Source organism: Myotis yumanensis, unplaced genomic scaffold (genome assembly GCF_028538775.1).
Source record: "Myotis yumanensis isolate MYYU_CA2020_CCGP unplaced genomic scaffold, mMyoYum1.0.hap1 SCAF_7, whole genome shotgun sequence".
NCBI classification, from domain to species: Eukaryota; Metazoa; Chordata; class Mammalia; order Chiroptera; family Vespertilionidae; genus Myotis; species Myotis yumanensis.
Window position 1 is genome coordinate 32,274,008 of NW_027223758.1, and position 72,089 is coordinate 32,346,096.

Here is a 72,089-nt window from a genome sequence, read left to right on the forward strand (position 1 = left end):
CCTCTTCTTTTAGGGATGCCTGTCTGTCCCAGGGGTGGGCCATCCTGGATTAGGTAGTAGACTCTGACCTAACCTGGCCTAAAGGCTGCCTCTGGCAGCTGCGAGGAAGGTGGGCGCTGACCAAGGTGCTGAACGTGTATGGCTCCTTCCTCATAATGCTCAGACTGAGGGGAAAGAGGGAGGTGGAAGGGAAGAGGACTTATATTTTAGTCACTTGGGGGCCAACCTGTCTGGGGCCGTTTTTAGTGGGAAAACCTTGGAGCTAGAAATTCTGTGGTCTGCATGACCTTAGAAAGGTCACTTAACTGCTCTGGGCCCGCTTTTCATCTGTTCAATGGGGAGAGTAGCTCCTATCCTACTAAACTCAGGAGGCAGAGGTGAGTGTTATTTGGTGAGAGCCCTGCACAGAGCCCAAGCCCTTTTCTGGGGTCTCGTGAAGGCGCTCAGGAGCTCACCATAATGGAGGGATTTCGTGGGCCTGTTTCTTCTGTTTAATGCTCCTCTGCTGGGTGGTTGCAGATGCCCCTAACCTGGGTGCCCTGGGCATCATGGCTGTATGTGGAAGTGCTCCGAATGTGAGATACACCTTACAAACAGGAGAGGACCGAGTTAGGAGTCTGAGACCATTCTGGAGTCATGTTCCTGTCTCACACAAGCCCTGACTTCGTTTTCCAGCTTCAGAAATAGGTTTTGCCCAGGGAGCCATGCTCTTCACCTGCATAGGGTGCAGCGGTTCTACAGAAAGAGCACTGGCTTTAGAACCAGGCTGACCCAGGTTCCCATCATGCTACCACCCCTAGAGGGCAAATCCAGCACCTCAACCAATGCTGCCAAGTGTTATGGCAGGGGTGGCTAAGATACCACACATGACTAGGAGAAGCCTAGTATGCCGAGTACCAGATAATGCTTGTTCTCAGCACTGGAGGGCAGCTAGTTTCCTTCCTCTTGTCCACGAGCCCCCGGGCTTACCTACTCACGTGGCCTCAGTAATAATAGCTGGTAGCCACATAGCTCCAACTATCTGTTTATAAGACACATTACCTGGCCGGACCCTACAACAATCCCGAAGGTAGAGGTGATACTCACTTTGCAGATAAGGCCACACACCAGCAAAGGTAGGGCTGAGAGTTGCACTCATGCCTGCCTGATTCTGAGACCCCTGCTAGGTTTTGAGCAAATTATTGGACCTTTCCAAAGTCTCTTTTTCTGGCCTAGAAAATGAGGATAGTATCTCATTATGGTTATTTGAAGATATAATGTATTCTATAGTATAAGAATATATGCATATTTAAAAACATATGAAACACATTTGATTCATGGGTCAAGCGAATGGAGTGGATACAGGGGGTAAAAGTAGAAAAACTTAAAACGAGGGGCTCTTGCATGCACTAATCATATTGTGCCATGAACCAAGAAGACTGCACCTGATATCCAGGTGAAGGAAAACATTGTAGTTTATAAACTAGAACATCTTAAACTTTAATATGCACATGAGCTACCTAAGGAATTTGTTAAAATGCAGACTCGCATTTAATAAGTCTTGGGTGCAGCCTGAGAGTCTACATGACTAACAAGTTTCCAGGTGCTGCTGCTGATCTGAGTACCAAGAATGTAGAAAGTCTGTTCCTCCCTTCTCAGTTCTCAAACTTGCCTGATGTGAATCACCTGAGGAACTCATAAACATGGATTTAAAGGCCCTTCCCTGAGATCTGGATCCCAGTCTGGCTTGGGCCCAGGGTGTACAGTGCACTTGGAGCAAGCATCGCAGGAGACTCTCTGGTTCGGGTGAGCTGGGGAAGCAGACAGACACAGATCAGGACACCAGACCTCTGTCCCAGTGCACCTTTCTGAATGAAAGGTGGGAAACGGGAACAAAGACATTTTCCTGGGCTCTCTTGCAGCTACGGTTAGAGAGATGGTATAGGTTCTATCAGATGCATTCAATTAAGCCTTGAATTTGAACTGAGCTGAGTGGGAGTCAAGATGGCAGTATAAAGGGCGTTCACTTTCTCTTGCGGATCTATGCAGTTGCTGCATGGCTCTGGAGTTTCCTGATCCCCAGATCATGACAATGATGATGTAACCTTGCTAAATCTCTATACCCAAACCTTTTTGATTTTTAAGACAAAAGCCCAAGTCATTTGTTTACTGCAGCTGACCCACAGGATTAACAGTTCAGCAGGAGCTCCCCTGCCCCCTTCCCTCTGAACCCCCATCACATCTCTCACACTTACCTTATGCAGCTCCTATGGAGCTTCATGGCCTTTCATGTGGCCACCCAGGCTCCTCTATCAGACTGCACAGTTAGCCTCAGCAGGGACTGGGCCTTCCACTTGCTACCTCCTATCCAGCCCTGCCACTAGTGGAATACTGGAACCTCATTATCATTGCTCCTCTTTGCATTTTAGAGTCTGTCCTTAGTCACCTGGGACTTGCCACCGATCACCGCCCACCGTTCCTGCCTTTGACCCACCCTCCAGGTCAGATCCAGGTTCAAGCTCAGCTGGAGTGACTTGGGTGTGTCTTGTAGTATCCGAAGGACAAACAAAAGCTGAGGACTTGGCTGCCTGTCACTGAATCTCTCCTATGGTTGGTAGTGGCCCACAAGCATGTTTTATGAGAGAAAGCTGAGGATATGAATGTGTGTGTGTGTGTGTGTGGGGGGGGGGGGGGGTGTCCTTCCTTTCCTTGGTGGTGGGGCCTGTCTTTATTGGCACAGCACCAAAGTAGACAAGATTAGAAGGTGACATTAACTGTCCCACACATTCTAATTCTCCTTCTCTGAAGAGAGGCATGGATCAGTAACAGAATGTCATGACAGTAGAAAAGGAAGCCGTGAGAGAAGCTGAGTTCCAAAGAATGAGGTTGTGTGGAACTTGCTACCGTTTTTTAACTATGTATCCAGCAGGAATATAAAGTCTCCATTTTTAACATAATACATTGGAGTCAGGGTCTCAAGAGACTCATGACTTCATAACGGAGGTTGACACAAGCTCATGACTGAGTAGATGATGCAATGAGAAACACAGCCAGCTCAAAACTGGGAGGAGATAAGACAAGAGAAGGTGGGGATGTGGGGGCTGCCAGGGATGGTAGTACAGTGGTCTATGGCACTTCACCAAAAGACAGGATTTGGAATAAGACCTTTATTTCACTTGTAAGCCACCAGATAAACAAAGTTCAAACCAAGTGAAAGTGAGGCCATGAGTGTCACTAGACCTGGAAAGGTCAGGGAACTTACCTGCGGACAGCACCTGTCCGATTCACATCCAGCCCAGAACCTTCCCCAAAATTCAAACCAATTCTTCTGTGGCTCACCAGCCATGGCCATCCCAAAGTGGTCATTACCAAAGCCATGGTCTGCTCCCCAAGGGGGACTGGCTCTGGTCTCTGCCTTATTTGGCCTAGGTCAAAATTCTTTTTTAAAAAATTTTTATCCTCACCAAAGGATCTTTTTTCAATTGATTTTTTTTTTTTTTTTTTTTTTAGAAAGTGTAGAGGGGAGGGAGAAGGGGGGTGGGGAGAGAGAAATATCAATGTCAGAGAGACGCATCAATTGGTTGCTTCCCATTTGTACCCCGACTGGGGGCAGGGATTGAGTCTGCAACTGAGGTACACATGCCCTTGACTGGGAATTGAACCCATGACCTTTGGTCCGCAGTCCGACACTCTAACCACTGAGAAAACTGACCAGAGCAAATTTTTTTTTTTTTAAATAGAGGACAAAACCACAATGAGATACCACTTCACACCAACTACGAGGGCTATACCCAAGAAGACTAACAAGTATTGGCAAGGATGTAGGGAAACTGGAATCCTCATATCCTGCTGTTGGGAATGTGGAATTGGAAACAGTCTGGCAGTTCCTCAAAAAGTTAAGTATCAAGTTATCATATGATACAGCAATCCCATTCCTAGGTTTATACCCAAGAGAATTAAGAACATATCTCCACACAAAAACTTGTACAAAAATGTTCACAGCAACAGTATTCATAACTGCCAAAAAGTCAAAACAATCCAAATGTCCATCAACTGATAATGGATAAAGAAAATGTGGTATATTAATACAACAGAATATTATTCAGCCATAAAAAGGAATGATGCACTGATACATGCTACAACATGGGTGAACCTTAAAAACATTAACTGAAAAAAGCCAGGTGCAAAAGGCCACATATTATATGATTCCACTTATGAGAACTATCCAGAATAGTCAAATCTTTAGAGACAGAAAATAAACTAGTGGTTGCCTGGGGCTGGAAAGGAGTGAATGGAGAGTGGCTGTTCGTGGATATGGGGTAGTTTTTTTTGGAGTGGTGAAAATGTTCAGGAATTAGGTATAGTGATGGGTGTACATAATGCGGATACACTAAAACCACTTAAATGCACACTTTCAGAAGGGTGAACTTCGTTAAGTATGTGAATTACATACAAAGTTATTTAAAAAAGAGAACTAGGTTATTAAGTGCTGATATTTATTAAGGCTCCAACCTTTAGGGTTCCAAAAAACAAACCCGAACCATTCCCATTTGCTGCTTGGCAATTACTTATGGCTGGAAGGAAGGACGTGGCCCGACTACAAGCACAGACAGCTTGACCAAGAAGTTCCTAAAAGCCCCCATGGAACTAAGACATCATCTGTGTTACTCAATGTCCTTGATGCAAGGAGACCCAAACACAAAAATGGCTGATTCTTCAGATGAATCACTAAAGTTTCTGTTTTCAGAAAACAGAGTTATGTATTGGACTATCCTTCGACCTTTGCTACTAGTAAATCTAAGTGGCAAATTTACTGTTTTGATCTTGTCTTTTCTTTGAGTCAGGGTCCTAAAAGTGATCTACCCCCCTTCCCTGCTTGTTAGATGGTCTCTGCTCAGATGTTCCTTTAAGCCTTCTTTTAGAGTAAAGGATGCTTTTATGAGTAAATTGCCCATGTCGTTTTGGTAGCAGGTATGAGCCAATTGCAAAACAAAAACATTCTATCATTGCTGGCCCCTCGGGAAGCAAACTAGGATTGATGACTACATTTGCAGCTCTGCCTGACCTTGGGCCCTTCTCCAGAGCACACGTGTTCTAAAGGACCAAGCTGGTCTTTTACTAGGTTAGTGCTAGAGATGGGGTCTGCCAGAAATGCCCAGAGAGCCCACTCATGTTAGCCTCTCCACCCTGGCCCAGCCTCCACATCTTAGGTTGACCTTGGGCCTATGGGCCAATTTATTTTACCCCTAACCCACTCTCCAGCAGGGCAAACAGGGAGTCCCAGGCTATAGCACATTAGCAGATACCTCAGAAAGGCGCTGGTAGCCCCTGCCCACAGAGAAATAATATGTCCTAATTGAGGGGAAGGAACCCAAGGAGCTGAGAAGTGAAAGGACCCAAACATGGCTGAAATGCTAGTTGTGGAGCCAAAGTGACTAGTCCTTTGATGTCTTGCGTCTGAGCCTGGTGCTCTATGGTGCTCTCTCCACTCCAGCATAAGGTTCATCACTGACCCCATCTGTCAGGCCTCGGGCTGAAAAGGATCCGGAGAACACCAAAGGTCAGGCGGGCCTGGACAGAGGGCACAGGCTTCCAGGGGTGGGGCTCCCTCGGGGTGAATGCCTTCCTGGGTTGTTTCGTGCTTGGCTAGTTCTTCCATCCACCCCAGCCAATGGCTTTGAGGCTGGCCTCCTGCTCCTCCCGGAGTTCCACACCGTGCTTACATGGAGCCTGTACTCCTGTGCTCGGCTGGGCCCCACGGAGGGTGAGAGGCACAGAGTTAGATTGTAAGTACCACATAAAGCCTTGAACCTTCATTCTTTTCCTTCTGCCCCAGTTCCCAGGGGTCGGCATACATAGCAGACATCAGAATGGGAAGGGCACCTCAGATTTCATAGGTGGCACAAAGCCATGGGAGGGCAAGGGACTTAGGGTCACTCAGTAAGTTAGTGGTAAAAAGAGACTAGTGCTCAGGTCTGTTGTTTGTAGGCTGCCACTGCCCAGGCACAGACTCAGGCCTGGGTCAGGTAAGGCAGAATTGGAGGGTTCTGCCCTCCATAGAAGCACACAGTCTCTGCAATGTGCCTGCCCGTGTGAAACCATCCTTGTGACCTATGAGGTTTCCAGTCACTCATTTTCATCCACGCAGCCACACTGGGACCCATCTTGGTGATGTCAGGAGCCAACAGCAATTTATGAAAGGAAGGTGCCTGAGAAGTAAGAATGGGCCCTGGGAAGGAAAAGTCATTTAGCCCCACAAAGATTCAAGCTCATAATTGGAAGGAACTGTGCAGTAAAGAAAAATGGAAGACGGCAACATGACTTCTGTATTGACATTTGGCTCTTAATAATAACATCCAAAATGCATTCTGTTCTTAAAGCGCTGCACTGGGTGGAGGGTATATGTTGCCGGAGTCTCCCTTGGGAAGTGGGGAGGAGCTGGTGGTGAGAGAGACTGACTTCTCTTTGGGACCTATATGCAGCCAAGTGGAGAGCTGCAGCAGGTGCTGTGGCTCTGACAAGGAGTAGGGAGGCAATCCCAGCCAGCCTGCCAACACATGGGCAGAGTCCCTTGCCCCCAGCCCGTAAGAACACGGTTGCTGATGGGGCTAGAGGTGGTAGCTCCAGGAGAGTGGAGGGAAGGCTGGGATGTTACATTCTTGAGGCGCTCACAGGTACATGTCATCGTAGCCCGGCGGGGGGAGATGGTCTGGGTTAGGTCTGGAATGGAAAGAGGGGCTGGTGAGTTGGAGGGATGAAGGGCCAGGGGCACACAGACGGACAGGACCCTGAGCTGAGGGAGCCTGTACTCCAGAACGATGGGGTGGTTCGTGCAGTTTAAGAGCACACGTGTACTCCAGAGCCAGACAGCCTGGACTGAATCCTGATTCTTCTGTCTTGGCTAAGTTACTTCATCCTTCAAGGCCTCGATTTTCTCTATCTACTAGATGTGGACAGTAATATCTATCCATGAGTGTTGATGAGGATCCAGTGGGTTCCTGACACAGCTCAACACAGCAAGGGAGTCGCTCCTCCTCCCCCGGGTCCTCTCTGAGGGGAACTGAGGGGAGGGAGGCACTGAGGAACGGGGTGCTCCTGGAAGCTTCGGGGGGAAGTGGGGGAGGCATCTGGCAGGGCCTGGAGGAGGCTCCACTCTCTTGCCAGTGGGGGATGGAGCTGCTGGCATCTGTGCCTGGCGTGACGCCTTCGTTCCTGCAGCCCTGAGATGAGCGTCATCAGGTCCTACTTCTCAGCATACCTGAGTGAATACCTACCCAGCTGGGCTGGTCCCAATGGGTCCAAAGGGGTCAAAGCGCGCTCCTGGGGGCACAGCGCCTGGAGGAAGCCGGTTTGGGAGGCCCGAGGATGGGTCAATAGGTACTCTTGGGTAGCCAGATCTCAGAGGATCCACAATCATGCCACCTCTCCGATACCTGAGGCAAGAAGGAAAAATGGGTCTGCAGGTATGGCAGGGAGCTATTGGAGAAGAGGTGAGAACAGACTAAGAATGCCTGGGCTTCTCCTGCACGGTGGCTCAAGCAGACACGCAGGGATGGCGGCCTGAGCACCAGCAGGAAGTGGGCAAAGAACATAAATAGCACAGTCTGGACCTTTGGCTCTCCAGGGTCCCTGAGCATACAAAATTGAGACTCCTGCCGTGACCTGTACCCAACGGGAGCAGTTTGATCAAGAACAGGTGCCAGAACTCGCCAAGGTCAATGCAGAACCATCACGAGGCTCTGCAGGGCACTACTTTAGGTCTAAGGCCTAAGGATAACATTGAGACAATCCATGCTGCTAGCTTTTCTGCTGTTCATTTAAAGAACCTCAGGGCCATCTATGGACTGCCTGTGGGTCTTCCATCTGGCTCCTGACAGCATCTCTCTCATGGAGTTCCATGGACCCAACCTCATGTGCTCAAACTAGGACACATGTGCTGATGTTCCCTAAACTTTGAGGTCACTGTTCAAGCTTAACTGTGCACTTCTGTGACTTCATCACTGTCTAAAAATCAGAAGGTCAGGCTGGGACACTCTGCAGCACAGGTTAAAATCTAGTGTGACTCATTCAGAGAAGAGAGTGCATAGCTGAGGCTGTAATGACTTCAGTGGGTGTGTGACAAGAACCACCCAGAGCTTATTTGGGGATTAAAGACTCCCCTTATCAAGCAAGGTGACCTCTGAGTAGCCCCGAGATGTCCTAATGTCTGTAGCCCACAAATGATAAACCCACCTGGTATCCTGCCCTCCTAGGAGGGGGCTGCTGTCCTCCACAGCACAATAGGGGCCAGAAAGGACAGAGGAGCTGCCCGCAGTGCTGGCTTAGCCCCTCCCCCACACTCAGAGCTCTCCTGCACGGCTCCAGGCATGGCAGAGCAGAACAATGGCAATGACTTAGCTCCTCAGCAACAGACTGGCTCCTTCACCCCAAAGGAAGACTGATGAAAAGCTCTAGAACAGTGGTTCTCAACCTTCCTAATGCTGCGACCCTTTAATACAGTTCCTCATGTTGTGGTGACCCCCAATTTCACTGTTACAAATTAAACATAATTAAAGCATAGTGATTAATTACAAAAACAATATGTAATTATATATGCGTTTTCCGATGGACTTAGGCGACCCCTGTGAAAGGGTCGTTCAACCCCCAAAGGGGTTGCAACCCACAGGTTGAGACCACTGCTCTAGAATCAGAAGATGACCTGGGCTGAAAAGCCAGGAGAGCAAGCTGTATTGCTGCCACGTCCCCAGCGGTACTCACCCAAAGGGGTCTAGGTCCTCTCCCCCGACAGCAAATGGGCCCAGGGGATCACACCTGAAACAAACAAGGGACAATTACTATAAGTCCCAGAGCAGCCAGGCATCTGGGCTCCTAGGAGCCTGAACCTGACTCCCAGGCTTGGGGACAAGGGAAACCCCTGCATGAACCATAACACAAGGGATATTTCAAAGTGGCCCTTGGCAAAGACTAACACTGATAATGTTACGATGGCTGAATACAAAGCTACAAAACATGGAGAATCCCAATCTATAGAAAGAAAAATATCAGCAGTGGTAACCGCCACATAAATTTTATTTTATTCACACCCTTCTCAAACTCTTAAACTTTGGATAAAGAACTTAGACCAGAAGATTATTCTAAAATGCAAAACCAAAAGCTCAGATTTAAAAGCTTCCAAGGGTAGAGTGAGATGTGTACTCACATACAGCGAACACAGTGCTTCTCAACCTTTTTTTCCCTGTTTATGCACTGTAGCCACCGGAGGGTCACAAACCATTGTAACCGCTAAGATTTTTTTCACCGCTCTCCCATTACCCTCATTGACAATGCATGAGCTAGGAGAATAAATGGAGATTCTGTATTATATAATATATATGCCCACAAAATAGATCTCGCTCTCAAAAGCTTTTTGTATCTTTACTATATTCTTTGATCCAACAATTTTATGTCTAGGTAGCAATCTTAAAGAAAGAACACTTAATTCAAATTAAAATATCTCCATGTAAACTAATCAAGGGAAATGGGTCAGCCTAATTGGGGACCAGTTAAGAACATTAGGGCATATCTCTAAATGTGGCCAAGGAAACAATGCTCTTAGAATGTTTTAAAATGATGTGTAAATATGTTTATGTTCGAATGTTAACTGTGGGAGAAAAAGGGATTATCAATAGCCTAAGAAATCAACTGTGAAAAGCGTGGGTGGGTGTGGATAAATAAAACTGGAAAGAAGCGTACTGAAAATATAAACAGTGGTGAGTTTCTTCTATTTCTTCTATAAAGGATATGGATATGAATGTAATAAAATAAAAAAGATTTAGTATTTGAAAAAGTGGTCTTTGGAATCTGCTTAGTATTTGAAAAAGTGGTCTTTGGAATTCTGTTCTTTGTTACTAATGTTGTGGCCCCACCCCATAACAAAGAAACAGAATTTCCGGAGGATGAGGCCCAGAAATCAGGATTTAAAAAGATTCCCAGGTGATTCTAATGTGCAGCCAAGGTTGAGAACCACTGATTTAGATGGACTAGGTTTCCAAGGGAAGTTATTGTTCCCAAGCTGTGGTTCATGGAGCTGGCAGTCAAAGTCTCTGGTGGCCTCCCACAATCCTGCCTCACTGGTCAGACCAGCGGGTGCCAGAGGGCAGCAAGCATCTCACCTATCCCCACAAACTGCCCCCTTCAGAGCAGCAAGCAGAGGGGCTTCTAGTGGCTATAAACATGCCTGGGAGAACAGTCTGATGGCTCCTGAAACATGCAGCCATCTCCATTTCTCTCTCCTGGGCCACAGAGCGGGAAGGGGAGAGGAAATGGATAACAATGGGGCCTAGAATGGCAGCCGCAAGGTCAACCCCAATAATTTGTGTACTTGAAACTGTCGCATCATATCCTTTAGGCCAGTGGTTCTCAACCTTCTGGCCCTTTAAATACAGTTCCTCATGTTGTGACCCAACCATAAAATTATTTTCGTTGCTACTTCCTAACTGTAATGTTGCTACTGTTATGAATTGTAATGTAAATATCTGATATGCAGGATGGTCTTAGGCGACCCCTGTGAAAGGGTCGTTCCACCGCCAAAGGGGTCGCGACCCACAGGTTGAGAACCGCTGCTTTAGGCTCACACTCAACACATGCACCCTTCAGTGAGCTCATTATGGCACATGCGCAGAATCCATTTTAAAGTAGTCTCTGTCCTGGAGGTGCTGACTGAGGCTCTATGGCAGGGGTGGGCAACCCCTGGCACGTGTGCCAAACATGGCACACCAGTAACTTTTGCTGGCACATGAAACCCTCTCTTATAATCTTCCATTTACAATTTTTTTCTTAATATCGACTTTTTTATTTTTCAGATAAATTCAGTGTAGGTGCATCTTAGATAAATAAATAATTTTACATAACAAGTTATCTTAAAGACCATAGACATGGATTGACGAGAGAGGGAAAGAGCAATTTCAATAGTGTCGAAAACGAACTACTGAGGACTTGCAATGCCATTCCAGAAAATTTTTTCTGTTTAAAAAACTTTGCAACAGCATTACTCTCCATGTTTTCATCCACATACGCTTGTGAATCTTTGTTCTCAGTGATGAATTTTGTTACGTCTCGTAATAGGAGTAGCCTGACGGATGAAAGTAGTAGCTCGTGCATATCTCTGAAGGTCACGAAATATAAACCTGATGTAAAATCTCTGTCATCAGTGATGCAGCAGCAAAAGTCCCACTGATAATATCAAACGGAGTCATAAAGTTTTCTGTCGGACTATCAGTGTACATGTATACATTAAAAAATAAATGTATTTTTCATCATCATATACTATGTTTTTGTCGCTCAAATGAATTTTATTATTTCTTCAAGGTTCTTCACATACGTACACCTTAAGAGATATCAAGAAGGTGTAACATGTTCTCAAAAATTAGGGTTGGCACGCAGAAGAATTTTGAGTCAGAGATTTTGCTGGTTTTGGCACGCATTCACAAAAAGGTTGCCCACCCCTGCTCTAGGGTTTAACATAAGAAAGTAACTTTTGCACATGGTCCCCGAAATCCAGACCCCGCTACTTCATCTGGTAATCAACAGAAGGAAAGAGTGTTGTATAATTAACCCGTAGGCACTTCTTGGCTGGCCCACAGGACAGTATGTCCCAGCTCCAAAAGGGGCCCCTTTAAAGGATTTGAGGTGAGTCTAGCCACAGTTTCCTTCTTATATGCTCCCCCTCCTCTCAGACACACAACACTCCTCTCCTGGATACACAACTCCGGTGGGTGCCATGCCAATGGCTGAGGTGCTCTGGGGAACTGGAGTGGCCTCAGGGCTGGGATTAAGAGATGGGCTCTGTGCTCTGAACTCTGGGTGGGGAACTATCTAGCTGGTTGGCAGGGGTCTATCACCAAACCTCTGCATCCCCGTCTTCTAAGATGTAAATCTAAGTAGTGACACTCACAGGGGCTGCTGTTATGGTGAAACATAGTGTGGCCATGAACAGATTTGTTGGCAGTTCGAAAGGCCTGGAGGGACGATTAACAGCAGCCACCATTTACTGTGAGCTTGCTTTGTGCTAATTTAGTTTTTAGAAGATTAAAAATTTTAATTTTCGCCCTGGCCAGTTTGGGTCAGTGGATAGAGCATCGGCTTGCGGACTGAAGGGTTGCAGCTTCGATTCCACTCAAGGGCATGTACCTTGGTTGCGGGCCCATCCCCAGTAGGGGGTGTGCAGGAGGCAGCTGATTGATGTTTCTCTCTCATCGATGTTTCTAACTCTCTATCCCTCTTCCTTCCTCTCTGTAAAAAAAATCAATAAAAATATATACTTTAAAAAAAAATTTTCTGAATAGGTAATGCATTCACCAGTTTCAAAATTCAAGAGTAAAAAAGGATACACACATCCATAATCTTAGGCTAGCTGTGTTTTGGAATTCAGAACTTTTCGTGTTTTAGAAAGGTCAGGTAAGTACTGTAATATATATTGTGCAACGCTCCCAGGCAGCACCCTGTACCCAATACCCTAATATTTCTGCAAAATAAATGAATAGTCACAAGTGGGATAAATGAAAATATAAGGAGCTTCATGACACTTTAGGTCAGGCTTTCCTATCGAACAAGGTTCAGGACCAACCTGATTTTGGGGGAAAACAAACAAAACAAAATACCATGGTTTTCAGATCTCTTTTGATTTCAGAATTATTGTTAGGAGATTATGGACTCTGTAAAAGTAAAAACCTCCTTCTCACTCTCCGCCCTCCCCAACCTACCAAGTCTTCAGTTTCTTGTATGTCCTTCCAAGACACTCTTTGTAGCAGCCCTCTGACTATGTGTACTTGTTAGTTCAGAAAAACAACTGACAATATATGTTGCCAATGATAAAATTCAAGCTTTTAAGTGAAAATTAGCAATTTGGAAATACGTATTTATCACTAACTTGATGGCTTCCCAATAATGATGCTGATGAGATTGGTAATATTAATGAATGTGATTTTTTTATATTGTGTAATAAAATGTATCAGAATTGAGCAGATCTGCACATCTCAGTGAACCAATATTTTCCAAACAATTGATACATGATTTTCTAATATCATGCATGGGTAAAAGATCCACTCAAAAGCATGAAAGAGCAGTGGGGTTTAAATGTAATCTATATATATAAAAGCCTAAGTGACCATTCGACCATTCGACTGATCGCCATGATGCGCACTGACCACCAGGGAGCAGTCAACTTGGACAGATGAAAAGAGAAACAGGCGATTGAGTCTATGAAAGATTGCAAGCAGGTGGGGCTGAGCTGCAGTTCGCATTGGGCGGCCGGGCCATCGGCCCAAATTCCGCTGCCCCCCAGGCACCACTCGGGAGGTGCAGCGCCCCCGACCCCCATCAACACCTCCGGTTGCATCCTCCCCGGGCAGCCAGAACCAAGGGATGGAGGGAGGGAAAAAAGAGACCACGAACTCCATCCCTAGCGCCCACCTCCTCCTATCAGACCGGAGCCACCCCAGGACTTGCAGGACATGTGCGAAGTGGGTGGACTTGCTGCACAGCTACTGCGACTCCCTGGTCTGCCCTGGGTACTCACCCCACTTCTCTGAGCCTCAGTCAGCTCCCCTAGCGAAGCCATGGGAGCTCCACCCTAGGGACCCACTTCTCCATAGCTGGGTGCAGCAGACCAGGAGATGCAAGGGGTGGTGGTAGAAGACTTGGGGGTGGGGGTGGGGTGGGAGGGGCAAATGCTCAACTGACCAGGATGAGCAGGGCCAGGATGAGCCGGAGCGGCTCCTTCCCAGTGCTTCACGCACTACTACATCCCTCGGGGGATGTTGGATGATGGTTTTAGCACTATCCACACTGAGGGACCCCACGTGCACAAATCTGTGCACTGGGCCTCTAGTAATGTATAAAGCGTTCACTGACATGGATTTGGATTCTAAATTACAACTAACCCTTAAAGAAACTATCACATGTCAAGTTCTGGTGAAATGCAAAGAACACCCATGATTATTTGAAAAGCTTATTAAACGATTTCTCTCTTCTCCAACAACCTTTAACAAAAACATTATCACTTACTAACTACAGAAGCAGAAATGAGAATCTGTCTGTCTTCTATGTTAGATATTAAAGAGATCTGCAACAATGTAAAACAATGTCATTCTTCTCACTAATATTTTCTGTTTTGGAAAATATAGTTATTTTAATAAAATTTCTTACTTATTTTAACATATAATGGGCTTATTACTGTCATTTTTAAATTAATGGCAAACTGTGTATTTTGAAATGTTGGGCTGTAATTTCTAACATGATAAACACTGACAGACATACCTCAGACAAGAGCTCCTTGGGGTCCTCAGTAATCTCTGAGAGTGCAAGAGGGTTCCTAAGACCAGAATGTTTGGGATCTGCCAGCATGGGAAATATAACTCAAGGAAGTTAAAATACACACACACACACACACACACACACACACACACACTATATAATAAAACCCTAATATGCAAATTGACCAAACGGCAGAACAACCAGTCGCTATGACGTGCACTCAATGCAGGAGCTGCCCCCTGGTTGTCAGTGCGCTCCCACAGGGGGAGCGCTGCTCAGCCAGAAGCTGGGCTCACGGCTGGCAAGCGCAGCAATAGAGGCAGGAGCCTCTCCCGCCTCCATGGCAGTGCTAAGAACCCCTCTGAGGGGTCCCAGACTGTGAGAGGGCGCAGGCCGGGCTGAGGGGAACCCCCTCCCCCAGTGCACGAATGTTGTGCACCAGGCCTCTAGTACACACACACACACACACACACACACACACAAATGTTCATAGCGTGCAATTTAAAATGAAATACTGGAATGCTAAAAATACTGCCCCCCCCCGAAGTTAGGCAAATGATAACATAGCTGTATTATATAATATCAGATGTTAAAAACCATACTTAATACTTTAATCAATGAATTATGAAATTAAAAAAATATATAGAACACAAAATATTGGGAACATTAAAAATATGTAAAGATACAGACTGGGATTAAAAATGAATTTTGAATGACATAAGAGCTTTATAGCTAAGGATTTATTTTTAGCAAAGCTGGTTAAGCATGGGAAAAATTATTTTTTCAAAATGGGGAACAAGATTTGGGACAGAGTCTCCTGACTGATGGAGGACAGATGGAGCAAAGGGAAATGGATTAGAATTGTAAATATTAACAACAAAAAAGTTAGGCTTATATGAAAACAAACAAACAAAATCAACAACCTCCCTTACAGATGGGCTGTTTTCAGTAATTCTCCCTAGAGATCTCAGGAGTAGATCTACTTTTCACCCTCAATTCTCCATCACAATGGAATGTCCTCTCCATCTATACCAACATCAAACCCAGCATCAATCCAGCAGACACAGTAGCCTTTGATGAGCTCTGACATACCTCAACACACGGTTAGAGAAGCAACTCTCTTTATGCACTAGGGCAGGGGTGGGCAAACTTTTTGACTCGAGGGCCACAATGGGTTCTTAAACTGGACCGGAGGGCCGGAACAAAAGCATGGATGGAGTGTTTGTGTGAACTAATATAAATTCAAAGTAAACATCATTACATAAAAGGGTACGGTCTTTTTTTTTTTTTAGTTTTATTCATTTCAAACGGGCCGGATCCGGCCCGCGGGCCGTAGTTTGCCCACGGCTGCACTAGGGCAGACATCCTAACTTCGGTTTGCATTTGGAGGTTTATGGAATAGGCAAGATGAGGGTGTGGAAGGTGAGGGGTGAGACACAGAACTATGTCCTATGGGAAGAGGCAGAGGCTGCTATTTCCCACTGGGAGCATATGCCAAGCTTTTCAGGGATGGGGTAATTATCACCCTGCAGTACCAGATGGGTCTGCTGCTGTGTTGCTCTTTCTCTACTCCCCAGTCTAAAGCCCCACCCCCAAATTAGGCATCTGAGGGAAGAACAAAAAGGTGAAAGTGTGAGTGCTGGGCTGCCCAGCAACGTGGTGGTAGTGGTGGCTATAATAAAGGAATGGATGTCATTACAGACATCTGGCCTATAAAGAAAGGGGGCTGGCAAAGAGTGGGGGTGGAGGGAAAAGGGGGCTACAGAGGGAAGACCTGACAGACTCAACTCACTAGTGGCTGACAAAAAACCTACACATCCCGCCTCCTCTTCCAACGATCTGTTCTAGTTCAGTGTCCTAGTCCCGGAAACAGGCTCGCTTGAGAAAAACCTAATGGGGCAGGGGGAAGGAGACGGGTTTCTCCATATGCTCCACACTGAACTTGTACACAAACTGATTACATGAACTAAAACTGAAGGGTGCAGTGAGGAAAGCATAAGCTGAGCCGGACCCACAGAGGAGCAAACCTCAGTCTTCACCCTCCCAGTTAGATACTTCAGGGAGGTTATGCTACTGCCCTACCACTGTCTCCTCCCCTTGTAAAGTAGGGTTGCACTGATCTTCTTGTAGGGCTGTCTAGAAGATGAGTAACCACAAATGAAAGCCAAGATCTGGCCTTTACTCCTGTCCTCGATAAATGGCTGCCAGTGTTGATATAAGGAAACAATGTCCATAAGAGCCTGGGTCTAAACACAGTCACTAAACACACCCTCTGGGTCAATCCCCTCACACCAATGTGGCTCCACTGCCTCAGATCCTTTTATGGGGGGAGGATACTAGGTATTTGAAAACATAAAACAAGGTTCTCTCTGGGGAGACCCTCTACTCATTACACCTTCAGCCTTGTTCTCATCTCTACTGTTGTCTGAATGGGACCTGCTAAGTATTTATTCAACGTTTACTATATTCTGAGCAATGAGCTCAACATGTGACATTCATCAAATTCAATCCTAAGAAACCTCTGAGACAGGAATAATGACCCCAAAGTGCAGATGAGAAAACCAAGGCTCCGAGAGGCTACATGTGCTGGCAGGTAAAGCTACAAGGTTAGGATGTGAACCCAGCCGATCAACCTCCAAAGCTTGTTCCTAACTGCCATGTAATACTCTCTTCTTGACACGGGGGTTAGATGGGAGGCAGAAAGAAGGGGAGTAAGTCCTGCCTGCTAAGGGTGGTGTGCAGGTGTGGTGAGGCTCGGCCTTCTGCCGTACCCCCTCCAACCCACCAAGCTCTTTAGCCAAAAGCACTACTGCCAACAGGATCCTTCAGTGGTTTCCACCTGCCCCCGGGGAGACTCATGTACTCCACATCAGGGGCCTTCCAAAACCCATCCCATCCTCCACAGCTGTTGTATCCTAGGACTCCAGACACGAACTCTTCCTCTAATTTCAGGGACAATCCCATGCATCTGGCCTAGTGTTCCCTCAGTATGAAACAATCCCCTGAAAGAAATGCTATGAAATAATTCAGACACATAAAAGAAAAGAAGCTTAAAAAATACTGCTCTTCCCCAGAGAGACACAGCAGAGGTGGCACCTCCTCCAAAGCCTTTCCCAGGGTGCCCATGAAGGATCCCTGCACTAACCTCTGTTAATGGCGGCTATCACTTTAATTTACTCCCTTGTTTTCAAAGCCAGAGGAAGAGTGTGTGCCTCCAGGGTAGGGGTCTAGCCCTAGGGATCTCTAACCCACAGGAAACATTTGCAGAATAGAGAACTCATCAAGTATGTGCAAGGCATAGTAAGTCCAGATGATGGAGCTACAACGAGTTGGAAAAAAAAAAAGCCAATAATCTTGGGATTAGACAAAAATAACTGAGTGAGTCAACCCCAGGCTAGGGGCCTGGGGTTCTGGCTAACAAAACACACACAAAGGGCAGGAGAGTGTAGAGCCGGCTGTGCCTGCAGCAGGCTGATTGGCTGACACCATTCCCAGGCTCTCTTCTCCATCTTGTGGGCCTAGAACAGTGGTGGGCAAACTGCGGCTCGCGAGCCACATGTGGCTTTTTGGCCCCTTGAGTGTGGCTCTTCCACAAAATACCACATGCGGGCGCGCACGTACAGTGCGATTGAAACTTCGTGGTCCATGCGCAGAAGTCGGTATTTTGTGGAAGAGCCACACTCAAGGGGCCAAAGAGTTGCATGTGGCTCGCGAGCCGCAGTTTGCCGGCCACTGGCCTCTAACAATGCCCACATCTTCCCTAAAGCCTTTCTCAGCCCAAAGACCAAGAGCCTTCACAGAGGCCCGTGCCACTCGCTTGGTAATTACCCACCTTGATAAGGAGTATTGTATCCTGTCCCTTCCCTGAGTGGGGAAGCCTGCTGTAGGCTCTGCAAACACTCACCACCACCACGCCCCTACTCCATCTGTACCAGCTCTAGCTACCCTACCTGTCCTTCCAGGGCTCTGCAAAGGACAGCCCTTTAGGCTGGAGCACCCTTTCTCTCCTGTTTAGAGGTCAGTTCCTTCTTGGGGAAGCCTTGCCTGAACACAAGTGTGGTTCAGGTTCCGCTTCTTATGTGTTCCCAAGTACCCTGCTGTTCCCCTACGAGATGAAATGAGAGCAGAGCCCAGATGCTGTCACTGGCATTAGTGAATCACCCAGGGCTAGATCTAGTGAGCTCAATGAATAGCACAGACTTAAGAACCTAAGTGGCTCCTCAGCCTCTAAATTTTAAAATAATTATCCATGAATGTCTGGATTATTTCTGGACTCTCAATTTTATTCCCTTGCTTTATATGTCAGTCCCACACTGTCTTAATTACTGTAGTTTTGTAGTAAGTTGAGAAGTATAAGTCTTCCAAATTTATTTTCCCCCAAGACTATTTTCACTATTTCGGTTCGCTTGCATTTCCATATGAATTTTAGAATCAGTTTGCCAATTTCTAAAAAAACAACACTAACAAACAAAACCTTCCAACAAAAACACTCTGGGATTTTGATTTGGATTATATTGAATATGCAGATCAATTTGGGGAGTATTGACAATATTAAGACGTTTTACCCATGAACACGGATGTCCATTATTTATATCTTCCTTAATTTCTTTCAACAATCTTTTGTAGTCCTCAATGTATAAATCCTATACTTCTTTTGTTAAATTTATTCTTAAGTATTTTATTCTTTTGGGCATTATTGTAAATGTGATCATTTCCTTAATTTCATTTCCGGGTTGTTCCCTGCTAATGTATACAAATACAAGCAATTTTTGTGTATTGATCTTGTATCCTGTCATATTGCTGAATTTGTATATTAGTTCTAAAAAGTTTTTTTTTTTTAATTTCCTTAGGATATTCTACATATAAGACCCCATGTCATTCGAAAATAGAGGTTGTTTTACTCTTTACTTTCTAATCTGGATTCTTTGATTTCTTGAGTGACTGCCCTGGTACTTGTTACACAACAAGTACTATGTTGTGTAAAGGTAGCAAAAGCAGATACCCTTGCTTGTTCCTGATCTTAGGGGAAAGCACTGAATCTTTCTCCATTACGTTGGAGGTTAGCTGTGGGCTTTTTACAGGTGTTCTTTATTGGGTTGAGAAAGTTTCCTTCTATTGCTGATGGCTTTTACCATGAAAGGGTGCTGAAATTTGCAAATGCTTTTTCTCTATTTGAGATGAACATGTGGGTTTTGTCCTTTGTTCTATTAACATGGTATATTATATTGATTTATTTCCAGATGTTAAGCTAACCAATTCTGGAATAAATTTCATTTGATCATGATGTATACTCCTTTTTATATATTGCTGGATTTGTTCTGCTAGTATTTTGCTGACGGTTTTTGCATGTATATTCAGAAGGGATACTGGTTTGTAGTGTTCTTGTGATATCATTGGTTTGGTATCAGGATAATACTGGCCTCACAGAATGAGTTGGGAAGTGTCCTTTCCTCTTCTATTTTTTGAAGGAGTTTGTGAAAGATTGGTATTAATAAAAAAATAATTATTAAGGAAATTTTCAAATGGCCCCAAATAGTACAAATAGTAAATTTATGAATCCCCATGCATCCTTCTACTCGTTTCAATAATTATTAATATTCTACCACTCTTGTTTCACCTCTACTTACTTCCTAATGCCTGATTCTTTAGAGGGTGAAATTACTTTAAAGAAAAAGACTTCATTATAAATATTTGTAAAATATATCTCTCTAACAGATAAAGACTTTTTTTCTTTTACTATAACCAAAATTTAATTGTTTCACAACAAAATTAGCAATAATTCCTAATGTTATCTAATACCTGGTCTATGGTCAAATTTCTCCAAATGTTTCAAAATAATTTTTAGAATTACTATGAATCAAGATCCAAAGAAAGTCCAACACTGTATTTGGTTGATATGACTTTTATTAACAGTCCTCTCTCTCCCTTTCTTCCCCATGCCATTCATTTATTTGATGAAAAAAAAACACACACAAAACAAGGTCAATTTACTGTGTAAAAATTTTTCATGTTCCATGTTTGGCTCTATCCTCATGTGTCTGTTTAACTCATTCTTCTATTCCTTATGCTTCTCTGAAACTGAAGGTTCGATCTAGATTCAGGTTGCTAGGAACTTACTTATAGAAGACACAATGTCTGGCTGTCCTACTTTCAGTGTTAAGATTGATCTATGGTTTCAGGTGCTATCAGTCTGATCCATCTATACTAATAAAAGAGTAACATGCTAATTAGACCAGCCGTATTCCGGACGGCCATCTGGACGTCCTTCCTGACAAAGCCTGCAGGGTGAAGCTGCCCTCCAGCAGTCCCCAGCGCCAGTGTCTGCGACTGGCTGCAGCCCAGGAAATGGAGAAGCCGCCCACCCCGCGGTCCTGGGGGAGACGGAGAAGCCGCCTGCCCCACCCACGGTCCTGGGCCGCAGCCAGCCAGAGAAGCCGCCCGCCCACCCTGTGGTCCTGGGGGAGATGGAGAAGCTGCCCGCCTGAAGTCCAGGTGCCGTGCCTGAGGCTGGCTGCAGTCTGGGAGATGAAGAAGCCGCCTGCCCTGTGGTCCTGGGCTGCAGCCAGCCGGACTACCCGCCCGCACAGCATCCGGGGGGAGACGGAGAAGCCTCCCGCCTGCAGTCCAGGCGCCAGTGCCTGAGGCTGGCTGTGGCCCAGGAAATGTAGAAGCCGCCCACCCTGAGGTCCCAGGCCACAGCCAGCCGGAGAAGCTGCCCGCCCCACGGCCCTGGGCCATAGCCAGCCGGAGAAGCTGCCCACCCCACAGGCCGGGCGCCAGTGCCTGCTGCTGTGGCCCGGGCGAAGCCACCTGCCTGTCCTCCGAGGCTGCAGCCGGCCTGGGTGAAGCCGGCCTGGGTCCTGGGTGCCTTTGGCTGGCCAGAAGGAGGGAAGCCTGGTCCTGGGTGCCTGTGGCCGGCTGGAGGAGGGAATTCTGGGTCCCAGGTGCAGGGCTGAGGCAGAGGTGGTTAGGGGCGATCAAGCCAGCAGGGGAGCAGTTAGAGGTGACCAGGCTGGCAGGTGAACAGTTAGGAGCCAGAGGGTCCCAGAATGGAGAGGGTGCGGGCCGGGCTGAGGGATACCCACCATCCCCTGCCCCGCCCCCATGCATGAATTTCGTACACCGGGCCACTAGTCTATTATAAAATTCCTCATAAACCTTTTATCTAATGGTTTTAGCAACTACCGACAATGTGTATGACAAAGTTTGCAACATGGTGATTTTCTAATTCTTCCACTTCCTCTAAGGATAGGATTTTTTTACCTTTATAATTCTAGACTGTAGGTCTATGATTCCAAAATTAGGATGGCACAGCCTTCAGGTGCCAATTGTGGAAGCTCTGGGGTGTTTTTGCTTGTCATAGTGTCTGCAGAGTCCTCGTGGCATTAACAGACAGAGGCCAGATGCTGCCTGCTCTACAATTCACAGAATCCTACATAACAAAGAATGCACTGCATCCCACACAACCTTTGAAAGTCTTGTTAGACATTAAAGGCGATGTAAAGCCTACATAAATTATCTGAGTCCAAGACTATTTTACATATGAACACAAAGTATTTTTCATACTGGTCTAATACAAAATTTTCCAGGAATATAACTGATGTAACTAAGAAACACTGTCCATCCATTATTTTGTTTGCCATTCTCCTATGGGCTGTTCACCATTTCAGAAAAGTTATGTTAGCAATAGCAACACAGTTTATATACTCAGTTGCTGACACGACTCATCTGTATGCGCCAGCTTTTGTTGCTGTCAAATTCAAGATAATTCCACATAAAACAGCAAATATCTGACTATGTTTTCCAGTGAAATCTTGCTCAGGCATCTAAACAATGAAATACACATTATCTTATTATTAACCAGAGGCCCGGTGCAGGGGAGTAGGAGTGGGGTGGGGAGGGGTCCCTTAGCCCAGCCTGCACCCTCTTGCAATCCGGGACCGCTGGCTCCTAACTGCTCACCTGCCTGCCTGCCTAATCGCCCCTAACCACTCTGCCTGCCTGCCTCATCACCCCTAACCACTCTGCCTGCCTACCTGATCACCCCTAACTGCTCGCCTGCCTGCCTGATTGCCCCTAACCACTCTGCCTGATTGCCCCTAACTGCTCGCCTGCCTGCCTGATTGCCCCTAACTGCTCGCCTGCCTGCCTGATCACCCCTAACTGCTCGCCTGCCTGCCTGATCGCCCCTAACTGCTCGCCTGCCTGCCTGATTGCCCCTAACCACTCTGCCTGATTGCCCCTAACTGCTCGCCTGCCTGCCTGATTGCCCCTAACTGCTCGCCTGCCTGCCTGATCGCCCCTAACTGCTTGCCTGCCTGCCTGATCGCCCCTAACTGCTCGCCTGCCTGCCTGATCGCCCCTAACCGCCTCTACCTTGGCCCCTGGTGCCGTGGCTTTGTCCAGAAGGACGTTCGGAATGTCGTTCGGCTATCCGGTCTAATTAGCATATTACATTTTTATTATTATAGATTACTCTCTTTTTATTTCTCATTTATATTATAGTTAGAATTTTATACCAATTCTATTTGAAACTGAACATTTGGTAAGTAGCAATATCTATGAATTCCATTTTGAGAGAGTAAAGGAGATTTCACAGAATATTTATTTTGAAATGGGCAGTGTGTCCAAAATAACTGAATTATTATCTACTTAAGGTCTAAAAATCTCCTCCAATTTGACTGCTGCCCAGGCCTTATTCTGAAATCTTGCCACCATATTCTGGTTACATCACAGCCAGAGTATTGTGCTGGGTGTGAGGATACCTGGACCCCAGCCCTGACTCTGTCTCTTTATTAGTGGCTCATGACTTTACAAAGGTCATCTTACCTCTGTTCCTGTCTGTAAAATAAGAATGTTAGACCAGACAAGCTGTTCCAACCTCTCAACCATTTTTTATTATTCTTTACTCTCCCACAGGACCTAGTATTTCTGAAGATTGCCAAAGAGACTGCCAATTATTACTTACTACAATAATTAAATCAATTTCCCACAAAAATCTAATCAAAAGTATATTAATTGCCAAAGAGAATAAAATAACGATAGTTAGCACTTAATGAGTGTGTATTATGGCCTCAAAGTGAACCTTCCTCCACCCTGCCAATCCTTTCCATTGTGGATTCCAAATTGGAAAGTGCGTCTCAGCCAGAGACTAGTCTCCCTGGTCCTTCTCTCCTCCCTTGGAGCAGAAGTCACCAGCCCTGAAGGCTGCTATGCTCATCTGCAAAGATCTTGGGCATGATTTGTTCACACACCATGCTGTTTTGGAAAAGTTCTGAAGTTGTCAAAGGGGTCAGGGGACTCCAATAAACTGAAACAGGCAAGACACTGGGACTACATCTTCTATGGGACAGTACTTCTGCATCTTTGCATTTTCCCAAAAAGCCTGTCCAGGGCCCTGCACATACCAAGAGCTCTGGCATCAATAACTGAAGCACCTCGGCAGCCACGTAGGAGTATGCACACAAACCCCATGGGCATTGACCCTTGGGCTGACTCAGAGGCTCTTTGTGGACTCCATAAAGGGGCAGGCAGCCTTAAGATGCTGGGTAGTTAGGTGACTAGTGGCAGCGCAAGAACTCACTGCTCTACTTATGTCTTCTATCTCCATACACTGGGACTCTGACAAATCTGTTGAAGACACATAGGGGCCAGTGAGGAGGTCATGGCTGGAATCCTTCTACAGAAGCATGGCTGCCCACTGGGGGCTCTATACTCACCAGGAAGGAGGCCGGCTAATGTGTGGGTGCTGTGGGTGAATCCGGAGTGGGTCCACCTCTCTGGCAGTGGCAGGCGGAAACTCCCGATGGGGACTGCTTACACTAGCCTTGTCCCAAGGCTCGTGGAGAGGTGTGATGATTTCAGATGCAATACGAGACCGAAGTTCCTCACTGTTCCTGTAGGTCCTATAGGAGGTAGATGAGGTGTCAACTGTTTGTTGCTGGTTGGCAACCCTTAATACAGTATTTTGGTGGCTGCGACGGCCTTGACAGCTCTTGAAAGTACGCTTAGACTGTTTGCAAGGGTGGGAATGGGCCGCCCAGCAGGCCTGGGCGAGGCGGGCAACAGCCCGAGGTTTTCTACGAGATTTGCGCCTAAGCCTCTTAGGCATCTGAGTTGTCCCTCCTCATTTACCACCCCATTAGAAAGAGGTGAGAGTGTAGGGGCACAGGGCCTGGACTGGCTACTCCTCTGTACCCACCCCATCCCATCCCACCCTCAATTATGTGTTCATCATGTGTCATGGGAAGGATCATGGAAGGCAAAGGCTCTGAGGGGAGGATAAACTTGGTTCCTGGTCCAAGTAGGCAGGGCTCTGGGGGCTCAAGGTCTAGTTCTGTCACTAACTCAGAGGCCCTTGGAAGGTTCCTCTGGGCCTCCCTTCTCTGCCAGTGAGAGCTGGCAATGTGAGCTATAGATGAGGTGTTGAGGCAGAGTTGGGTAACAGGTGTTTTAAAATGAGCCATATCCTAGGTCAAAAAGCAAACCTCACAAATGTTAAAAACTGAAATAATATGTTTTCTGACCATATGGAATAATATTAAACATCAACACAGAAAGGAAGTCTCTAGATACAAGGAAATTAAGCAACACTAGTCTAGATAATCCATGAATCAAAGACAAAGTCTTGAAAAAATACAAAGTATTGAATAAAAATAAAACATATTAAAATATGTGTGATATAGCTAAAGCAGTATTGAGTGGAAACGTCATAGCATTAAATGCTTACATTGGAAAAAGTGGGGGGGAAATCATAATAAATCTCAGAGGGAAGGTGGGGGTGGGAGGTTAGGAGGAGAGATTAAGGAAAATTCTGACTTAAGAACCTAGAAAAAGAAGATCAAATTAAACCCAAAGCAAGCAGTATGAAATAATAAGGAACAGAAATCAATAAAGCAGGAAAGTAGTAGAGAAATTTAATTAAAAAGCTGGTTCTTAAAAAAATGAATAAAATTGATAAACCTATTGCAAGACCAGCAAACATAAAAAGAGAAGACACAAATCACCCGTATCAAGAAAGAAATGAGATTTTACAACAGCTCTGTTGCTAATGAAAGAATAATAAGAGACTACTAAGAATAACTTAATTCAACAACTTAGACCAATTCTTTAAAACCACAAACTCTAACAACTCAGCCAAAATGAAAGAGATAATTTGAATATAGTAACTAAATCCATACTTAAGCACCCCAAAAAGAAATCTCCAGGTCCAGATTATTTCAATGGATAATTCTACCAAACATTTAAAGAATTAATATTTTTTTAAAAGAACATCAATTTATAGTCACTCCCAGAAAAATACAAGAGGAGGAAACATTTCCCAACTCATTTTATGAGGCCAGTAATACCCTGATATCAAAACCAGGCAATGAGTACAAAACAAGAAAACTACTGACCAGTATTTCCTATGAACTTGGATGCAAAAAATGCTCAACAAAATATTAATAATTTGAATAAAAAATATATAAAAAGAAATATACACCACAGGATTTATTGTAGGTATGCAAGACTGGTTCAATATTACCATACCGATAAGTTAAGAAAAATCAAATAATTATGTCAATTGATGCAAAAAAATATGACAAAAGACCTATAGTAAATCTATTCATGAGAAGGGAACTTCCTCAATTTGATAAAGAGCATCTACAAAAAAAGCCCATAGCTAGCAATATATTTAGTAATGAAAGTCTGAATACTTTAGGAACAAGGCAAGTATATCCTCTCCCACCACTCTTATTTAGCATAATACTGGAAGTTCTAGCTCCTTCAATTTTGCAACTTAGAAATTCACACATGAAACCTACATGTGCATGTTGACCAATGTCACCCCAGTAAAATTTAATTAAAAAAACACATTCAAACCTGAAAAAAAAATTAAGCAAGAAAAAACACACAGATTAGAAAACAAGAAATAAAACTGCCCCTATTTGCAGATGACATGATAGTCTACCTTGAAATTCTAAAGGAATCTATAAACCCCAACACTGTGAACTCACCAAATATTTAATATACAAGACAGCATATAAGAGCAATACACAAAAATAAACAGCATTTCTATATACAAACAATGAACATTTGAAAATCAAAATTAAGAAAGAACTCCATTTATGATCACCTCTATTCCCCCCCAAAAATAACAAAAACATGTTCAGATTCTATATGTTTAAAATTACAAAATGATCATGAAAGTAACCTAATTAAGACCTAAGTAATTGGAGACATACTATGTTCATAGTAAAAGTGTCAAGTTTCCCCATCATAGGTTTAACGATCAATAGGTTTAATGCAACTTCTATCAAAATTCCAGCAGGTATTTTATAGACACAAAATTATTCTAAAGTTTATACAGAAAGGCACAGATCCTAGAATAGCTAAAACTATCTTGACAAAGAAGTGAATGGAGGAATCATTCTACTCAATATTAAGGTTTACTATGTATCTACAATAATCAGTATTGTGTGAAAGGTGCAGAGGGATAGACACAAAGATCAAAGGAAAAAACAAAACAAAACAGAGAACCCAGAAATAGACCCACACAAGTACAGACTACTGATTTTCAACAAAGTTGCAAAAGCAATCCTATATAATAAAACCCTAATATGCAAATTGACTGAACATGGGAATGACTGCTCGCTATGATGTGCACTGACCACCAGGGGGCAGATGCTCAATGCAGGAGGTGCCCCTTGGTAGTCAGTGGGCTCCCATAGGGGGAGCACCACTCAGCCAGAAGCCGGGCTCACGGCTGGTGAGAACAGCGGTGGTGGAAGGAGCCTCTCCTGCCTCTGCAGTAGGCGGCAGTAAGGAACGAGAGGTCCTGGACTGCGAGAGCCCCAGACTGCGAGAGGGATGTTTGACTGCCAGCTTAGGCCAGATCCTGGGGAAACCAGGCGTAAGCGAGCAGGCGGACATCCCCTGAGGGGTTCCGGACTGCCATAGGGTGCAGGCTGGGCTGAGGGACACCCCGCCATGTACGAGTCTTGTGTACCGGGCCTCTAGTTCAATATAAGAGCAAATGGTGTTGAAGCAATGATATCCACAGGCAAGAAACCTCACATCTTACACAAAAGTTAACTTAAGCCTTGGCTGGGTGCTCAGTTGGTTGGAGTGTCATCCTGTACACCTAAAGGTTGCATGTTTGAATCCCAGTCAGGGCACATACCTAGGTTGCAAGTTCGATCCCCCATCAGGGCGCATCCAGGAAACAACTGACTGATATTTCTCTCTCTCTCTCTCTCTCTCTCTCTCTCTCTCTCTCTCTCTCTCTCCAACCCTCCCTCCTCCCCCTCTCCTTTCCCCTCTAAAAATCAATAAAAACTTATCCTCAGGTGAGAATTAAATTTTTAAAAAATTAATCTATAATAATAAAAGCATAATATGCTAATTAGACCGGACAGCTGAACGACCTTCCAGATGTCCTTCTGGATGAAGCCGCAGTGGTGGGGGCTGAGGCAGAGGTGGTTAGGGGCAATCAGGTAGGCAGAGTGATTAGGAGCCAGCGGTCCTGGATTGCGAAAGGGTGCAGGCCGGGCTGAGGGACAACCTCCTCCCGTGCATGAATCTCGTGCATCGGGCCTCTAGTTTAAAATAAATCACAAACTTAAATGTAAGACAAAGCTAAAATGTTTAGAGAAAATATTTGGAAATCTAGGGCTAGGCAAAGAATTCTTAAAACTTAACACACTAAAAGCAAAAATGATAAAATAGATATTTTCAAAATTCAAAACTTATGTTTTGCAAAAGTCCCTGTAAAGAGAAAGAAAAAACACAATACAGAATAAAGTAATTATAAATCCCTACCTAACAAAGACCTTGCATCTGAAATATATACTTGTATAAGGAACTCTCAAAATTACAACAGTAAAAAAATAATTAGAAAAGGGGCAAAAGACATTTTGCCAAAGAAGATGTACAGATGGTAAATACACACATGAAAAGATGCTCAACATCATTAACCATTAGGAAAATGCAAGTTAAAACCACAATGAGATATCATTACATATCTACCAGAATAACTAAAATGAAAAATAGTGATAACACCAAATGTTGGTGAAGATACAGAGACCACTCACAGACTGATGATGGAAGTGTAAAATGGTATATGTACTCTGGAAAATTGTTTGGCAATTTCTTAAAAAACTAAACATGCAATTACCATTGTACTCTTGGGCATTTACTGCAGAGAAATAAAAAATTTGTCCACACAAAAGCCTGTACATGAGTGTTCATAGCACCTTTATTTGTAATAGCAAAAAGCTGGAAATAACTCAGATATCCTTCAACGAATGAACAAACTGGGTATATCCATACCACAAACACTACTTAACAACACAAAGAAACAAACTATTGGTGCATGCAACAACTCGGATAGATGAGAAGTCAACTCCGAAAGCTTACATACTGTGTGATTCCACTTATATTTTTTTGAAATGAGATAATTTTACAAATGAAGAATAAGTAATGGTTGCCAGGAGGAAGAGTAACCGTGGCTATAAAAGGCATCAGGAGCCCTAGCTGGTTTGGCTCACTGAATGGAGCGTTGGCCTGGGGACTGAAGGGTCCCAGGTTTGATTCCGGTCAAGGGTATGTGCCTTGGTTGCAGGCACATCCCCAGTATGGGGGTGTGCAGGAGGCAGCTGATCGATGTTTCTCTCTCATGGATGTTTCTAACTCTCTATCCCTCTCCCTTCCTCTCTGTAAAAAATCAATAAAATATATATTTTTTTTCAAAAAGGCATCAGGAGGGATCCTGTGGTGGCTTTGTATCACTGTATCCAAGTCAAATTCTGGTCATAATGTCTAGTATAGTTTGTGCAATGTTATCATTAAGGTAAAAAGTATAAAGGACACAAATGGTCTCTCTGTATTAAAAGTTTAATTAAAAATACATTTATTGAATAACCATAAAATAAATGGAGGTTAGACTAGATCAGTGGTTTCAGGTCTTTAGCAAAGCATAGAAGGGGGGGCCCAGGGAGGGCAAGAGAAAAGCCACGTGGATGGGGCATAGGGAGCTCCATTTCCTGCTCTGCCCCCCTTTCCACCAGAGCACCTCTGCTTTAACCAATTTAATATCAATCCTGAAGAACACTGTGCTTGAAGGAGTTCATGGTTAGAAAGTGGTAATACCTACAATGGCCTGAAAGTGCTAAGGGCCTGTGGGGTCCATACATCCCTACAAAGAATAGGTTTCTACTTACAACACAGAACTCTGGGGACTTTACTGCTTCGCTGACCAAGTTGGTTGGGAGGGATAAAGGAATCTAACTTACCAATCAGATGAATGATGTGTGGTGCACTTAGAAGACCTCTGATATCCCTATGTAAAATGTTTACATGTAGAACTCAGGTCTGATTCAGAAACTACCAAGAGAAGTTCTCACACAATTTCCAAGTCTCAGTAAAACTGCCACTTTGGTGGTAGCAAAAGAGCTTGTCATCCTTTCTAACATAAAAAGGGCATGGCAAAAAACACACAACAGGTTTATACTCCTTGGCAAACCGCAATTTGCTCACAAAGGGGCACAACTAACTAACTAAAACAGACAAGACATGCCATAATGACCTCACAGGGAGGGCCGCATGGGGATAAGGGACTAGAAGCAGGCAGCTCAGTGCTACGCACAGTAAGGCAGAGGGAGGGAGAGCCTTATGATTAGGAGGCAGATCCCATACCCTAGCTCTCAAAGCCTCCGTTTCCATGGAGATGATTCCTAGTGATCAGATTTCCCACCTTTGCTATTTACTAAGAGCTTGGGCCCAGCACTAAGCACTCTGTGCTGACATCTCATTCAATTCATTCTCAGAACAACAGCTGAAATAGTACTATTATATCCCTCATTTCACAGTAATCAAAAAAACAAAACACCCACACACATAAGACCTAGCAACAAATGTATTTTAAAAAACAAATAAACATTATTACTATTTCTCTCTCAGTATTGCTGAGGCAAGGAAATGCCCTAATGTGCATGAACAGCTTAATACAGGCCTGGATTCTTACCACAAGTTTTGTCAATTTCTCTCCCAGTGGAATTCCAGAATGAAGTCTAGCGAGACCACACTCCAAATGTACTTCCCTTATATCTTGTTAAGGGGTTTAGTGGGGTCATGGTGTGGGCAGCTCTCCAAAGGCCAGGCCTGGCCTCACTTCACTCTTTGATTCCTTTGTCTACTATAGCGATTTTCAACCTTTTTCATCTCATGGCACACAAATTACTAATATTCTGCAGCACACCAAAATATATATATATATATTTTTTGCTGAACTGACAGAAAAAAAAAGGTATAGTTTTGATTCATTTACAAATGGTTATTGTGTTGACGGCTGTCATTTTTTTTTAACCCTCACCTGAGGGTATGCTTTTATGATTTGAGAGAGGGAGAGGGAGGGAGGGAGAAAGAAACATCGAATGGTTGACTCCCATGTGTGCCCCAACTGGGTATTGAAATCACAACCTAGGCATGTGCCCTGACCAGGAATCGAACCCACGACCCTTTGGAGCAGGGAATGATACTCCAACTAACTGAGCCACACCAGCCAGGATGCTGCTCATTTTTTTTATTTGACAATCTAAGGGAAAAGAAGAGGTCAGTGTGCCTGACTAAACAGTCAATTATTGCATGTTTTAAAAATTCTTGTGGCACACTGGTTGAAAATTGCTGGTCTACATGCAAAATAGACCCAGGACTTGCTCTCAAGGAGATCACACGCTAACAGGGGAAACCAACTCTAAAAAGTTAATCATAAAATATCCACTTATTACATTTTTAAAAGGTTGTTTCAAAACACCAAATGTGGGGTGGGGCAGGGAAGGCTTCTCCGAGGAGCTGACATTTAAATGGAAACGGAAAGAACAGGAATTGGCTATGGAGGTAGCTGGGGAGAGCATGCTAGGCAGAGGGAAGAACTCTGAAGAGGGAGGAGAAGCATGGCACCATGGCTAAGACACGGGGGCAGGTGGCACAGGATGAGGTTGGAAGGCTTAGGCACGAGGCTTTAGGCCTCATCAAAGATTTTGTTCTTTATCCTCAGAGAAATGAAAATTCACTGAAGGGTTTTAGTCTTTTTCCCCCAATTAAAAAATACTTAAAACTGTATCAATATAACATTTTAAGTGTACAGTTCAGTAGTGTTTAAGTACATTCACATTACTGTGCAACCCACCAACAACAACCATGTTCAGTGCTCTTTTCATCTTGCAACACTGAAACTCTACCCATTAAACAGTAGCTCCCTGTTCTGTCCTCTCCCAGCCCCTGGTAATGATTATACTACTTCCTGTGTCTATGAATTTGACTACTCTAGGTACCTGATATAAGTGGGATCATACAATACTGTTTGCTTATGATTGGCTTATTCCCTTAGCCTAATGTCCTCAAGGTTCATGCTGACACCCTCCTTCCTTTTTAAAAATGAATAATATGCCAAAACCGGTTTGGCTCAGTGGATAGAGCGTCGGCCTGCAGACTGAAAGGTCCCAGGTTCGATTCCGGTCAAGGGCATGTACCTGGGTTGCGGGCACATCCCCAGTGGGAGATGTGCAGGAGGCAGCTGATCGATGTTTCGCTCTCATCGATGTTTCTAACTTTCTATCTCTCTCCCTTCCTCTCTGTAAAAAATCAATAAAATATATATATTAAAAAAAATAAAAATAAAAATGAATAATATTCCATTGTATGTACATACCACATTTTGTTTACCCATTCACCTGTCCTAGGTACTCTTAGGTACTTATGTTGCTTCCACCTTTTGACTACTGTGAATAATGCTTCTCTGAACATGGGTGTACAAATATATCTGTAAGATCCTGCTTTCAACTCTACCAAGTGTGTGCCCAGAAGTGGAACTACTGGATCATAAAGTAGTTTAATCTTTTGAGGAACCACTTTCTATAGTGATTGCATCATTTTACATTTTCACCAATAGTGTACAAGGGTTCCAATTTCTCCCCATTATCACTAATACTTATTTCCTGATTAAAAAAAAAATAGTAGCCATCCTAATGCGTAGAGGATTTCACTGAAGTATTTCAAGCAAGGGTTTTTAACCATGATTTAATCTATGTTTTAAAAAGGCTGGTCTGACTGCTGTGTGGTAAATCGACGGGAAGGTGGAAAGCAGGAATGGAAGTTGGGCTCTCCTCACATAGTGGTTGTATGGAAGAGGGGAGCATACAAAGAGGGGTAGCCAGAATGATGGAGGTAGGTGGTGTGGAAGTCTGAGTGGAGTACTGAAGATTTAAAATGGTTATTACTGATTAGATACAACTAAATGCAACAGGGTTTCTAGGCAGTTCTGATGACTGCCGATTTATAGTGATGCCAGGCTTCCTCCAAAACCCCAAGAGGTCAATGAAAATGGGGGAAAAGTCCCTAAATGGAATAAAGTGGAAGTAAATGGGACAAATTATATAGTAAACAGATAATTTCATTATATGGAAAGACAAGCATTAACTTAAGTACCTTTTGAACACAATACTCTTCACTTTATACATCCTCAGTGGGATACCCACAAAGGACAAAAGACCTGGGAAGAGATCATATTTGAAACTTTACTTCGTAGATTTGTTCTTGGTGGGTTCTGATGTAGCAGTTCAGAAACTATTTGTGTATATTTTAGGATCAAACAAATACAAACAAGTAAATATATTGGTGGTGCTGGGCCCCAGAGTTCTCACCAGAGAAGGAGATAGATACAAGGATGGAATAAGAGAATAAGAATCCCATGGACTTAGATAAAAAATAGAGGAATCAGCTTGAAATTCAAGACAAATAAACTTTAAGGAAAAAGCTGCCTACCTCTGTTCTCTGAGAAGACCTAGATGCAATGACATCCTTAGTCTTAATGAACATACTCAGGGTGAAGATTTTGGTTTTCAAATAATATTCCCTATGAACAGAAATCATGGTTCCTCAGAAAAATGGCTAATTTCAAGGTTGGGGCAAGGAAAGTGCAAGATGAGATTAGAACATCTTATCGTGCCAGAAAGTATGAAAACACTCAAAGAAGGATGAGGACATGTCAAAAGGACAAAGGAAGCAGCTTGAAGAGGTTCCTGCTGTCATCTCTGGAACAACTTGAGCATTCAAAGAATGACAGAAATGGACTACAACTCTGAAAAAAAAAAAAAAGAACCCGTAAGTCTGCACTGATATTTTAAAAGTTAAAAATAAAGGGGACAAGAAGAATAGAAAACTTTTTAAAAAAAATGCTAACTAATAAATGTAGAAAGAATAAAAAATAACTATTTTATAATTATCACAATAATAATAGATTCAGGCAAGAATCTTTGACAGATGCTAAAACCACTGGGTGAAAGACCAGTGGGAAGCAGATTATTTAGTCTGCTAGCATAATCCCACAGATCACTTATTAAACACAAGCAAAAACAAATGCTTTTATTGCAAAGAAAACTGGAAAATAGTATCCTAACCAAGCGATCAACTGAACAAAATCAACTGAGACAGACGTCATGACATGCCTGATGTGAAACACTGAGATCACAGCCTCACCCTGTACAGTAGGTCCTTGGTTACATCGGAGATCCATTCCTACAGCGTGACATAACGCGATTTTCGCCACAAGTCGGAACCTACCTACATAAGCACCTACGTCACTCACATGGAGCACATACACACCAGTAATGAAGTGAAACAGTAAAAAAAATTTAAAAGATAACAATTCCTGACTTTTACTTGTGGTAAATAAATAATAAAAAACATAAAGCACCTATGTACATACGTCAAAATGACGACCTTTTTTTTTTTTTTTTTTTATAAATAAATGGGAGATGGCGACATAACCATGAAACAATGTACGTTGAGTCCGACATAACCCGAGGACTGTCCGTAGTGTCCTTGTGGAAAATGTTCAACCTACATCACACAATGAGGAAGCAATCTGATCAATCCAATCCTGAGGAAGAAATCTGAACATTCTACACAAGAACTGACCTCAAGTCTTCAAAAATACCAACGCCACACACACAAAAAGTCTAAGAAACTGCCTAGGTTAAAGGTAATTAAAGAGACATGAAAATAAATGCAATGTGTGATCTTGTTTGGACAAGGAAAAAACCCTTAAACCCCAAACCAAAAGACTAGCTAGCTAAAAGGGACACTGCTGTGCTGACTGCAGAAATCTGAACTGAGCTGTGTAGTAAATGATACTAATGTATCAACGTTACAGCTCCTGAGTGTGATGACCTGTATTAAGGTTATAGGAGCATGCTCCTTTAAGGAGATAAATGCTAAAATATTTAGGAGTTAAGGTCCATAAAGTCTGGAAATAATTCTCAGATGGTTCAAGAACAAAAAAGCATCTAAAAATTAAGCAAATAGGGCAAAATGTTAAAAACATTTGGTGAATCTAGCTGATGGGTATATGAGTGTTCACTGTAATATTTCTGCAACCATCTTTTCTGTAGGGTTGTAAATTTAAAAATAAGAAATTAAGAGAATGAGAAGACAAGACTAGGAAAAAATATTTGCAAAACACATACTATATGATAAAGGACTGTTATCCAAAATATATAAAGAATTAAAACCCAACAATAAGAAAACAATTAAAAAATGGGCTGAAGACCAGAAGAGCCTCACCAAAGAATATATACAGATGGTAAATAAGCATATGAAAAGATGCTTAACATCCTGTTATTAGGTAACTGCACATTAAAACAAATAATGAGATACCATTACACATCTATTAAAATGGCCAAAATCTGAACTAACACCAACAAATGCTGACAAGGATGTGAGACAATAGGAATTCTATTTCTTTGCTGCTGGGAATGCAAAATGGTACAGTCACTTTGGAAGAGAGATGACAGTTTCTTATAAACCTAAACATACTCCAACACCACCAAGGGTGAACTCTAAAGTAAACTATGGAACTTGGGTGATAATGTGCATCAGTACAGATTCATCCATTTAAAAAAATGCACCATCTAGTGAGGAATGCAGATAGTGACGGAGGCTGTGCATGTGTGTGTGTGCGTGTGGTGGTGGTGGGGGGGGTGGTGAGGGGGGAGGAGGGGACAGGAAGTACATGGGAAGTCTGAACTGCTCTAAAAATTGTCTATTAAATAAATAAGTTGGGCCCTGGATTGTGTGCTCAGTAGTTAGAGTGTCTTCCCATGCACTGAATGGTCATAGGTTCTATTCCCGACCTGGTTAGGCAAATACCCAGGTTGTGGGTTCGATCTCCGGTTGGGGCACATGCGTGAGGCAAACAATTGGTGCTTCTCTCTCACATCAATGTCTCTCTCTCTCTCTCTCTCTCTCTCCCTAGAATCAATGAAAAAGCATATCCTTCAGTGAGGATTAAAAAAAAAAAATGTTGGGGGTGGAATGGAGACCTGATTAAGGACACTGTTCTCAGGAGCCTACTCTAAATGACCCCCTTGGCCCAGCCCCATCTCTACTCCGTAGCCACTATAGCACTTGTGGATTCTTGATTGCATAATTTTATTTCACGTAACATTTCCCATGAGTCTTCTTTTCAAATAAATTAAAAATAGGAAAAGAGAACTGAGAAGTGACTGTGCCCAGGAGTGAAAGATCCTTCTGTTAACCTTCCTTAATTCTCTGGATATCTCCACGCCATTCCTTATATCTGGCCACTGGTTCGTTCTCTCTCTCTCTCTCTCTCTCTCTCTCTCTCTCTCTCTCTCTCTCTCTCTCCACGCCATTCCTTATATCTGGCCACTGGTTCGTTCTCTCTCTCTCTCTCTCTCTCTCTCTCTCTCTCTCTCTCTTTCTCTCTCTCTCTCCCCCTCCCTCCCCTCCTGCACCCCCAGGGAAAGCTATCACTTAGAAGTACCTGTGGAAGTCAAGCAGGTTTTCTGAATCGATATAATCATCCAAGTTGAGGGTCAAATCTGACACTTGCTGTGAGCCATATTCCTAGAAAAAAAAAAAGAGAGATGGACTATTTCTTGTCTAAAGAAACATGTATGTGCACAAAGAGACATAGATAAGGACTGTTTGTAATACAGGAAATACCCTTCTAATGATTGGGGACTTCTCTGATTTAGGAATACCATTTTTTTGAGGCAGAGTCCAGAAAACCTACTTCCTAGGCTCTTTTGCAGCCTGGGCACAGGCATGGAACTGAGGAGCCAAAAAGATGCACAACTTCGACATGGAGGTGGGCAACATGGGGAAGCAGGCTGAGCAAGAGACAGACATCTTACTAAGGAGGGGTTCCAGCATCAGTGGCTCAGGAGAAGCACCAGGCCAGGCAGGACTGGCCAGTCCCTCACATCCTTGTGGTGGCCACAGCAGTGGTTTCAATGGCATGGTTTGGGGCACTATCCTGGAGCCCAGATTTGAATCTGTTTTCTAGCCCTTCCAATAATTCAAGGAAACTATCCCAATTCTTCCACAAACCCAATCTATAAACTAACCTGAAGGGATTTTGTTGTTTGAAACTAAGAACCTTGTCTGATACAAGATCTAAGTGTTCATCAAAAGGATAAATAAATTATGGTATTATGGAATATGGCATAATAAATTAATGAATAAGGTATAGCTACTAGTATATGCATTCCTATGTAAAGACCTCCAAAATATACTTTTCCATGAACACACACAATCAGAACAAAAAGAAAATCACTGCCTTCATGGTGCTCACTGTCCACTGATAGAATACATACATTAACCCAAAGCATGAATAAGTATGTAAGTACACATTGTGGTACCAGGCAGGAAAATGAAAGGATCAAGTAGAGAAGTACACTTTAGATTTTTCTGGCAGGTGAGAGTAGGTGGTCAGGACTGAGCTTTCTGAGGAAGTGAACTAAGAGAGGGCGTAGGCCTGGCTAAAGAAAGGGTGAAGAGTGTGTATGCATGTGAGGCCCTCACAGGGGGAAGAGCTTCCCAGCACAGGAAACAAGAGATGTAAAGGCTTCAAGGCAGCAAGAAGAGAAGCTTAGCTAAAGAACTAAAATATCCCCCAGGGCAGGGGTCCTCAAACTACGGCCCCACGGGTCACATGCAAATACAAATATTGTATGTGTTCCCGTTTTGTTTTTTTACTTCAAAATAAGATATGTGCAGTGTGCATAGGAATTTGTTCATAGTTTTTTTTTAAACTATAGTCCGGCCCTCCAACGGTCTGAGGGACAGTGAACTGGGCCCCTGTTTAAAAAGTTTGAGGACCCCTGCCCCAGGGGCTATGGTTTTTCCTCCCAGATTGTCACTGAATGGACTTATCCTAATTTACTTAACCATTCCCCTGTGATGGAAAGCCTCCCCGCCAATACCAGTGGTGAAAATCTTTGAGCACAAAGCTTTCTATCTTTAGGGTTCTTGCCTCAGGATAAAGATCCAGAAGTAGGATCAATGGGTAAAGGCCTCACAAATATTTAGGGCTTTTCATCCATACAGTTAAATGGGTTTCACATCTACTCTCATCACCAGATCCCTCCTTGTCTCAGACACTCACCAGCACATTGATGATCATGCTCTTCTCCACAGTGACAGCCTTCATGAGGAGCTTTCTGGACCCCTCCTTCGACTCATACCGGAGGACGTACAGGTCTTTATTGTTGTTCCATCCAACAGGCAGCAGTTCTGATTTCTTATCACTGGGAACTGGCTGAGAAGACACGAGGGTTGAGAGGAGGAAGGTTACAACCTCAGAACACAGCTATGAAGGATTTATAATCTAATCACATTGCTTGCTTCACAGATGAGGGCATAGGGGTCAGGAGCTCTGGGACCCAGGTCTCTGGACTCGAGCTCCTGCTCCTCTCTCGTCTCTGACTGCCTTTGTCACACAGCACTGGAACCTGTCAAGAATCTGCCTTGCTTCAATAATCTCCTCGCCATCCCTCTGCCAAGAATAAGGCCAATCATTTCAAGGAAATCTGTGAAATTCTAAGGTAGTGTTTTTAAAAGTCTGGAACGTGGGCCATCTACAATAGGATCACTAAAGTGTTGACTAGAATACAGATTCTAATGTACCCCCCTCCAGATTACTGTAGTGGCTTAACAAAAATTATGAACAATTTCATACACATACGAAATATAGCATATGTACAAGATATAAAAGAACTATAAAATGGACACCTATGTATCTGCCACCAGCTTAAGAGATAGAATATCACCAATACTGCTAATGCCTTGAGTAGTGTACCCCCAATGAAGCTCTCCCCCTCCCCCTCACGGGTTATTACTACTCTGTATTTCTAAAAACTTCTTTACTTTTCCTTACAGTTGTATTACTATGCACACAACCCTAAAAATAAAATTTTCAAATGTTTTTGAATTTTATATAGATTGTATCAATTTATCACTTGCCTTTTTCATTCAATGGTTTTTTGAGATTCATCCATGTCAATGCATTTCACTATAGTTGATTCACTATATAGCATTCCATTGCTCTACAGTTCACAGCTATATAGCATACCATTGTATGAATATCATACAAGCTACACTTTCACTTGTTGGTAGGTATTTGGAGTGTGTACAGTTTATCTGTTTAGCTATTATAAAGACTGCTATAAACATTCCTGTACACATCTCCTACTACACATGTGGATAAATTTCCATACAGTATGTCTGGGGGAAGGACTTTTAATTTATAAGATAAAGTGTAATTGTATCCCAAAGAGGTACTGATTTATAATCCCATCAGCATAAGAGTTCCTGTTGCTCCGTGTGGTCAGCAACATCGCTATTGTCCAATTTAAGTATTTTTGCCAACCTGGTGGGTGAAAAATGCATCACTGAGAGTTGTGATGTCTTCCTTCCTTTTTTTTTAGCAACCCTAGGACTTTCCTTTTATACACCAGAGTTTGAAAAACAGTTCTCAAACTATTTCTATAGTAAGAACTAATATAGTAACTTCCAGGTGGGGAACGATTTCTTAAACAAAACTGACAAAAGAAAAAAGTGCTGCCTTTGAGACTATTCATAATTTAAAGCTTCTCTTCAACAACAGACACTACAAATAGGCAGCCACAGGTTAGGATGAGGTATCTGCCATGGCTACAGATGAAAAGAATTAATAATTAGCACATAAAGGGAATGCTTGGAAATGAACAAAAGTTGTGAACCCACTTGAAAAACTGGCAAAAGATATGAATAAGCAAAAGATAAGAGCAGCTAATAGTGTATAAATGATTGTTTAATAGCACTTAGAGAAGCACTGGTTGAAATAATGAGATACCAGGTTACACCCCAGATTAGTTATTATCCATATTTCTATTTTTTGTCAGGTGTTTGTGTGGGTGTGGGGAGAATAGGACCCCCCAGATACTGCTTTCTGGTAGCCATCTTACAACCACTTTGGAGGGTAATCTGGTAGTATTCAGTGCAATGAGGTGAGCTGACACGCCATAACCTCCACTCCTGGAAGAAACCCTGTGCACAGAGGCACAGAGGACATGACAAATAATTTTCATCACCAAAGTGGAGGGGAAATAAGACATCGCCTCACAGAGGAGCATGATATAGCAGTGAGAAGGAACAAACTAGATCTAAAAATCTATACTAATAATCTATACTCGTGGTCGGCAAACTGTGGCTCGTGAGCCACATGCGGCTCTTTGGCCCCTTGAGTGTGGCTCTTCCTAAGCCTTAGGAGTACTCTAATTAGGTTAATAACAATGTACCTACCTATATAGTTTAAGTTTAAAAAATTTGGCTCTCAAAAGAAATTTCAATCGTGGTACTGTTGATATTTGGCTCTGTTGACTAATGAGTTTTCGGACCACTGATCTATACTAATAAAAGGGTAATATGCAAATTGTTGGGATGCCCTCATGCAACAACCGAACAGCAGGCTGTGGTGGGGTGACCAGGCTGGCAGGGGGGCAGTGAGGGTGACCAGGCCGGCAGAGGTGGGCAGTGAGGGGCGACCAGGCTGGCGGGGGGGGTGGGGGGAGGGGGAGCAGTTAGGGGTGACCAAACCAGCAGGGGGTGCAGTTAGGGGCAATCAGGACAGCAGGCAGAGACGGTTAGGGGTGATCAATGATCAGGCCAGAAGGGGGGCAGTTTGTGGCGATCAGGCAGGCAGAGGCCGTTAGGGGCAAACAGGCAGGCAGGGAGGTGAGCAGTTAGGAGCCAGAGGTCCCGGATTGTGAGAGGGATGTCTGACTGCCAGTTTAGGCCTGATCCCTGGGATTGGGCCTAAACTGGCAGTTGGACATCCCCTGAGGGGTCCCAGATTGGAGAGGCCCCCCACCCCGTGCACTAATTTCATGCACTAGGCCTCCAGTGTGTGTGTGTGTGTGTGTGTGTGTGTGTGTGTGTGCGCGTGCGCGCGCGCGCGCGCGCGCACGCGCATGACAAAGAAAGGCTAAGAAAAAATGAGATTTATAGCTGGGTGACATTTATGCACACATTTTAAAAATGCACATAAAATATTTTTTTTTCATGGATGCATATTTATATAGCTGAATATGGAGAAACTGGACTGGGAAGATCTGTATTCATGAGAATATAGTATGAGAGAGTGGGACCAAAGATGAAGAACAAGGGCAAAAGACAAAGGTCCAGCAACCCCAAGGACAGTGGGAAGCCAAGAGTGGAGAATTGGGGGCCTCTCTGATCACCCCTGATATTCAGGAATCCAATGGGGGGAGAGGTTCCAAATAAAAGTCAAGATGTTGCAACTGGCATGGTTTAAAACCTGGATGGCTGACAAGGAAATTCACAGGCTTGAAGCAGAGAAATGAGAGTGAAGGAAACCAAAAGTGAAACTAATCAAATCACTCTGCTAAGTGAGTAAGAGAAACTTTCCCTTCATCCCAACTGGTAAGTTTCCTGTAACATGGTTAGCATTGTGGATTTACGGTTTATTTTGGAAGCCAAGAATTTGATAATATATCTGTCTCTGTTCTGTTAAGGGCCTTTGAATATATGTCCTCCATCTAGAGCAGTGATGGCGAAACTATGACGCGTGTCAGAGGTGACACGCGAACTCATTTTTTTGGTTGATTTTTCTTTGTTAAATGGCATTTAAATATATAAAATAAATATCAAAAATATAAGTCTTTGTTTTACTAAGGTTGCAAATATCAAAAAATTTCTATATGTGACACGGCACCAGAGTTAAGTTAGGGTTTTTCAAAATGCTGACACGCCGAGCTCAAAAGGTTCGCCATCACTGATCTATAGCAACCCATCAGAATTTTTTCTTAGACTATAGGTAACTCAGTCTGCTCACTATCCCATAACCTCTGGCTTCCAGAATAAGAGAGAATCCTGGGGCCAAGTGAGGTGATGCCTCTCACTGCAGTGGAACCGATGTTCCTCAGCCCAAGGGCTGCCTTGATATGGGGAAAACAGGGGGACAGAGAGGGACTGGTCCCAGTGATATCAGTCCAAATATGGCATTCACTGCCCTCGAGGCCCTGACAGGAAATATCAGGTCTCCCAGAAAGCTACAACTGGAAAGTAGCCAAAGTGCAATTGTGTAGTTTACTTCCCTTAGAGGAAAATCTAAGAAAGGGCTGACAGGGCCTGAGAATTGCCCAAAGTCACGGTAAGTCAGGGACAGAGCTGGATTTGGTAGTCAGAGCTTCTGGTTGCCCTGGCTATGGCTGGAGAAGATTTTTCCAGCCAGAACCACCAGGTTGGCTCCAAGAAAGGAAATGCAGTTGTCCCCTTAGGCAAACTGCTGGGGCTAGATGCCTTCTTTAATGGTCTTGAGTTCATCCCAGTGCCTCTGGGCTAAAATGTGCCCAAAGAAACTCAAATTGACCATTCTGGGCATTTTCTCTCTTTCATCATACTACAACACAAAAAAATATTCTCTAAGTCTATGACCATCTCTATCCCTTGCCACCTAAGCCACTGTAAAGCTCTTATGAGGCATGGTGCTGACTTCAAGAAAGAAATACAAATTCAAATATTGGCTTTTTATTGAAGCCAGTGAATGCATTGTTCTCCTAATCAAGTATTACGTACACAATTCCCCAGTACCAAAGGAGACAAAACCCAACAGAGGAGACAATTTAGCTTTTTATTTAATTGCTAATATATTATATAATCAAGCACATACACACTTTTGGGACCTTCCTCTCTCTTTTATCACCCAAGAAGGGTGAGGAGCAGGAGGTGGCTGGATAGGCAACACACACATCCTCTGAGCTTGGCAGACACTACTGGTCTCTGCTGAGTCTTCTGGTCCCAGGCCAGAAAATTAAACCCTTTTAAATAAATTATTAGGAAAGATGCCTCAACTCTGAAGAAGTAGACTCAGCAGAAGTGAGAGGAGGACACATGCAACCTGAGCTCCAATGACAGTTAAAAAAGAGAGGCCAAGAACAGCAGAAATATACTCAAACGTGCAATACAAACACCCATCCCCTCTAAGATCATGCACGCTTTAGCACTGGGTAGTCATGTGAACAGTGGGCAGTGCCTTCCGAAACCCTCATTCCCACTCTCCCTGGCCTCCCCTATGATGTGTGGAGCCGCAACATTTTCTGTATGAACTCACCACATAGCATATGAATAGAGTGGAACTAGATGGACCTTTGGGAATTAAGGATCTTTTATTTACTTTCTAAAACCAGTATTGAGATCATATTCTTTCTGATCATTTCACCTGAAAATTTTGGGGTCCAGAGTATATGGCAAAGGGGATGGTGCTGGCTGGAAGGAGGCAATAACCTAAGCTGTCGAAGTGAATCAGAGTTGCTGACAGGATTCGAGAGGGATGAGTGGTGGAAGCAGATCTGCAGTGTTGACATGTCTTTTTAGCGTGGGGAGAAGAAAAGGGAGTCACACAGGCCCTCTGTAACAAAAACCTGCTCCTGGGGAGAGAGGTTCTGACAGTGCGTTAGAGAAGCAGTAGCTAGCCGGCAGGAGATAAGGAGAGTGGGGTACATGAGAAGGGGCAGAGAGCGGGGCAGGCATGTTAGATCTGAAAGACAAGCAAAGAGGTGGGGGGAGCTCCAAGGTCATGACCAAGTCTAACTCCCCTCTCCTGTCCCACTGTTCCCTGTGCTATCCCACACATCAGCTTTCTGGGAGAAGTTCCCAGGGAAGACTGAAATGAAATGATTAGGGCAAGTGAAAGAGTGTTAAAGATGAGAAAGCTGGAGTGGGGCAGGTGAGGAGATGCTGGGAAACTATACACTGAAAGGGGGAACGGGACTCTTGTGAGTGGGGACTGTCTCTACCTTGTCCCAAGGTCTGAAGTGCAGGGTAGACAGACAGGCCACGAAGAGGCGTTTGGGAGGGAGAAATGGCTCTTGCAGTGTGTGTGTGTGTGTGTGTGTGTGTGTGTGTGTGTGTGTGTGAGTGAGAGAGAGAGAGAGAGAGAGAGAGGGAGAGAGAGAGATTGGCCCTTCTTTTCTGTCTTATCACCAGTCCTAGAGTCCACACGAGGGATGAAGTATGTGTGAACCTAGAGGTGGGTTTAGAGGCGGGGGGGGGGGGGGGGGGGGGGCAGAAACCCATGACAGTTCTTGTGCTTCTGCTTCCTGTCCTGGGAGTAAAGTGTGAGAGGAGGGTGGTGGTCCTGGCCACTAGTTCTAAGAGACAGCGGATGGGGCAGCCAGGAATGTGGGGAAGACCTGGCTCCACGTGCTCAGGGCGGATAAACCCTTTGAGGAAGGATTCCTGAAGCTCTGGGCAGAGAGGAAAGGTTCAAGACTCTGGATGTACATCTGAGAAATAAAAAGGATTAGCGAGCAAGAGAACTGAAGCAGTGAGAAGTGAGAGCAGGGTCAAACATCTCACTGTTGGATGCAAGAGGGGAGGGGCCCTGCTCCCAGAGCTGGTGTAGATTCTGTGGGGCAAGATGAGAAAGCTGGAGTGGGGCAGGTGAGGAAATGCTGGGGGTACATGAGAAGGGGCAGAGGTGTTCTCTCTGGTAGGAAAATAAAGGGGCAGGAGGGGGCCCGGCCCAGGTCTCACCGGAAGCTGATGTGCAGGATGAGAGTCACAGGGGAGGGGCAGGCGACAGGAGTTAACCACAAGGGGCTCTGTGGGGATAACGCCCCCGGAGGCAGAGGGGAGGGTGGGAGAGCAGGAGGGGCTGGTCCTGTAGGGACAGCTGTGGGGAGGAAACCTTCCCTGGCCGCACCCGCGTGTGTACGTGTGTGAGGTGCTGGTTTTCCAGAGCCTGAGCTGGGGACAACAGCAGCGAGTGGCCTGCAAAGGATGGAGGGTGTGAGCTCTCCGGGCCAGGCTGAGGCGTGAAGAAAGGGCCCTTGACAAGGGCTGAGTAGGTCCAAGCTCACCCCGACACCCGTGCTTGGATCCCGCTACCCGGTGGGGACCCCGGTACAGTATGAGGGCAGCCCCCCCGCCCCGACTGTGCGGGAAGGAACTTAGCGGACACTCCAGGTGGGTGAGGCGTGCGCAGGGGGGCTACCGCCGTCTCGGTGCCAGGCCCACACAGTCCTGGCCTCGGAGTCTGGCAGGCTGTGCTGACTTGGGTTTTCCACACACTGTGTTGTGAGGTGCTCTGAGCTGAGCTGGGGCAGCAGAGCCTCTCCCCAAACGCAGTCTGTACCAACGGTGGCGTGAAACCCAGACCTGGGAGAGGGGAAGGTCAGAGCCCTGCACCAGGCCTTCGGTCCTATGGGTTTGGGCCGAGGACACCTTCGCCCCTCCGCCCTAGCTCCGAGCCGCTCCGTGGCGTACCTGCTCGCCGGCACCCACGCTGTAGTAGCCGCGCGTCACCAACTCCCAGTGCAGGAAGCAGACCAGCGCGTCCTGCGCACAGGTCATCGCCGGCGCCGCCGACGCGAACAGAACCTCCAAGCCCGCCATGCGTGCCCCCGGCTTCTGCGGGCAGAGGAAGGGAGTGAGGAAGTGCGGTGAGCCGACCGGCCCTCCGGGGACTGATGACTCCGCACCGATAATCCACTCGCTCCAGCTGCTTCCACCCACAGCCAAAATGGAGACGCCCTCGGGTAAGGGGGCGTGGCTGCCGGAAGTAGCTCTAAGGCGCGGCGCAGCCGCGCGAGCGAGTCCGGGCTGGAAACATGAGCGCAACACTTAAAGGTTCCGGCAGGCAGTGCGCGGGCGGGGCGGGGCGGGGCGAGGCTGGGCGGGGCCCCCAGCTGGAATCCCGATCTTCCCAGGTTGCTAGCAGGACCGCTGCAGGTAGGGTGTTGCGTCCTGGAGGAGAGGCCCCCTTATTCTGAGCCATAGACTTCCCATCCGCAGAATGGGGTAGGCGCATGCTAATGAGGGGGGATGTTATGAAATATGGTAAAAATATACTATTAATAGTAATGGCCTCTTAGTCATTTCTTGCTACGTGCCACATTATTCGAAATGCTTCACTACTTGTATTCATTTATTTAATCCTCATGACCCATATAAGGTTGGTATTAATTATAGCCCCATTTTACAGATGGGTAAACAAAAATGCAAAGGGTTAAATTTGACCAAGATAACACAGCCATACAGTGAGTATGGCAGAGATGGAATTAGGACTTAGCTGACTGGCTCCTAGGATAGCATTTTTATTATTTTTAATCCTCACCTGAGGATTTTTTTCCCATTGATTTTTAAAGAGAATGGAGGGTAGGGAAGAGGGGGAGAGAGAAAAACATCAACGTGAGAGAGACACATGGATTGGTTGCCTACCCTATGTGCCCAGACCAGAGCAGGGGATCAAACCTGCAACCGAGGTATGTGCCCTTGACCGGGAATCGAGCCCACAACCCTTCCGTCAATGGGCCGAGGCAACCACTGAGCAATCGCCTGGGCTAGGATAGCATTTATTAAATGTTTATTGTGTACTAGATGCTGTGCCAAAACCTTTACATCACCCTAACAACAATTCTGAGGTATGTTCTATTATCACCTCCATTTTGCAGATGATAAAACCAGCTCAGAGAATCAAGGCCTCTTCCCCCAAGAAAACAGCTGCCTGCCACAGAGCTGAAGTTCCTGATCTACTACTAAATTTCAATAGTTTATTTGCCTGTCTCCTTCATGATTTTTACCACCTATTATTTCTCCATCAGGTTTCTTGAAATCTAGTTTCCTATCCCAGTCAGCAATTGGCTGCAAGCCATTATCATCTCTCATGTTGATGCCTACACTAGCCTCTAAACTGCCCTCTCCTGAATGTCTCTCCTACGTTCTGCAACTATAGATTACGTTAGAACATACGCTAGATCACATCCCACATCTGCTCAAAACTCCCAGGGCTCCCATCACACTCAAAGGAAAAGTAAATTCCTCCCTATGGTCTACACTAACCTGCATGTGGTCTGCACCCCTGTCCCTCCCTCAGCACTTACCTCTCTCTGACATTAGCTACTCTAACTCTCCCCTCATCACCTGCATTCTTGGTTGCAATAACCTTGACTCCCACCTTCTCTCACACCCACATTTGCTTCAACAGCAAAGCTAGTCGACTTCCTGACTGCCTCCACCTTGATCTGATTCTCTAGCTAGCCTGTCATACTTGGACTATTGCAGTAGCCTCCTACCCAGTCTCTCTCTTTCACATGTTCGATTCTCCTGGCCTTTCTCTGCATGTACTGCTGTCCCTGCCTGGAGTGCTCTCTCTCCAAACATCTGCATAGTTCATTCCTTCCTTTTAGGTGACTCCTTCCCTCATCTCCTACTAGCCTCAGCAGAGGGCTTCCCTGACACCCATCTAAAACAACTTCCTTCATGCAACCACTTTTTTTTCCTTCCTGAAAAGTATTACTCATAACCTGATACTATATTAGGTATTTGTTTGCTTGTTTATTTAATGACTATGTTCCCGCTAGACTGTGAAAAGGAGCAGAGACCATGTTTTCTTGGATACAGGTATGCCTGAGTACCTTCCCAGTTCAGTATATACTTATTGAATGAATGTATGGATGAATGCATGCATGCATGTGTGAATGAATGAATGGTGAGTGAATGAATGGATGAATGAATGATTGGGCTAGTCTCACTCACCCTTCTGCAGTCCACCACTCACTTTGTTAGCTGGCCTTGTATCTCTCAAAATTTTGTGTTCTTGAGGTAACCTTTGGATGCCCAGATTCTTACACCTCATCTGTGGAGATTCTAGATGAGCAGGTCTAAGATGGAATACATGCATGTTGACCACACTCTGGGTGATGCTACAGCTGGGGACTGTGGAACTCCTGAGATGTATTGCGGGTGGCATAGGCTATTTGCTCTTTCCACCAAGATTCTCTGCATTATCAGGCATCCCTGATTTTACTTGCTCTGTCTCTTCTGCTCCCAATGTCTTTCGCCAGTTATGGAAAATTCCACCAATTCATTCTTTTAATCATTAACTAAACCTCCATAGGCTGGGTTGCCCTGGATGGTGATGCAGGCTCTGTACTGCCCAAAGGTGTCCACCCCAGTGGCAGCCCTATCACTAAGTGCCTACTGTGATCCAGGCCCAGATGAACAAGCCATAGTTCCTGCCACTATGGAGCTCACTGTCCAGTGGTAAAAAAAGGAACCCTAGTGTGAAAACTGTTATGGCAGAGGGACACTTGGAGGTCTGTGCAAGCCCAGAGGAGGCAGCTAATTCAGGTTAGGGGTCATGGAGGGCTTCTTGAAGGAAGAGATGCCCAATTGCACTGAACTGTAGTGGAAGATAGGGAGCAAGGTGTTCCGGAAACAGGGAGCAGCATATGCAAAGGCTTGGACGTGTGAAATGCAGCCAGTACTCTGTGATTAGAGGGTCAATGCTGCCTCCTGAATGAGGCCTCCCTTCATCTCCTCTGCCCAAAATTAATTACTCTCTCCTTAGTGCCATTGGCGAGTGGGGGTGCCAAAGGGCGGGCATGGGACAGAGAGAGCTAGCAGACTCAGTGGGGAGGAGAATTTTATCATTCCAGATGATTAAAATGCCTGGTTCATGGTGATAATAAAAAGCAGACTGGCTGTTGATCAGTTTTATTATTGCTTTAAGGTTGTTGTTTTTTTTAATAGACAGTGTGTCCCCACCCTTGCCTGCACTGGGCAGACAACTCCCTATCCCCCTTGGTTTGTCCACTGCTTTGGGTACAATTGGTTATAACTTGAATCCCACAGAATTTTGGTTCCCTGTTATACATCCTCACCCCTGTTAGCTTGTGTTCCCTCAGAAGCCAATGTGAGGCAAGGATTTGAATGGTTTATTTGGGACCTGATTCCAGGAAATAGCAATAAGGGAGGAGAGGAGTGAGACAGGGAAGGGAAGGAAGCCTTAGGTGTTATGTGATCAAGCCAAGGTTTCACCTCTTGGCATCTGGACATGAGTTGTCCCATTTGAGAGCAAAGGAACTGGGGTGTTTCTTGTTCAAGATGCAGCCTGCTGCAGGTTTAGTGAGGGCTGCTTCTGGGAGCATGAAAAGCCCTCAGGCCGAGAATTGCAGAGTTTAGAGAAAGCAGCCTTTGGTGCTTAGTGGTGAGTGCTGAGGAGTGAGTGGGGCACTGTGGCATCTACTTCCCCCTCTCTCCCCCCCCTCCCCCAGCCCATTAAGGGTGAGCCATGTCTTTGAAAGTTTCTGGCCCAGCAGTCACCATGGAGTAGGCACTAACATTTGTATACTGAAAGAATAAGGTAAGCTCTGACTATTGCACTAGGCTGTGAGTCCCCTGAGGGCCAGGACTGTGTTCTGTCCACCCTGGACCTCAGGGTCTCCATGGTTCTCCTTGGATGGGAACAAATAGGAGGGTCCCGTGTGGCTGGAGCTTGTCCATGTCTGCCCCTGGTCCATCCATCCAGCACTTTCTGTGGACTTACCTTTATTACCAAGAGTCTCGGTTGTTCCTGTGAGGCCTGTGTGCAGCTGAGAAGGTAAGCAGGTGGAAGGTGCCTTGTTAGCTGGGCACCCGCTGCCTGGGCGGTGCAGAGCCCATGGGCCCAGGATGATGGAAGAACATGGCAGGTGGCTGCAGCTACCAGTTCCTGGTTGCCAAGTAACAGCAATGTGAGTATTCCAAGTTATCTGGAAACCGTCTCCCTGGAAACTGTAGAGGTGAGCTAAGGGGCAGGTCCCATGTGGACCCGGAGGTAGAATCATTCACCGCTGAAATTCTTCTTCTGTTCCTTTTGCCTAGCATAAGCCCAACCACCTCACCTCCTCAAGGAAGCTCTCCATGATTAGTACTGCTCAGTACTAACTGAAACCCAAGACCTCCCATTCCCCTTGTCAGTGGGGTGCCCAGCATATTTGACATCTGGAAGAGAGAACTCTATTTTTAAATAATATAACTAATATCACTCTATTAGGTTTTTTTGAAAGACTTTTTTGTGGTAAAATACACATAATATAAAATTTAACTGTCTTAACTATTACAAGGGTATAGTTCAGTAGTATTAAGTATATTCACATTGTTGTGCACTCACTTCCACCATTATTTTCAGAACTCTTTTCATCTTGCAAAACTGAATCTCTGTGCCCATTAAACAACAACTCTCCGTTACTCCCTCCTCCCAATCTCTGGCAACTACCATTCTACTTCTGTCTCTTTAAGGATTTGACTATTCTAGGTACCTTATAAAAGTGGAATCACACTGGATTCATCTTTTTGTGACTGGCTTATATCACTTAAAATAATGCCTTCAAGGTTCATCTATGTTGTAGCATGTGCCAGAATTCCTTTCTTTCTAAGCCTTAACAATATTTCATAGTCGATGTCTATATCTATCCACATTAATATATGCACAATGGGATACTTATATTTATATCTGTCACATTTTGCTTATCCACTCATCTGTTGATGGACACTTGGGTTGCTTCCACCTTTTGGTTGTTGTGAATAATGCTGCTATGAACATGGGAGTATAAAAATCTGTTTAAGACCCTGATTTCAATTATTTTGGGCATATACCCAGAAATAGAATAACTGATCAATCATAATTCCATTTTTAATTTTTGGAGGAACCTCCATACTGTTTTCTTTGATGGCTGTACCATTTACATTCCCACCAACAGTGCACAAGTGTTCCCTTTTCTCCACATCCTTGCCAACACTTGCTATTTCCTGTTTTGTTGTTGTTGATTTGTTTTGTTTTTATAGTGACCACCTAGTGGGTATGAGGTTATATCTCCCTTTGTTTTGCATTTCCCCAATGATTAGTGATTTTGAGCATCTACTCATGTGCTCTTTGGCTATTTCTACATCTTCTTTGAAGAAATTCCTATTCAAGTCCTTTGCCCATTTTTGAATTAGGTAGTGTTTTAAATAGCCATTATTTTTTTAGAGCAGTAAAATTGAGTGGAAGATACAGAGATTTCCCTTATGCCCCCTGTCTCCACACATGAATGGCTTCTCCCTTTTACCAAACGTTCCCCCACAGAGTGGTGCGTTTGTTGCAACTGGTGAATCTACATTGACACATCACTATCACCATAGTTCGTAGCTTACATTAGGGTTCACTCTTGGTGTTGTACATTCTATGGATTTGGACAAGTGTATGATGACATATTCCCACCATTACTGTTTTATACAGAGTGCCCCAATCCTCTGTGCTCTGCCTATTTGGCCCTCTCTACTCCTAACCTCGGACAGCCACTGATCTTTTCATCTTGCACACTATGTCTCCATAGTTTTGTCTTTTCCAAAATATCATATGGTTGGAATCATACAGTATGTAGTCTTTTCAAACTGTCTTCTTTCACTTAGTAATATGCATTTAAGATTCTTTCTTGTGTTTTCATGGCAGCATTTGTGTGTGTGTGTGTGTGTGTGTGTGTGTGTGTGTGTGTGTTTTAGTGTTGAATAACATTCCATTGTCTGGATGTGCCAGTTTACTTATCCTTTCACCTACTGAAGAGCATCTTGGTTGCTTCCAAGTTTTGACAATTATGAATAAAGCTGCTATAAACATACATGTGCAGTTTTTTTAATGTGGACATAAATTTTCAACTCCTTTGGGTAAATACCAAGAGTGTAATTGCTGGGTTGTATGGAAAGAGTATGTTTAGTTTTGTAAGAAACTGCCAAACTGTCTTCCAAAGTGTCTGTACCATTTTGCATTTCCATCAGCAATGAATGAGAATTTCTGTTGCTCGACATCCTCACCAGCGTTTCATGCTGTCAATGTTCTGGATTTTGGCCATTCTAATAGGTGTGTGGTAGTATCTCATTGTTTTAATTTGCATTTCCCTGATGATGTATAATGTGGGGCATCTTTTTATATGATTTGCCCTCTGTATATTTTCTTTGGTCTTTGGCCCAAGTTTTAATTGGGTTATTTGTTTTCTTATTGCTGAACAACTCTTATTATTGTTGAGAATTTTTTTTTATATATTTTGGATTAATGTCCTTTATCAGATGTCCTTTGAAAATATTTTCTCTCAGACTGGTTTGTCATTTTATTCTCTTGGCAATGTCTTTTGCAGAGTAGAATTTTAAAATTTTAATGAAGTCTAGCTTACTGATTCTTTCTTTCATGAAACGTGCCTTTGATGTTGAATCTAAAAAATCATTGCCAACCCTCAGGTCATCTACATTTTCTCTTATGCTATCTTTTAGGAGGTCTATGATTCATTTTGAGTTAATTTTTGTGAAGGATGTAAAGTCTGTGTCTAGATTCTTTTTTCTTTGTTTTTTTTGCATGCAGATGCCCATCTATTTCAGCACCATTTGTTGAAAAGATTACCATTTTTCCATTACATGCCTTTGTGAAATAAATTGTCTATATTTATTTGGGTCTATTTCTAAGGTCTCTATTCTGTTCCACTGATCTATTTGTCCATCCCATCACCAATACTATACTGTCTTTTTAAAAAATATATATATTTTTATTGATTTCAGAGAGGAAGGGAGAGGGGGAGAGAGAAACATCGGCTGCCTCCTGCATGCCCTTTACTGGGGACTGAGCCCGCAACCCAGGCAATGCCCTTGACCGGAATTGAACCTGGGACCCTTCAGTCCGAAGGCTGATGCTCTACCTACTAAGCCAAACTGGCTAGGGCTACACTGTCTTTTAAAAAAATATTTTAACTATGTTTTATTGATTTTTAGAGAGAAGGGAAGGAAGAGGGATAGAGAGATAGAAACATCGATGAGAGAGAAACATAATTGATCAGTTGCCTTGTGTAGGCCTCCCACTGGGGATTGAGCCCACAATGTGCCCTGACCGGGAATGGAACCAGTGATCTCTTGGTTCATGGTTGACACTCAACCACTGAGTCACACTGGTTGGGCTAAATACTGTCTTGAATACTGTAGCTCTATAGTTTTAAAGTTGGATAATGTCAATCTTTCAAATTCTCCTTCAATGTAGTGTTTGATCTTCTGGGTCTTTTGCCTCTCCACATAAATATTAGAATAAATTCATCCATCTCCATAAAATAATTGATTGAGATTCTGATTTGGGGTTACATTGAATCTATAGATCAAGTTTGGAAATCCTGACATCTTAAACAATATTGAGTCTTACTACTCATGAACATGGAATCTCTCTCCTTTTAGTTAATTCTTCTTTGATTTCTTTCACCAGAGTTTTGTAGTGTTCCACATATAGATCTTGAAATTTTTGGGTGGAATTTTAAGAGTTCTATATATATCCTGGATATTAATCCCTTATCAGATATATGACTTGCAAATATATTTTCTCATTCTGTGGGTTGCCTTTTTACTCTGTTTATAGTGTCTTTGAATGTACAAAAGCTTTTCATTTTCATGAAGTTAAATTTGTTTATTTTTTTCATTTGTTGCCTGTGCTTTGATGTTGGATTCAGGAAATCATTGTCAAATCCAATGTCAGGAAGATTTTAACTTATGTTTTTTTCTAATACTTTTATAGTTTTAGGTCCTATATTTAGAACTTTGACTCATTTTGAGTTAATTTTTGTGTGTAGTGTGAGGTAGGGGTTCATCTTTGCTCTTTTGCATGTGGATATTCAGTTTTCCTAGAACCACTTGTTATAATCACTGTCATTTCCCCAAGGGTGAATGGTCTTGGCATTCTTGTCAAGAATCACTTGACCATATATGAAAGAGTTTATTTCTGGACTCTATATTCTGTTTCTTTGGTCTATCTACCTACCTTTATTCTAGTACCACATTCTTTTGATTACTATAACTTTACAATAAAGTTTGAAACAGGAAGTGTGAGTCCTTCAATGGATCCCCCATCTATATGACAAAATTCTTTAAAATAATAATCACATAGTAATAAATAGAAATTATTTTCCTGATCCATTCTTTTTCCATGAAGCTATAACTTACATATAGTACAAATTCCCCTTTTTCATGTACAATTCTATTTTGACAAATGTACACAGTACTGTAACTATGGGGCACTCTAGATATTTCAGGAAGGCAGAGATTTTTAAAATATCATCTTTATTGAAATATAACTTGCATACAATAAAACCACAAGTTTAATTCTACACTTCAATAAGTTTTGGCAAATGTATACACCAGTGTCAACATAGTATCAAGATGCAGAACATTGACATCGCTCCAAAAGTTTCCTCAGGCGTCTCTGCAGCCAGTGTCTGACCTCTGGTGCAGGCTACTACTGGTCTGCTTTCTGTCTCTATTGGTTAATTTAGCCTCTTGAAATTTCACAAAAATGAAATGTATCTGTTGGCTTGGGACCCTGGGAAGCGATGTCAGAATAGAGTTAGTATACTAGAGAATTATAACAGATAAGGCTTGTTTAAAAAGGGGGGCACCCCAATAAGTTTAACAAAAAAGGGAAAAACTAAAACAAAAAAGGGGGTGCAGAACAGGAGTAGGTGGGGAGGACTTTCACACGATGATGCAGGTCTGATGCCTGGGAAAAAAGGGGAACGATGAGAATTGGAAAGGAGGAGCCTCAGGCGTCAGTGCAGCCCAACACGGAGCCCCAGAACAGAGCCCCACAGACTCCCCCGTTGGGCAGAAGTGGCGCGGCGTCCCTCTGTACCCCCGCTGTGCCCATCTCGGGGTGGGCTGCTGTGGAGAGCATGGCCTCAGCATTGTTCTAAAGGTGCTGCAGCTGGAGGTTGCTGGCGACCTTTACTCCGATAGCTGACTGGCAGTTTCTTTCTTGAAGAGAGATTGCTATCCCTCCACGGCTAACACTGACAATACTCTTCGTGCCTGCATTTTTCCACTCCTCATTATGTCTGAGGTTCATCTATGTTGTTGTATCAGTGCCTTCCTTTTCATTCATGAGTAATTTTCCATTGTACAAATGTATCAGTTTATACCAGGGGTCCTCAAACTATGGCCCACAGGCCACATGCAAATACAAATATTGTATTTGTTCCCGTTTTGTTTTTTTACTTCAAAATAAGATATGTGCAGTGTGCATAGGAATTTGTTCATAGTTGTTTTTTTTTTTAAACTATAGTCCGGCCCTCCAACGGTCTGAGGGACAGTGAACTGGCCCCCTGTTTAAAAAGTTTGAGGACCCCTGGTTTATCCATTCCCTTCTTGATGGACACTTGTGTTATTTCCAGTTTGGGGTGATTATGAATGATGCTACTATAAATAGTCATACACAGGTCTTGGTGTGCACATATGTTTTCACTAGTCTTGGGTAAATTCTTACAAGTGGATTTCCAAAGTGACTGTACTATTTCATACTCCTATAAGCAATGAGTGAGAGCCCTGGCCGCTCCACATCCAGCAGGAAGGCTTTAATATGAAAAATGTGGCGCTTACAAAGCCATTGGGTGGGTTGGGATGTAAAGATTAGGCTGGAGGCAGCTTTCAGAGAGTCTGGAAGTTGCAAGGACTGCAGGAAAGCACCAGCAATGACCACAGCCGCCCTCCTGTCCCAAGGCAGAATCCAAAACCTGCAGAGGAGACTGCAAAACGGAACCCTGAAACTCCGGATTCTGCCATTGCTGCTGGAGAAGCAATAATGTGCCTCTGCTGCCTCCTGTTGGCTGAATTTAACCCAGAACCCTGTGGGCAGGTCATTCTGGGAATGTCAAACTCCAGACCCCTGCAATACAGAAGGTGTGTGTGTGAGCCGGTGGGAGACAGGGACTGTTTTGTGGTTTTAACAGACAAATTGGACAGTGAGTATTATCTCATTTAATCCCACAACTCTTTAAGGTGGAAGGTATTTTGAAGTCTCATAGAATCATTTAACTCTTTAAAGTAGGTGGGTGTATAACACTGATAACATAAAAGCTAATTTAAAAAAAAAACTTTTGTGTACTATTTTCACTAAGTTTCTTCAAAGTTAAAAATATTTAATATCTATATTAGATTCTGTGTTTAAAACAGACTTTGAGAATGAATTATGATCGGGGCTTTAAGGTAGGACAGAAGAAAGGGCAATGCAAACTGCAACTAATAGTTCATCAGCAAAGAACTTAGGAAATGGATCTATAACCCGCTTGCACAGAACACCTGCTCTTTCATCTTGGCAGTATGTTTCATTAAATATTTGAAATAAAAAGAAATTAGGACTCTCGTTATTAAAATATAAAAAGAAAGGCACAGCAAGGTTGCACAATTGCCCCTAAGTGGTGCAGTCAAATTGTGAACCAGATGTCCCGCTTATACGCCACAGCACCACCGGCTGTGCCCGCGATGGCATCGCAGGGGCTTGCAGGCACCCGAGCTTTGTGTCCGGAGATCTACACAGGAAAGGGGAGAGAACTGCTGTCCGGGCCTGGGCTGGAGGCAAGAAAGGCTGGGTTAGGGAAAAGGGTCCAGGCTGGGGACAGAGAAATGATCCAAGCATGGGAAGCCCCTCCAACCACAGGACACATGGAGGGTCCACGCAGACAAGGGAAGCCACAAGAGGGCGCCCGGGCCCACCCAAATGCCCACCAAGGGCAGCCGTGCAGGGTGAGGTGCATATCCCCTTCATCCTGACTACCAGTCCGTTCAGGGGAGCCCTAGACTGGGGGACCTGTGCAGGCTCTGTCCTCAGTGCAGTCACAGTCTTCGTGCAGGGAAATACCTGCTTTGAGCTCTGGACATGGTTGACCCTCAAGGAGAGACAGTCCTCAGAGAACCCAAGTCTCTGGGGGCACAGATGGTCAGCTCTGCTCGATTCTGAGACCATTCTCCTCCCCACATCCTCCATGCCCCTCAGCAGACATCTTTGTAGCCATCCTTTCATAGACTTGGTTCTGATCCTTGCCCATGCCTCCAGCACCAGCCATGCCCTAAAGCCCCCTTGGGCACCAGCCTTAAAGGCCAGAAGCTTTGTCTGATTGATGCTCCCCTAACTAGAATATGAGCTTCATGAGCACAGACATTTGTGTCTGTCTGATTCACTACTGTACCTCTAGCTCCTAGAACAGTGCCTGGCACACATGGTAGGCGCCCAATAAAAACTTGTTGAATTAATGAATAAATTAGTGGATGTACAGAGTGGAAGAGTGTCTAGGTCTTGGAGTCAGCAACCTGGGTTTACATCTCGGCCTCATTACTTGCCCTTTGTGCAACTTTGGTCACATTATTTAAATTGTCAAATAGGGATTATAGCAGTATTTTCCCAGGGGTTGGGATGATTCCTAAAGGTGATGCCACTAAAGTGCCTCCCATAGTGCCTGACACATGCCAGGGGCTCCTAAGTGGTGGCTCATTTTTTGAGATAATGAAACCTTGGAAAGCAGCTGCTGTTTATTGAGGATTTACCATGTGTCTGACACTTGGCTTTTATTATCTAACTAGAGGCCCAGTGCACAGATCTGTGCACTGGTAGGGTCCCTTGGTGTGGCCTGTGGTGATGGGCCTACACCAGCAGTCCAACACCGCCTGCTGCTCCTGCCTGCCACTCCCGCTCATCCCAGCCCTGCTACTACGCCTGCCGCAGGCTCGCGCCCAGTTAGTCCCGATTGGGAGAGGCTTGCGCCATTGCAGCTTGCAGCAGTGCTCCAGCCGTGAGCCCTGTGTCTGGCACCCATGGGTTAGCTGAGCGGCGCTCCCGCTGTGGGAGTGTACTGACCACCAGGGGGCAGCTCCTGTGTTGAGCATCTGCCCCCTGGTGGTCAGTGTGCACCATAGCGACTGGTTGACTGGTCATTCGGTCGTTTGGTCTCTTAGGCTTTTATATATATAGATTCAATTTTTGTAACTACTTCATGAGAGATTAAGCAGCTCAGAGAGGTTAAGTAATCACACAGGATTACACAGTGGAGAAGAACAAACTTGGGTGTAAGTCCAAGTCTTGAAGATTGACGCAAAGTCAGACTTCCTGGGTTTAAGTCCTGTCTCTATCACTTACAAATACTAAGACCTTGGGCAAGTTTTTCAGTGGAGAGATCTAGGAAGGAACAGAAGTGGGCCACCACATAGGCCTGGACTGTTCTTCAGGATTTGGAGGAATTAAGGACACCACCAACTGTGATGCTGCAGCCTCACTCCCTTGAGATTGAGCAACCTGCCGTCGCCTCTGGAACCTGCTCTTTAACCACAGCATCTCCTGGCTCCCATCACACACTAGAAATTCCCAAGTGAATTCTTTGGTTTCTACCTGGAGCTGCATTTCACAATCTATTCAAGGAGGCAGAACACACACACACACACACACACACACACACACACACACCTCCAGAAAGAGAAGGTGTTGGCTTAGCTGTGTAACTGTGGCTATGTTGCCTTGCCGCTCTAGTTTCTAATTTCCTACCTGCATGAGGATTATCTAGAAAATACACATGGGAGGGCTGAGTCCTGAGCCCTAGAGGTGAGCAGGGGGCAATGGAAGGATTGATTTCCAGGGCTATTGCCATAAGAATCAGACACTGATGTCTAAAGCCCATTAAAAGAAACTTTCATTAAATGGTAAAATCATGACTCTCTAACCAATATAGAAATGATCATGTGTTAAAGATTTTATTTTACTTGTTAAACAGTGGGAGAACCAGATAGATGTTGTAAATGGTTCAAAGGAAACGTAAGAAAAGTTCAACTGTGTACAGAGTAAGGCAGTGATGGCGAACCTTTTGAGCTCAGCGTGTCAGCATTTTGAAAAACCCTAACTTAACTCTGGTGCTGTGTCACATATAGAAATTTTTTGATATTTGCAACCATAGTAAAACAAAGACTTATATTTTTGATATTTATTTTATATATTTAAATGCCATTTAACAAAGAAAAATCAACCAAAAAAATGAGTTCGCGTGTCACCTCTGAGACGCGTGTCATAGGTTCGCCATCACTGGAGTAAGGGAACTGAATTCTAAATGGAGGCAGCTGGTTTTTCCACAAGGGAAGGGAAGTCAATTGTATGAGACTGGATAGAGTTTGGATCCGTTACCTACAGTTTCCAGAGAGGCACAATAGAGCTCAAAGACAATGAGCTTTGTCTGTAGCCCATTTTGGGGAAGTGCTGTATTTCTCAATTTTTCTGGGTTTCAGTTTCCTCATCTGCAAAATGGGGTTACTAGTTACATTGCCTGCCAGGTTGTTGTGAAGGTGAAGTGAGCTGGTAGAGTGCTTAGAATGCGGCCTCGCACAGAGCAAGCGGTTGTTTCTTTTTAGGGTTCAGACTGTTCTTGTGGGAAGAAGCCATCCCAGGCTGAAGGACCGTGTTTTTGTGTGTGTTGCCTCATTTCATCCTCACAACCCGACACAGAGGAGACTGTGATAAACTTTGATTAGGAAACCGAGACTCACAAAGGTGGCACTCGCCCAAAGCTGCTCTGAAAGTAAGTGCAGACTGGGGGCAGCCCCGGGTCAGTCTGGTCTTGGAAGCCGCGTGCTTTTGTTGAATGCCTGTGCCACCTTGGACTCACATGCTTTCATTTCATCCTCATAATAAGCTCAGCAGGTAGGCACCATTCTCACCCTCATTTTTCACCTGTGGAAACTGAGCTAGAGAGAGTGCTGTGCTTGCTCGAGGTCAGAGCTTGACTGCAGAACGTTGCTCTTATGTGAAGCTGCCCTTTGTGTAAAGCACTGAGTTAGCACTCCTAGGCTAGATCTCATTGTTACTGTCTTCTCAGTCCTTCCTCTCAAGTGCATTGTAGAGGATGCTACACTTAGAAATCAGGGGATTTTTGAGTTCTAGAAAGGCCTAATTCTGTCACCAATAACCTAGAAGCCCTTGAGTGACAATGACAATAGCTTTGCTGATCACCAGGTCTTCTGTCCACTATCTGATCTGCTATTTGCAGGGGGTCCTGGAAGGAGATGGGGTGGGAGGGTTGTTAGCACCAGCCTGCCCTGTAGGTAAGGAAACCGAGGGACTCAAGCTGCTTGCCCCCGGGTACTTAGCAGGTCAGTTAAGAACATCTGTGATCTCCTCACTGCTCCTCCCTGGGCCTCAGTGTTCTCATCTGCTGAACCGGCAGAAGGGCACTTGGGCTGGGCAGTTTCAAAACTCAGAGCTGGTGTGAAGTTTCTGGAGTGAAAAAGAAAAGAGAGAGAGAGAGAAAGAGAAGGGGGAAAGAAAGGGAGAGGAAGAGATACAGAGTGTTAAAGGGGTGGCTTCGATTTCAGCTTTTCTTTTTTTTAGATCATAATGAGAAAAGATTCAAAGCAGATGTTGTCCTGGTGACTTGCAGTAGCAGAGAGTGAAGCTGTGGTGTGATAATACCACACTAGCTGCGAGCAATATATCTATCGACAGCCCCAGTCATCAGAGCGAAGCAGTTGGCATTTGCAGGGACTGAGTCCCCCACGCTTGAGTTCGATGTTCGTAAGGGCCTCAGACTCCAGCTGGGTTTACAGGTTCTTCTGGGAAAGGCCCATTCTTCAGAGGTCATCCAGCCCCTGACTCCCACTCCCACCTCTGGGGAGAGCCTCACTCATAGGGCAAGGCCGGGACCCCAGCCACTCACTTGGCGACACATTTGAGGCAGGATGGGGAGGCAGCCGTCAGAAGAGCCAGGCTCAGTGGGGGCAGATGGAGCGTGGCCCAAACAGCCCTCAGGATCACAGGCTGCATTGTTATTACTTTTTAATTAAAAGGGCGTCTTTTTCCCTTATTACAAAAGCCATGTCTGTTTATTTTAGCAAAATTAGACAGGCCAGACCAGGAAAAAGAAAAAATTAAAAACGACCACGATCCAGAGAGAGCCATTGTTAATGCCTGGCACATTCAGGAGTCATAAACCGAATGCTCAGGGGCCAGGCAGTTAATGTAAATGTGAATTGGATGGTATTAAAATGAATGTAAATGTGTGAGTAGGGTAAATTAATTTATATAAGAATTAATATAAATATGTGAATTGTGATCTTAAAAATATCAGAAATGTTTGAATCTGTGGAGTAATAGATAGCCAGTGTCGACATTTAAAAGTCAAAGAGATTTTAAATAATGACTTGGGCTCCAGGGGTCACCAGTTTGAAATAACTGCTGCCTATCTTACTAGATCGATCTATCTATCATCTATCTAAAGTACACATGTATCAATATGTATATGTATTAAGATATACACAAGCATACATATACATATACACATACATCAAGTGGAATTTTATGGGACACTCAATATAATATTCAGATAAATGTGTAAGTGCTTGGGTTGAAGAAAGATTGGGGGCGAGTACCTCCATCCCTTCTTGCCACTTTCTCACCCAACAGCAGCCTCTACATAACTCTGGGCAACACAGGAATCTGATTTGAAAACCAGTCATCTTATTCCACTGGTCCCTAGTCTTTACCATTTCATGGACTAGTAAATTCTACCTTCCAAAAATCTAGAGTTACCAACTATTTTTTCATCAAGTGTGGCAGGCATGGCTTGCTCCCCTCTCAATAGTTGTTTCCTACCTCTCAACCCCTTTTTTCTTGGTGTTATTTGAGGGGCCATGCACTCACTCCTAGACAATTAATTGTCATTAGGAAACCCAACATGGTAATCTCATTTCCTTTTGGCAGATTATTGATTTCCTAGACTTTCTTGCAGCTAAGAGTGGCCTTGTGCCCTAATTTAGCTAATGACACATTGAGGAAGTCTGCTGGAGACTTCTGAGAATGCTTTTGCTTTCCTGTAAAAAACAAAAAGTCATTGGTACCATCTCATCCCCCCTCTTCCTACCTTGACCCATGGATATAATGCCAAGAGCAGTGGTAGCTTTCTTGGGACCTGAGGGGAAGAATCACAGAGACTCCTACATGCCTAACATTGGTGAGCACTGAAACTTCCCCAGTGGTCACTACCTCCAGACTTCTTTTAACATGAAAAAATAAGCTCCTATTTGTTTATGCCACCATCCTATATAATAAAAGCCTAATATGCTAAGTGTCTGGTCATCCATTCGGCCGTTCAACCAATCAAAGCGTAATATGCTAATGATATGCTAAGGTTGCTCAACTGCTCGCTATGACATGCACTGACCACCAGGGGACAGACACTCCAACTGGTAAGTTAGCTTGCTGCTGGAGTCAGGCCAATTGAGACTGAGGGAGATGGACTAGACACTCCCTGGAGCCCTCCCATGGTCCCTCCCTGGCCAGCCAATCTCCTGCGTTCCTCCCTGGCCGTGATCATGCACCTATGAGGTCCCTTGGCCTGGCCTGCACCCTCTCGCAATCCGGGACCCCTCGGGGGATGTCAGAGAGCTGGTTTCGGCCCGATCCTGCAGGCCAGGCCAAGGGACCCCCCTGGTGCATGAATTCGTGCACCGGGCCTCTAGTTAATAATATTTTGTTATGTGCAGCTTGGAAAGAAGTAAAAACTTATCCATTATCATCATCAAGCCAAAGAAGTAAAATGGAGATAATGTTACAGAAAAACAAAAGTTTTATGAACATCTTTTTGTCGTTCCTATTTTTCTGAGTTTGCCATAGACCAGCAAAAACTTTTTACTGAGCAGCCTTGGCCCATGGACAAACATCTGGGAACTGTCAATCTTCACCACAGCAACAGATCAAATGCATAAAGAATAGTCCATCATCAGATGTCCAGACCAGACTCTTATTGTTGGACATTCAGATGGTTTCCAGCTATTTCCTATATGGTGTTGCAATGAACATCCTGGAGGCGAAATCTTTGCCCTCATCCTTACTAATTTTCTTAGGATAAATTCTTAGAAGTACAATTTGAAATTTGAAGAATATGTATGTTTTAGGCTTTAGCTCATATTGCTCAACTGTCTTCCAGAAGGAAAGTACCAAGTTACACAGTCATCTCCCCACAGACGTTTCACACAACTTGGATGGATACCACAAGTCATCCCAGGATCCTTCCCAAACTGTGCTTTGGGTCAAGGTGGTCTGAGTTGGCCAGCTTCTGCCCGCTACAACCAGGAGTCCTGATTTACATACCTGTGCCACTTCCAGGCCTCCCAAGATCAAAGCCACTTGCTGATTTACGAGCGGTGACTGCCCATCTTGCAATCCACCCTGCCCTGTTCCCCCAGAGCTTGGGGAATAAAGTTAGGGCCCTGGCCAGCTTCAGACACAGTATGTGCCATCAGCACTTGCTTACACCCCCAGCCTCATTGCCCACTTTTCTCTGGCACATCTAGCGATAGGGAACTATTTACTGTTCTGCAACCACATCATGAGCTTTTGTGTTTCTGTGCCTTGTACATGATGTTCCCATCACTGGGAAGGCCTTTCCTCTCTTCCTCGCTAACTGGTACTCATCTTTCAAAATTCAGCGTAAACATCACTGCCACCAGGAAGCCTCCTTGATCTCCCCAAGCTGGGCGAGGGCCCTACACCCTCTCTAAATGCTTGTCCCATAATAGCTTGGTCACACTCTGTGGCAACGGTCTGTCCACCTGTCTTATTCTGCCACCAGACTGTTAGGTTCTCAAAGGAGAGAGAGCTGGGAGAGAGAACTCCCTTTGAGGAAACCCCTGTCTTCCTCCCTGCTCTCCACACATACAAACTCAGCCCATACTTCAAGCCCTTGTGTAAGACCTCACAGCCCCCGCCCTGGAATCTTAACTGGTGGCCTCAGACCCATTGGCTCCCTGGGGGCCTGGCTCTTTTGGCCTTGCCCCTGAGGAGACCGTTGCCAGAGAGCAGGGCCTAATCTTGCCCAGGCTTTGTCACGTGGCAGTAAGAGAGAGAGGGCACTGGTCTCTTCCTCTTCTTTCAAGGACACTAATCCCACTGTGGGGCTCTGCCCCCATGACCTCATCTAAACCTAAACACCTCCCAAAGGCTTCATTCACCTCCCAATACCATCCTGTTAGAGGTTAGAGCTTTAACTACCAGTTTTAGAGGCTCACAGACATTCAGTCCATAGCACTACTGACAAGCTGTCTGACAATAGGCACATCCCTCCCCTCTCTGAGCCGGATCTCTCCTTTTGTACAAGGAAGGGATCAGAAAGGACATCCTTGACCAGCCAGTGCATTCTAAAGGGGGCATTCATGGTTTGTGACTCCATCCTCCCAGCATCCATTCCCTTTTCTCCTGGAAAATGCCCTGGTTTCCTTCCCTCCGTCCAGGACGACTGGGGATGGAGCACTTGACTTAGGTATTGCTTAGTCACAGTGATTGCTTGGGCATGTGGGCACTGAGAGCCAATTAGAGTGAACCCCCAAACTGCTGCTGGGATTTCTGGAAGACTGTCACTCTTCTGTGCAGCCCTGGGATCAAAGGCTGGAGCTACCTAGGTTGCTATAGAATGGGATCCACAGGGATGGGCCAGGAGAGAAGCCAGATTCTGAAATGTTGTTTACACGCTGTATCTAGCCTATTTGATTCTATCTTCCCTCCCCTTTCCTCCTTTTTTCTCCTTCTTTCCTGAATTTTCCAACCTCTGCCTCTCCATCCCGCCCCCACAGTCCCCAGCTCCTCAGCATCTTGCTCCCTCTGCTGCCCTGTCCCCACATGTACAGATGTTTCAGGCTCAGGTCTATCCCAGGCTGTGCACTGGCCCAGCTGCAACCTTGATCCTAGCACGGGTGGGAACGGGGTCCTCAGAGGAGCTGTGAGGAACAGGCTGCAGAGGACACATGGAAGGGGCAGAGACTGGGTGACAGGCAGTGTTCCCAGGACCCTCCTTGGGGTGTTTCTTTGTTCTAGACGCATGGCTCAGTTGATGTTGGCAGTCTCATTAAGAGCTTAAGAGCTTGCCCCATGCCAGCTTTGCTCAGCACTGTCCCATTTGCTCATTATTCGGACAGTTTAAAGTCAGCACTAGACAGTGCAGGGAGAATTCAAGGGAAAGGTTTCCATTACGGCTTTAATATCATTCTTGTGCCGTTAATTGGCAGGAAGCACAAAAGACATCTATGCCATCACCTGGGTCCATACAGCTCCCACTCAAGCCTGGCTCATCATCTCTTCCTGGGACCATTGCCTTTTTATGCTTGCCCTGCCAGGAGCTTCTCATCTGGCGTCCAAATCACCAACAGTGTGCTTTGTCTGAAATGTGAGGTGTTCATTCACGTCACTCCACAAATCCAGGGTGTGGGTTAGTTCTATATCGCGGCATAAAAAAATCACAAAACGAAGTGGCTTTGCAAACCATTGTCCTCAGAGGTCTGCTAACTGTTGTCCTCAGGCTAACCCTGGCCCACCGCTTGGTTTTATAAATAAAGTTTTATTGGAACACGGCCATGTCTATTTGTTTACGTATAACCTATGGCTACTTGTGCAGAGCTGAATAGTTTGAACAGAGACTATGTGGTCCACGAAGGCTAAAATATTTTTACTCTCTTTATATAAAAGTTTGCTAAACCCTGGATTAACACAATACTGATCATTTAATATCTCTCATGGTTTCTATGGGTCAGGAATTTGAAAGCAGCTCCGCCAGGTGGTTCTGGCTCAGGGTCTTTCATGAGGTTCCAGTTAGGGGCTTGCTGGGGCTGCACTCATCTGAAGGCTCGACTTGGGGCTGAAGGATTCTCATTCACGGAGGCTCACTCAGGAGGCTGGCCAGTCAGTGCTGGCTGTAGGCTGGGGGCTTCCGTTCCTCTGTACATGGGCCTCAACGCAGGAGAGCTTGAGTGTCCTCATGCCATGGTGGCTGCTCTCCCCAGAGTAAGTGATTTAAAAGAACAAGGTAGAATCTCACTGCCTTTGTGAGCTAGATTCAGAATCCATACACTGTCCCCTCTGCTGCATTCTACTGCTCACATAGGCCAGCCCTGATTCAATACAGGAAAGGCTGGAGCCATTGTGGGCTGGACTTGGCCGTGGCTGCCCTGTGAAGTGAGGTTTGGGCTCTTGCCATCCAGTACTGGACCGCGGCTTCTGCCTGTGGTCAGCCCTGGCGGTGGTGGTGGCAGGGGTTTGTGTGTCGGGAGTGGGTGGTGGGAGGGAAGTGGGGATCTCCAGCCACAGATACTCCACGTCTCCATGGGGACCCCTGACTACCACGTCTGGGAGAAGGACATCCAGAGCCTTTTCAGTGATGATGGCCAACTCCTCGAAATAGACCTTAAAAATGGGTACTGCTTCGTGGAGTTGGAGGACTCCCTACGCCCTGTACAGATGAACCGCAACCACCGAGCACAGGGCGCTGTCTCCATGGCTACAGCTACGACGCGGGATCGCGGGGTGGAGCAGGATACAGCAGGCGGAGAGCGGCGGGAAGAGACGAACACGGCCCACCTGTTGGAACGGAATTCAGGCTTAGGGTAGAAATCTTTCTAGTCGTTACAGTTGGCAAGATTTAAAGCGTCTCATGAGATAAACCGGCGAAGTAACCGATGCAGATGCTCACAAAGAACTCACAAACGAAGGGGTCAAATTGAGTCCCGCTCCTACTCTCACATGAAGCTTGCTTTGGATAAACTGGATGGCACAGAAACAAATGGCAAAAATATTAGCTCATTAAAGATAAAGCACGAACTAAACTTAGGCGGTTTACACTGGAAGCAGATCAAGGTCACGAGTCGAGCAGCCGCAGCAGAAGGCACAGTATCTCAAAGAGTCGTTCCTGATCCAGGTCTCCGAGCAAAGGTTGTTCACGGTCTCGGGCAAAAGGCTGGAAATCTAGATCAAAGAGCAAAGCGAAGTCCAAGGCCGATGAGGCCTCCCATTGCACTCTCGAAACAGGTCTAGGGATGAGTATGGGGAGTCTCCACGCAGGTCTCGTTCTCGATCATTCCCCCGAAGAAGATGGAAAAGGTGATATAAAGTAAAATCTAGATCGAGGAGCCAGTCTCGTGCCAAATCTCCCCTACCTGCTCCACCCTCGAAGGCTCCTTGTGTGTCCTGCCACCCAGAAGGGCTTCAAGTTCCCATTCTAGGTCCCATTCAAAGTCATAGTCATGGTTCAGATGGAGTTCCAGAGATTAACCCAGAACTCTATGCTATTTGCATGCTAGTTCGGAACACTTTCCTGCTTGCCTAGGCAGTTACTCTTCCATGTTTGTACCTGGCCTTTTCTGCAAGAGGCGTCTGAAAACAAGGGCGCAAAGAAATTTGTTTGTGGCCAAATTTGATGAAAAAGAGATGGTGCCATAAAGACCTCCCTTCTTTGTAGATTTAAGATGACTGATTTTATAGCTTTTAAGCGAAAATAACTTTCGAAAAGATTGAGCTCGTTTAGATTATTTATTTATTTGTTTAAATTAATTTCAGAGAGGAAGGGAGAGGGAGATAGAAACATCAATGACGAGAGAGAATCACTGATTGGCTACCTCCTGCCATGTCCCTTACTGGGGATCGAGCCTGCAAACCGGGCATGTGCCTTGATTGGGAAAGGAACTGTGACCTTGTGGTTCATAGGTCAATGTTCAACCACTGAGCCACACCAGGTGGGCTCATTTAGATTTTTAAAAGTATTTCAGCAGGGTCTGCTGCAGGGGCTTTGTTGTTTCGTTTGCTTACTTGTAAATTAACTGTTTCAAGCTTTGGTTATTTAAGCCTTTACAGGGAGAACCTATTTTTCAATTATGTTGGCTTTTAAATAAAGCTTGAGTTATGTAAGATTTCAACAAAAGTTTGCCACCAAGATGATTGTCTATTTGAACAGGTCATTATAAATTCCTTTAAATATTGATATCTGCTGTTTGTGAAAACAATGTAAATTCTACTAAGTGTAAAACAAGGCAAGCCTCAGACCAGCAATGATTTATTCAATTTGCATAACATTATTTTGTGCTGTTAGTCAACTTTTCCCTTTTAACAAGTTAAATTTAAAATAAAATATATTTTGTAGTATAAATATATGAAAGGATGATGCAAGAGAATAGGTATCAGGAGATGGGATCATTGAGGCCATCTGAGAGACTGGCTGCCCTGTGAAGGTTGCATACTCACGCTCCCCTGAGCATTTGATCTATAGGTGTATTTTGCACCATGCTTTAAGTCAATATTTTTAAATTGGGACATTTCACAAAATCTCTAAAATATCTAAATGATCCAACATTTCTACATGTTACAATAAGATAGTGGTGAACATGATTCTTTCTGGTTACCACATTCCCTACCATTTTTACAAGGAAATGAATTTTAGTGATCATTAATAATTATCCGTGGTCTGTTTCCTTACTGAAGAGAAATATATCTCTGTGATCTCATCTGTATTAAAAGAGGGCAAAGAAAAGATACACTAAGAGGGCCTCCCATTTTAAGAAGAACCAAGGGGAGAAGACTATTTCTGTATATTTAATATGCAGATAAAATATACATATTTTCAGCAACTACAACCACCACAGCTTGTAAATGTGGCTGCCTGGCCTGAGGAGGCCAACCTCCTTAGTTTGTCATTAAAGATCTTTTGTAATCTGTCCCTTCCCCACCTTATAGACAATATGGCATAGAAATGAAGAATATAGACACTGAGATCAGACCACATGGGTTCAATTTTCTCATCTCAAAAATGGAGATAATAATAGTATCTATCATACAGGGTTTTGTGACTATCTTTTCAGCTCTATTTCCTGCTAGCACTCTACATACCTGAACACTTCAGTCTGTTTTAGTCCTTCGTGTCCTTGCACATTCTGCTTCTTCTGTCCACAATTCGCATGTCCTGTTTCTCACTAATGCCGGCCTTTACACTGTTCACCAAACACATCTGGTTCTCCTGGGCATGAAACCTGTGATGGTATTTCCTTGTGGTTGGGCTGGGGCTATGTGACAAGATCTGGTCAGTAATTTGTGGGTACAAATAACACCTGTCTCTTTCAGGCTTGGAACGTTTAACAGCAGGTTCAGGCTCCCCAGAATTCCCTCTTCCTTCTGCCATAGTAACTGAGTCCTGGAGTGAGAATGGTGGTGTGGTCAGAGCCACAGCCAAGCCGTGTTAGATGTGTGGACCAAAATTCCACCTTCGGTTTAAGACAGAGTTGTTACAACAGCAAATGTAGCCTGTATTGACTCCTTTAAAAAAAAAAAAAAGCTTCCTTCAGCTTTCCACAAACAGAGCTTATAATGGTCTATGGGTTGCCATGGCAACCATTGCAAACCTGTATCAATGAGTTACCCTCTATGATCCTGTATTAAATGACTGGCTTGTATAAACCATGATGTCCACTGGTACTGTTCTCTTCTCAGAGTGAGCTTCCCTAACTAGCCATTGTAAAGACATTCCCTGCTCTCTTCTTTGAATGAACACCCAGTTTAATTAATTGTTGGTACTTTATTCCCAACAGCAATTATTTTTATTTATTGTTTATTGTTTGCCTCTTTCACTAAACAATCAGTTTACAGCCCTGGGGCCTAGCTCAGTGTCTGGCACAGAGATGAATTAATGATTGAATGAATGATCAATGAAAACTGTATATCCAGTGCTTAGAATTGGTGCTTGGTGTACAGTGTGTGAGCCTAAATGAATGAATATCCGCCCCCCGCCTCCCCCGCCTCACACCCCCATACAACTCAACAATTCATCCACCCTTGAACATATGCACAAGTGTTCTCTCTTAGGCTGGATTTGAGAGGCAGCAGCAAGCCCAGTAAGGAACTCCTGACGCTGCCTTTATGTTTCCCCTGCCGCAAAATCTCCTGTGACCGTTTAAAGCCAGGAAGCAAAATCAAAGAGCTCTGGATTCAAAGGACACTAATTACCTTTCAAAGCGTTCGCCTTGGCTTTAGCCCCACGATTCCCGTCAGAGGCCGTGGGAGTCTGTGGTTCCTGTGTCGGGCTTTGAAACTGGGAGGGATTAATGGGACTTGATTAAACCACAAATGTCAGGAAGTGTGGAGGGCAGCTCAGAATGCTGCCACCTCCATCCATCCTGGGAGGAGGGACAGTCACTGACCTCCCCTCCTCCACTCGGCTTGAGCTTCTGATAAAGTAGCTAAGAGGGAAGGCACCCTCGCCTCCACTCAAGGGTACCATGTTCATGCTTATGATGAGGCTGACTGGTGTGCCAATGAGAATTTAATTTTGCATATTGTTAATGCAGGTGTAATAAGAAACCCGCCCATTAGTTTTTCATGTCCTGACATCTGAACAGCAACTTCTTCAACTCTACAACACTAGTTGTGTGCTAAAATAATTGATGATAATGACCTTAATAGGTACCAGTTCACTGAGGACCTACCTTATATACCGCACAGAGCTCATTGCTTCATATGGTTGATCTCATTTCACCCTCATAACCTCTCTGGGGGGAGATAAGGACTCTTATTAGCTCCATTTCACAGATGAAGAAAACTGAGGCTCAGAAAGGTAGAGCCACTTGCCCAAGTTCACGCAGCATGAAAGTGACAGACCACTTCTGAACCCGAACTGTTCTATCCTGTTCACTTCTTATGGTAAATTATGAGTGGCCATCCTTCTGATATTCCAGGAAGTATGATTCTGTGAAAAACATACTGTAAGATAAGAGAAGTAGACAGACATGTTGGAGAAATCTGTACCAGCTGTGGTGGAGCCTCATTTTATTTGCATACCAAACCTGAGCCTGACTCCCGAACCATTTTATTAATCCCCCGACTACTGAGGAAGAAGCAGGTAACACTTCCTGTCAGAACTTTTCAGCTGGAACTCAACTCAGTGAGAAGACGCTGTGGATTTGCCCATCCGACATCATCCCCGGCCTTCTTTGCCTGTCTCCACTATAAAGGTTGGAAAAACCGAATTTCCCAGCCTCCCTTGCTGCCAGAGGTGCCCGTGTGCCAATTCTGGCCAATGAGACATACGTGGAAGCCTCCACTTTCCCCAATAAGAGGGACAGAGTGCTTGCTTCCTCCTGACTGGGACATGATGTGACACCTGATCTGTGGCAACCATCCTGGGCTCGGAGGGAAAGACCAAGAAAGCCACAGGCATTGCTGAGCCATCGAAGCAATGCTAGGCACTGCCTACTTTTAGAAGTTTAGAAAGTGAGGAAAATAAAACCCCTATTTATTTAAGCTCCCAGTAACTGGATTTTCTTTCGCTTGAAACCAAAAGCATCTTAGTGGGACAACCTTTCATCCTACATCTCTTATTACGAATGTACACATTTCCCAGATGATCCCTCCCTACAGATTCCCCTCACATCTCTGTCCAGAATTTTGTCCGATGTCTCTCTGAGCTAATAGCTGGTCAGAGGAAAGGGACCAACGTGGGCTGCGTGGACCAGTGGTTCTAAAACTTGAAGTGCATCATAGCTAACTCCTAAATCTGTGCGTCAGGGCTGCTTACAGTACAAGTAACAAAGTAAGTCAAAGTGGCTCTCACAATTGAGAGGCAAGGCATGGCTGAATCTGGGGCCTCTCATTGGTGTCATTAGGGCAGTCTCCCTCCATCTACCTCTCTGCCCAGCTGTTCTCTCTGTTGGCTTCATTCTCAAGCAGGAATCCCCATATGACAGTAAAGATGGTTGCCAGAGGCCCCAGGTTTACATGATTCTCATCCTTGGTATCCCTACAGAAAACACGGAGACGGTCTCTCCCCTAGCATCCATGAGAAGGATTCTGATTGGTCAGCCTGGCCTTGTGCCCACCCCCTATAGGAACACACGACTGACAGCTCCACTAAAATCACTGGAGTCAGAGATGGAAGGGAGAGGTCCCAAAAGGAGAAGATTGGACAGGGGAGTGATGCTAGGTGGCCATCATGGCAGAAGTCCAGTACCAGTCAGTCTCCACTGCCCCTCACTGACTGGGGTGGGGAGACAGGAGGCCTTGGCATATTGTAATTTCTGGGACTCTGACTTTGCTTATCTGGCAAATGGGGAGCCTAATCACATTGGGTGAAAATCAGATGAGGAAATGCATGGAAAAGATCTGCAAAATAAGACACTCTGTAAGGAATTGCTTGCATCATCACTGGCCTTAATTAGTAGTCACCCTTCAGCTCAAGAATATTGAATGGTTTCCTATTGCCTGACTCATCAAGCTGAGGATCCTCTATAGGTCTTACAAGTCTCTTCATAGTCTGGGCCCCATTGGGCGACCACATTTCTCCCTAACCCACCTCCTCCACTCTAAGCAGGCTGATCTCTTGCCCCACACACAAGTGTTGTTCAGAGCCAATCCCATGGTTCTGCCTGGTATGAACCAAGTTATGTATTTTCTGTGAAACCCAATTTGCTCATCTTTTAAATGGAAACCATTACTTCCCAAAGGTCATTGTGATGCATGAAAGAATGGATATATAAAGAGGCCGAGAGTACAATTCTCATGGTCTGTGTTCCCTCTTCCCTTGCACACCCTTTTCTGTGCAGTCCCCCTGGGATTGCCTTTGAGAAGGTAATTGATCACTCAGGAAGGAATTTCCCTCTTGGGAGCACTTGGGCACCAGAGGCACGTATGTCAGGTTGCAGAGGAAGAGTGGGATCAGCCTTCTTCGCCCCAGGACTTAAGAAAGATTCTCCTAGGAAGGAAGGAGAGAAAATGGTTGGGGCTCTGGGTCCGGGAGGAAGTGGATGCCTCAGCCATGCTGAGGATGTGCTCTGGGTCAGGCTGTGGCTTGGGGTGGACCTGAGTCTGTGCACAGGGGAAAGGATGGCGGTGAGCAGGCACCGTGATGGTGTGTGGATTGGGGTCTGGACCAGGTGTTACTTGGCCTGTGTTCTAAGGGAAGTCCTCCCTGGCAGACAGCCATCTGCTCTTGGCTCCACACCCATCTCTCTGCCCTGGGGATGTTAGTGCTAGTCTTCACTCCACGTGTAAGCCAGGCCTTCCTTCACTTCTGCCCTTGAGAGGTGCTGCCAGCAACATTCTGGCC

The 72,089-nt window shown here is 44.7% G+C and overlaps 1 protein-coding gene and 1 pseudogene across 2 annotated transcripts; one reads left to right on the plus strand and one right to left on the minus strand.

The window, feature by feature from the left end:
• Window positions 1–4,458: 4,458 nt before the first annotated feature.
• On the minus strand, window positions 4,459–45,157 carry PSMF1 (proteasome inhibitor subunit 1). 2 transcript variants are annotated; one of them, XM_070420080.1, is made up of 7 exons: window positions 44,884–45,157; window positions 37,721–37,873; window positions 36,095–36,177; window positions 23,991–24,176; window positions 8,737–8,790; window positions 7,254–7,412; window positions 4,459–5,512 (listed from the first exon to the last, which is right to left on the minus strand). In XM_070420080.1, the coding sequence occupies exons 1-7, from the start codon at window positions 45,010–45,012 to the stop codon at window positions 5,485–5,487; spliced, it is 792 nt and encodes a 263-aa protein (XP_070276181.1). In that variant the 5' UTR covers window positions 45,013–45,157; the 3' UTR covers window positions 4,459–5,484. The 2 variants fall into 2 exon arrangements, with proteins under 2 accessions (XP_070276181.1, XP_070276180.1); XM_070420079.1 differs by lacking the exon at window positions 4,459–5,512 and adding an exon at window positions 6,288–6,699.
• Window positions 45,158–65,332: 20,175 nt separating this feature from the next.
• LOC139014378 (serine/arginine-rich splicing factor 6-like) lies at window positions 65,333–66,247 on the plus strand (annotated as a pseudogene).
• Window positions 66,248–72,089: the final 5,842 nt, after the last annotated feature.

Bases quoted from the DNA above. Each gene is read 5' to 3' on its own strand.
- PSMF1 (XM_070420079.1), bottom strand. From the start codon at position 45,012: ATGGCGGGCTTGGAGGTTCTGTTCGCGTCGGCGGCGCCGGCGATGACC. The intron at 37,874-44,883 runs GTACGCCACGGA...GTGTCTTCTCAG, and splicing joins GCGTGGGTGCCGGCGAGCAG to CCAGTTCCCAGTGATAAGAA. The intron at 24,177-36,094 runs GTACTTCTAAGT...TACCTCCTATAG, and splicing joins AACCTGCTTGACTTCCACAG to GACCTACAGGAACAGTGAGG.